This window comes from Canis lupus, chromosome 21 (assembly GCF_011100685.1).
Source record: "Canis lupus familiaris isolate Mischka breed German Shepherd chromosome 21, alternate assembly UU_Cfam_GSD_1.0, whole genome shotgun sequence".
NCBI classification, from domain to species: domain Eukaryota; kingdom Metazoa; phylum Chordata; class Mammalia; order Carnivora; family Canidae; genus Canis; species Canis lupus.
Window position 1 is genome coordinate 22,028,922 of NC_049242.1, and position 70,584 is coordinate 22,099,505.

At 51.0% G+C, this 70,584-nt stretch overlaps 1 protein-coding gene and 1 long non-coding RNA gene across 7 annotated transcripts; one reads left to right on the forward strand and one right to left on the reverse strand.

The window, feature by feature from the left end:
• Positions 1–1,650: 1,650 nt before the first annotated feature.
• TSKU (tsukushi, small leucine rich proteoglycan) lies at positions 1,651–15,258 on the reverse strand. 5 transcript variants are annotated; one of them, XM_038568549.1, is made up of 3 exons: positions 8,125–9,436; positions 6,555–6,751; positions 1,651–4,172 (listed from the first exon to the last, which is right to left on the reverse strand). In XM_038568549.1, the coding sequence occupies exon 3, from the start codon at positions 4,162–4,164 to the stop codon at positions 3,091–3,093; it is 1,074 nt and encodes a 357-aa protein (XP_038424477.1). In that variant the 5' UTR covers positions 4,165–4,172; positions 6,555–6,751; positions 8,125–9,436; the 3' UTR covers positions 1,651–3,090. The 5 variants fall into 5 exon arrangements, with proteins under 5 accessions (XP_038424477.1, XP_038424476.1, XP_038424480.1 ...); XM_038568548.1 differs by lacking the exons at positions 6,555–6,751; positions 8,125–9,436 and adding an exon at positions 15,178–15,258; XM_038568552.1 differs by lacking the exons at positions 6,555–6,751; positions 8,125–9,436 and adding an exon at positions 14,998–15,113.
• Positions 15,259–15,509: 251 nt separating this feature from the next.
• On the forward strand, positions 15,510–20,383 carry LOC106560172. 2 transcript variants are annotated; one of them, XR_005375359.1, is made up of 3 exons: positions 15,510–15,645; positions 19,168–19,301; positions 19,464–20,383. It is a non-coding gene; the product is annotated as an uncharacterized LOC106560172 (long non-coding RNA). The 2 variants fall into 2 exon arrangements; XR_005375360.1 differs by having other exon boundaries at positions 15,510–15,636.
• The last annotated feature ends 50,201 nt before the right edge of the window (positions 20,384–70,584 follow it).

Here is a 70,584-nt window from a genome sequence, read left to right on the forward strand (position 1 = left end):
CCCACATGCTCCAGGCTCAGAGAGGTAAAGTGATGTGGCCAAAGTTCCACAGCTGGTTTGTGATGGACCCAAGATTTTAAATAATCCTTTTCTGCGAATCCCCAAAACGGAATCTTTGGACTCATCTCTATCAATTCTGTAAGATTCTAATGTCTTCATTCTTGGCCCCAGGATCCCAGGAGGACAGGCCGCGCGAAGGCCTGGTGGTTAGGGGATGGAGATGCTGGCCACCCGCTTGGGCCTCCCGGGCCCTGGGCCTGGCGCCGCGACGCCTCGGACCGGAGCTGTCTGGCCCTGTGTGGCCACATGGTGGCGCTGCAGGCCGGGAGCCTCCGGGAGGGGCGTGGACGCAGGGTTAGGGGAGGGCCGCTGGCCCGCGGGGCCTCGGCTCTCCCTAAGGTTTGCGGGAGGCCAGGGCTGAGGGATGTGCGGGGTAGTGCCCTCACGGGAAGGAGGAGCCCCACAGTGTGACGGTCCCATCCTCACCTGTGGCTGCAGGCGTGAAGCTGCAGCCCAGGGCAGAGGTGACCTGCCCCAGAACTTGTCTCCTGCAGGAGGCCTGGCCTCCCCATCCTGCCTTCAGCACTGCTTTGTCCCCATTGTAAAGACACTTCTGATCCGTGACCACCCCCTCTTCAAGGACTTTGGGAGGGCACAGCCTCACTGGGTCAAGTCCCTAGGATCCCTCCCCTGCCCCTTCATTTGAAGGCTTTCTCGTAAGAGGGGATGAAGGAAGGCTGGAGAACCAGTCTGAGGACTGTGAGTGCTGGGGTCTCATCCTGATACCTACTTCCATGTTAACCGATGGGTGCTAGCCTCCTGCTCCTGGAGCCCAGCCTGGGCAGGGGTGTGGGGGGCAGTGGCAGGGGACACAATAGGCTAGCTTCCCAGCCCTACCCATAGCCTGAGTGTTCTGGGTTCTGTGCTATTGTTCACCCATAACTCCCCCCTCCTGCGTGTCCTCCCCCTCTGTCCAGGTCCACTTGGCTTTCTCAGCTCTGTGGACCAGTCTCCTCCAGGAAGCCTTCCTAATTCCATCACAAGGCTCTCACAGCTCCCTGTGCAGCTCTTGCAGTCAGGTACCTTCTGTATGTCCTCACTTACACTCCAAGGACATGAATCCCTTGGCACAGAGTACATATCAGAAAAAAACTTGTCGTTGTTGGTGATGGATGGTCCCACAGACCTTGGCTGGTTAGAGGGGACAACTGATAGACCTCAGAGCCATTCAGAGGAGCTAGAAGTAAGTTCCCTGTGACTGGAAGTACGTACATGGGAGTTAGGGTGCCACAGCAGGCAAAATGCCAAGGAGGACCAAGTACTGCTGGAGCTCAGATCAGGGAGGGGAAAGGGGACCTTGGGGAAAGCTTCTGAGGAGATGGGAACTGGGTCTAATAGAGTGTGGAGCAGCTGAGAGGCAGGGATGGGGGAAGGACAGGGCCCATGACAAGGTCGTGGACTTGAGGTAGCAGGGAGAGGGGAGAGAAGGGTAGACAGGGTGCAAGCCACAGTGAAAGGAGCAACCCATTCCTGAAGGACTTCCTCCTCATATCAGCACACCGTCCAAATCCTGTGAGGTTGCTGGGCTTTTCTGGAAGAACAGGCTGCCCAGGGCACATCTGTGGATGCGGGTGCAAGGATGGAAAGAGGGACTGTTTGTAGTGTTTATTAAATCAAGGACCAGGTAGGTGTAGGGTGGGCCTGGTGGGGGAGGATGGAGCTCTCACTGTCCTGTGGGCATCTCTGTGGGACCAGCCCACGGAGCCCCAATGGGCCACCTATGCCTGGCTTCTCCCCCAACACCTCCTCCCACAAGGCATCCCCAGGACACAGCATTACAAAAGTGAACAAATGCAATGTTTTCCTTCTTTTACAAATGACACGTTTCCAGCCCCTGCCGGCAGGGGTGGGGGGATGGGGGTGGTCCAAGTGACAGTCCATTACAAAGGCAACAATTTTTATAAAACAAATACTAAGGAAAGAGCCCAGGGCTGGGAAGCTGAGATGCCACCTGGGCGGAGCATAAACACTGATGGGGGTACCCACCTCCTGATGGATGGGTGAGATAGGGCCTTGGGCTCAGAGCTAGTGGGAGGCTGAACCCAGGAGGCCCCTTGGGGCTTCCAGAACTTCATTGACCTCCAAGACCTGGGTTTCAAGGCAGTACCTCAGGGGTCACTGGATGCATTTTCATTCTTGACGCTGGGGGACCCCATGCCAGAGTGGGGAAACTGGTAGGCCTCGAACTGGCTTGCCTGAAGCTTCCAGAGACTCCGCGGTGACCTGACTTAACCAGTGCCACACAGCTGGTTATGGGGCCCAGGGTCCCACCTCTGAGGTCCTTGCCTGTCCTGGGTCCTTGCCTGTCCTGGGATGCAGGAGCCTGGGAAGGGGACAGAGGGCATGATTTAGAGAAGACAGAAAAGTAAAAGGGCCTCCCTGGGAGGCAGGGTGCTGGGGCCGGTCATGCCTCTGCTGCATTACCTCAGATTAGCCATGTTCCTTTTCTAGACCTCAGCTGCCCCCTCGGTTGCGAGGAGGTACACTTGGTATTTTTTTCTAGTCCCTTCCATGACGAAGGTTCTACCCAGGTTCTAGAGGAAAAGAAAAGGAGGAAGGAGGCCTCGTGTGCCCAGAACAAAGAGGCGGACTGCCTTGTAAAAGCCACCCCTGCCCATGTGACTGGACTGCAGGCCCGAGGGGATGCTTAGCTGTGGGCCTGACCTCAGCCCTGCAGCAGGGGCTCTCTTCCACCCTCCTTCTGTCACAAGTCAGGCTGGCCCAGGCCTGAGGGAAGGCACTTTGGGGACAAAGTGGGGAAGGACAGCAGGGGACTGCTGTCTGGTTTGGCATCAAAGACTTTCTCCTTATGGTTTGGGGGATGACAAAGGGGGCAAGACTTTGCTCCTGGGTGTTGGTCCCAGCTCCAAAGCCTCCCCCTGGGTCCACAGCTCTTTTCCAAGGATGCTGCCACACGGGCCTGCAGGGTCTCCCCCACCCCCGGCGTTGGCACATGAAAATATAAGTTACCCAGGACCTGAGGAAGCCCAGGGCAGCAGTCTGTTCTGTGGCCCCAGGCTACACCATTTGTCACAAAGTGTTGGGGCGCTCAGCAGCCGATCCCCGGGCATCTCTGCAGTGCAGGGCCACCTTGGGGCTAGAGCCAGGCTGCCGGGGGTAGGCGCCCTCCCGCACCAGCCGCTGGCACCGCATACCCTGGCCCACACTGATGCTCTGCAGTGCTGGCAGGTGGATGAGCAGCGTCTCGGGCAGAGGCAGCAGGCTCGTGCCTGACAGGTCCAGCTCCTGCAGGGAGCCCAGGCCTGAGAATACCTCAGCTCCTGCCCACTTGAGCTTAGGGTTGCCTGACAGGTCCAAGACCTGCAAGCTCTGCAACTCACGAAAGCCATAGGGTGCCAGCTGGGGGAGGCCTTGCAGGCTTCCTAGTGACAGGTGTGTCAGGCCCGCCAGCCCCCTGAAGGCACCGGGGCCCACAGCAGCCAGGGGATTGCCATCCAGGCTCAGGTAGCGCAGGGGCAGGTCCCGGAGGTCAGGGATGGTGCGGAGCCGGTTCCAGGCCAGGTTCAGGCTCTGGATGGTGGGTGTGGGCAGGCTGGCCCCCGCAGGGTGGGGCACAAGGCGGTGGATGAGGTTGTGGGAGAGGTCCACGTGCAGCGCCCGGCCCTGGCTGTGGGTACTGAAGGCCGACACCGAGACCTCCCGGAGCTGGTTGTGGCTGAGATTCACGTCGCTCAGGGGTGAGCTGGTGAAGCTTTCCGCCGGCAGGGCTGCCAGGCCGTTGTGGCTGATGTCAAGTGACTCTAGGTAGCGAAGGCGGGAGAAGGCGGTGGGCGAGATGCTGGTGAGCAGGTTGTGGCTGAGATCCAGCCCAGCCAGTGTGGTATAGCCCGGCCCTGCCAGCACCGACTCATTCACGGTCTCCAGCCGGTTGGAGGACAGGTCCAAGTGGGCGGTGTCCAAGGGGATGGGCACAGGCACGATGTGGGGGCCCAGGCCACTGCAATCCACGCGGGTCAGGCTGAAGCTGTCGAAGAGGCCAAAGGTCTCCACCTCGCACTGGCATCCGGGGAAGCATGGCCGGGTCGTCTGGGCCCCGCTCACAGCAAGCAACAGCAGTGGGGGCAGCAGCAGGGGCCACAGCATGGTGGGGGCTGGAAAGAGAGCCACAGGTGAGGGACGGGAGCAGGGACCCCATACCAGATGGTTCTTAACCCACCACAAAAGACATGAGCTGGCCTGTGTAGGCACAGCTGAAAGGTGCCACTACCTATCCTCCCAGGATTCCTGGCCTGGAACACTCTTCCTCGTGTAATTCCTGGTCCCCATTCCTCTCTGGCCTTGGTCTCTGCACCTGTATGGTGAAGGGGTTAGGCCAGATTGGTGGATTTTAAACTGGAAGCAGCAGAACACTTTCTTAAAAAGATTAGCAGGTAAAAGCAGGCATGTTCTGGCTGATGTGAAGGTGGGACTTGGAACCTTCCAGGCCTGTTTACAACCCTGGTGGAAATCTCCTGGACTGGATGGGTCTTTGGTCTCCCTCTCCAGCCCTGATGCGCTAGGGTCCATGGGCTGGTCTTGCTCCAGATGCTAGCGGGGAGGGGCTAGGGTGCTGGGGGCCATCCACCCCTGCCGCATGTGTTGGGTGCTGGGGGCTGCGCTACCTGCCTCCTGGTACACACTCCCACTGAACCTTCACAATTACAGGAACCACAAGGCGGCTATTTCTATTGCCGCTTCATGAAGAGAGAACGGAGATGCAGAAGGTCCAGAAAGCTATGCACGGCCACATGTACGGGGGGATGGACCCAGATGGAGTATAGAGGAAGCATGACTCACTGTCATGGTTTCGCAGGGGCTGAGCCATGTCTGAGACCCACACGCCATCCCCCGAGACTGAAGCCTCTCCCTGCAAGGGGGGCCTGCAATAACTGTCCCCATGCTTCCCCTTTTGTGGGTAACAACAGCTGAATCCCTAGGCCTAAGCCCCCTCCCTGGCCTGTCCTCTAGATCCATGCAGGATCCTTATTCCAACTGGGGACCCCTGTGTCAAGACTTCCAGATGGGCTCTGGGGACACCTGTCCAAGCCTCATTCCCCTTGCCCTGTCCCTACCCACAGCTGATACACTCTTAACGCCCGTTTGGCCCTTCCTTTAGCCCAGGGCAGGCAGCTGGGCTGGTTCCTTCATTGTACCGATGAAGAACTAGAGGCTCAGAGAGGAACAGGGTTTTAGCCCAAACTAATAAAAGTAGGACAGGATTAGAACCCAGGCCTGCTCAATCCCAATTCCCCTCTTTTCATCTGCTTTCCTCCAGCAGGACTGGTCAAGTACCCAGCGGAGATAGTCCCAAGAGGCGCTTTTCCCACTGACACATGCTATGACGCAAGCCACATCCCTTCCTGGCCTCAGTTTCCCTCCTGTACAATTGTAACAGGAGCTGCCAGCGACGCCAGCACGTACATTGTCACATTCATTCCTCACACCCACGCACGTCTGTGTGACCCAAAGCCTGAGTTCATGCCCACTGCAGCTCCAGGGACAGATGTGCTGAGGGAGAGGCTTGCAGGGGGATGAGGGAGGGTTGAGTAGTAAAAGCCTCCTACCACAAAGTCTGTGGCTACCTCCTCCTGCTACACAGTGTCCACTCCACCCAGGAGACAGAAGGCACCTAGCGTCTCCTCAGCAGGTTTCTTCATCTGGGGTGGCCCTGCCCCCCTGCCCGGTCTCCCCCGCCATCCCCCCATCCCTCCCACTGGCCCTCGGGGGAGGGAGCAGCTGGATAGCATTACTGGCCCTACATGAAACTTTAAAGGGGCAGCTATCTGATCTGCACTCTGGCTCTACAGAGAGCAGCGAGAAGTGGGGCTCTTCTCTCTGCCCCCCTTCATGTGGGCCTCTCCTCTCCCACCCCTTTCTTTTGTAGAGTCCAATTTGAGGATTAAACCCAGCCCAGGTGCATCCTGGACTTGGTCCCAACTGAGGCAAGACAGAGTGTTCCAATGTCTGGAACCAAAAGAAAAATATTGAGTTATTCCAAGCCCCCTTTGTTTTGCTGGTTGAACTTCTCACCACAGGGGCTCATTACTACCCAGAGCCCCACCTTCCCTGCCAAGCCCATCTGCCCATACCCACCTTCCTGGGGTTTAAGCAAACACAGCACACACACAAAAGCCCCGAGATTACCCTTTGGTTCCCAAAGGTGATTATACAATGTGCTTATTAAATGCCAGATGGCCCCTGGTGAGCTCCTGCTTATGTAACCCGCAGCCCGAACACAGCCCAAGCCCTCTCCTCTAGAGCAGGGGCTTCTTCTCGTCGCCCTCCCAGGCCTCCACTTGTCCTCTGCACTACAAGGCAATAATTCCTGCCCTGCCCTCTTCACATGACATGACTCAACTCCCACCAAAGGGCAATGCAAACTGTGAAGAGCTGTGCACCAGTGCAAGATGGTCATACCAAGCCACTGGAGACAGGGCAGCTGACTTTGTAAAGGGGGCAGTAGTGCAGGTGGAGGCCCACCTGTGTACCTGTACCTGTTGTGCCTGTTCCTGGAGCACCCTGGACGAGGCCCGCGCCCAGCCCTGCACAGCGGCCACCTCGGCCGGGGCCCCTGTTCTGTGCCAGGCCTGGACATTCCCAGTGGCAGGTGGTCGGAGCCGGTGACGACGGGCTAGGGCTGGACTTGCATTCTCCCCCACGTCTGCAGCTACTCCTGGAGGTCAGCTGGTGTCTGTTTTAGAGGACATGGAGGATGACACAGGGGAGGTGGGCAGAGACTGGAACTGTACTGGGCTGCAGTAACCTCACAACTGGTTCAAGTGGAACGCATGCTTCCGTACTTTGCTGGGAAAGGAGGAGGGAGGCGCCATGGTCTTTAATACTCAGTGGCTCTGGGGGAGCAGGGAGGCTTTCGTGAGCTCGCAGCAGAGCCCCGAGGTCTCTCGGGGGGGTGGGGTGGGGTGGGGTGGGGGGTTTGGAGATGGTCCCAGGCAGTCAAGAGAAAGGAGAAATCCCTGAGATGCCTTACCACTGTGGAGGCGTGGGCCAGTGTCTGAGAGTCAGGGTCCCTGTCCTGAGCAGAGGAAGTCGCTCCTGGGGTAACATCAGGAGGAGTGCCTTTATAGGAGTGTCTCAGAGATGCTAGGGCCTGGCACTGTGGCTCCATGCCCTTAGCCAAAGGCTCAGGAGCCAAGGGAAAGGTGGAACTTTCTCCGGGGTAGACTGAGGGAAGATAAGGAAAATTCTCACCTTTATAGCTCTTTATAGTTCATAAAAGGCCTTTGCTCATTTGCTGCCACGAAGGCTATAGTGTGGGGTATGCAGCCTGGCACCTTAGTGACGAGGAGGCTGTAGCCCACTGTGCAATGACTTTCCACGGCCCCCTAGCAAGGTGGTGGCAGCCCATGTTCAGGGTCTGGTCTCCTGATTCCGGGCTAGGGTTTCCCAGCCCACTCAGGATGGCTGCTGAAGTCTCCTGGGCATCTTACAGAGTCCATAAAAATCATGCTCAGAAAAGTCGGCGGCCTCATAGAGGGGGCTGATGCCATAATGCTAGGTATCATAAGGATAAATTGCATGTCTAGGAAAATTATAACTATCCATTTAAAAAAAAGAAAAACAACCAACCCAAATCCTAATTCTGGAAAGTCTAGAAGAAAATATATCCACCCAACAGTAGTTTTTCTTTAGATCGTAGAACTTTGAGATATTTAAACATGTCATAATCTCTTTTTCTCCCATTTCCTCTCTTATGGTGGAAATATATATAAAATACACTGAGAAACACACTAATGAAGCCTCCTCAAGGACCATGGCCATCTCTTTCTCTGATCTTGGCTAGCCATGATCTTGGAGTCTCAGTCTCTCCATCTGTAAAATGGAGAGGTGAATAGCTACTTCACAGGACTGTCATGGAGACGAAATAAAATGGTGACAGTTAGGCACCTGGCAGGATTCTGAGCACATGGGAAGACTGCAGGGTGGACCACCCTGCCTTCCTCCGCGGATAGGGAACAGGTGTGTGGTGGGGGGCAGCAGGTGGGCCTGACCCATCTCTCTTCCTCCTTCCTTCGGCACACGTTTGAAACATGTCAAAGCTCTTACCGGCACCCTCTGGGAGAGCAGTTCTTTCCTGGGAGGCATACTGTTTTTCAACAGGGTTGCTGGATCGGAGAAGGGATGAGCAATGTGAGTTCCCCTGGACAGAAACCACCAGCCTCAGCTCCGTGAAGAGGAAAGATCTTCAGAGAGCCAGAAACCTTGGACGCTAACTTGCAGTGAAGACCAGGTGAGTCACTTTACCAGTCCGGACCAGTGCCTTAGACTGAATCTGGACTGGTGATGGTGGTCCCATAAGCTTCGGAGGGAACAGTTATGAAGACGAGACTTGGAAGCTGAATATTCCCATAGAGAAATGAGGCTCCAGGGCGGTGGAGGCCACATGATGGAAAGATGATGTCTTTTGATCCTACCTACAGCCATACCACTGTGGAGGTCACTACTCAATCACAGCACTGCCTCCGAGGGAACCGCACTGGGCCTCAGAGCTTTTCCTGACGTGGTGCTCTAGGAGGCCTCTACCCACTGATCAGGGTTGATGAGAACTGTCATCCTGGGATCAATTCCCTGATCTGAAGGACCTACGATACTGGGAACAGGAGTCACATGCCGAATTAGGCAACTCTGGGAAGTGACTTCCTCTCAGCCAGTTTCCTCACCTAAGATGGAGACAACCCCTTCCTCCAGGAGTTGCTGTGAGGACCAGAGACCACAGTGCCAGGACCTGATGGATGAGCCACTGATGAGTGCTTATGCCTCTCCTAGGCTGTGTGGTAGGAGCCCCCCGGGAGCCCCTCCCCATCCCCTTCCCCACTCTCCGGGGGCTGAAGGGGAGGCAACAGGACAACTGTGCATGGTGACAAGCACCGGCCTGGCCTGTCCACATCTATGGACACATCCCCTCTCCTCTTGGAGTCTCAGCTCCTCTGGCTTCACCCAGACAGTGCAACTCCAGCGTCTCAGGAGTTCAATTCGTGCCAGAAGCATTTACTCAATCTCTCTTAAGTACAGGTGCTGTGTGAGGCCATGAGAGGTGTATGTGGGGTGAGGGTGGGGGTACCAGACCTCACAAGGCTTACAGACCAGCGGTGGGGACAGAAGGGCAACCCAGGACAGGGTCACTAACACCTGCCTTGGCCTCTAGTGCTGGGTGTACCCCCATTGTGTGACCCTCAGAGTTTTATTTCTTTGGGCCTCAGTTCTCTCACCTATGTAACAGTACAGACTCTGCCTCCCTCTGGGACCCTGTGATCTACCCTGGGGAGAAAGGGAAAGGCAGACAGGTGGCCATCATCGAAGGCAAGGGAGGAAAGGGATCTTTGGCCCAAGATGTAGCCGTGCTTTTCCAAACCCAAACCTGCAGATAAAAGACCCTGATCAGCCTGGTTACAGAACACACAGACTTTACAACCTGCCCACCCTGGGTTTGGGGGGCATAGCATAAGGTCCTCTGGGCAGGGGCCAGGAGTTATTCCTTGGTGGAACCACTGTGACTCTAAGGGAAGTTTGCTGATGGCCCTGTGAGGTCAAGAGACTAAATCATGTGGCTATTTACTGGCAGACCCCTGGGAAGGTCCCCCTACCGTGACACCCCAGGCCCTGCTAGGAGAGCCTCCAGGACAGCTTTGGTTACCTCACTCCCCTTCTCAAAAACCTCCCAACTTCTACTTCTACCTCCAGAAATCAAGTTCACTGTGGCACAGAGGCACCTGCAGGCTGTCCTCACAGCCCTCCCTCCCCGAGCTGAGCCCCTATCTTGAAGTGAACCTACGGTGGTGAGCTCTGCAGAACTCTTTGCCCTTGCTTGCACTTCCTCCAACTCAGAGAATTCCGAGTGGGGAACTGCAAGGTCCCCCAGAGAGCACGAGTAAGAGTAACCTGAGGGGGTAGTGACAACAAGGAAATGGCACAGCAGGGCCCAGGACCCAGTTCCGACGCCTGACTGCTGCCTGGCAGCACCCGCATCCACCTGGCCTGCCCCGGCCCTGCCAGCAGAACAAAACCTGTTCTGTCCGACTCAGGCCCCGGAGCCACCTCTCCCACTCCGGCCTCTCACACCATCCACGTGCCTCCTTCGGATGCATACTGACGACATTCTCTACCGTTATTTACCTGCCTGTCTCCTGGCTTCAAGTGTGAGCGGCTTGGGGCAGTGACTCTGCCTTCTTCACCTGTTCACCCCTTCCCCCTTCTGGGGACAGAGCCAGGCCTGGAGGCCATGGCAAACACTGTTGGATGAATGAACAGGCCAGTAATTCAGGATTAACTGCTGGACTCAGACCCAGGTGTAAATCCAGCCCCGTACTTCCTTGCCTTAGGCAAGTGTCAACCTTGTTGGGTCTCAGTGTTCTCAAAAGGGACAACAACACAGGGCTGGCCAAAGCCTCATGGGATGGTGTGTGAAACACTAGGCTCAACGTCTGCCTCATGTTAAGTGCTCGATGTGTGGTAGTCAATGATGCTGATGATTTATTAAGCTTCCAGGAGGCAATGGCCGTGTTATTCTTCTTAGGTTTTTCCCTTCCCAAGTACCCAGCACAGTGCCAGGCACCCCGGCAGGTCTGTGACTGCTTATAGTAACATTCTCCAGGCAGTGTGCTGGTGTCGGCTGGCCAGGCCCCAAACTCCCTCCTCCTTCTCTGAGATCTATCTAGAGCTCGGGGTTCTGGCGTAGGCCTGTCTAAGGCCCCAGGTGCCTGCTCCTGGTGCCACACCACAGCATTTCTGAGCCAAAGATTTGCCAGCTTCTCACGACAACTTCAAGGGGGAGCCCCTGGCATGGGAATGAGGCGGGTGGGAGGCTGAGCCTTGGGCTGGACCAGGGCCCTAGCACCCACCTGAGACTGCTCAATGCTGAGCTGCCTCCCACCCTGCTCCCTCCACCAAGAGCTCACTCCAGCTGATGCCAATTTCCCCCAGGTGGAAATTCCATTAACATCCGCTGGGTGCCCCAACACCACCACCCACTGTCTCCCCTCCCCTGCCCCGCCCAGCCAACCACTTAAGTCAGCTCTGGAAACGCAAGGCAGAAAGAATTTCAGGGCCAAACTCCTGGAGCCTTGAGGACTGGCTCTCCCAGCAGAATTGCTAATGCCACACAATCTGTACAAACACGTCAGCTCACCACGCACTTCTACATCACCACCTCCTCTCTGCCTCATCACAGTCTTTGACCATGGGGATTACTCTATTTTGCAGACGGCTGGCATTATTCAGTGGCGTAGTAGAGGAACCAGGTCTCAAACCCAGATGTCTGAGCTCCAAATCCCTCATACTACTGTGACTCAACTTACAAATGGGCCCGCATGGGCAACGGCTACAGCTGATCGTGCTGGACTATGATTATGTTTACCAGTCTGTCCTCCTGTGAGCAAGGATGGGGTCAGATTGGTTTTTATGTCCTTCTAGCTAAGCACTGGAACTGGCATAAAGCAGGTGCTACATGAAGATGTACCAGGCATTAAAATACTACTTCACCAAAGAACACCTCTGAACCTTTCCAATGCCTCAACTATGACCTGTTCGGTCACCCTGCAAGATCAGCAGGATAGACAGTACTGTATCTATCCTACAGCTATGTGAAGAGACCCAGAGAAGTTTGGTGATCTATCCAGAGTCATGCAGCCAGTGAGGACAGAGGCTGGACTCAGGATCCAGGTATTCTGACCCCCAGTGCCTGGCCTCCTCTATGACATTATCCCTGGTGCAGGTGCGCCCAGCAACCTTGCCCGAGGAGGATGTTCTACAGGGAAATGGGCAAGACTCCCAAAGCTGTTTTCTCTGCTGTGAAAGGCAGCCTGTATGGACTCACGGGGAGGCAGTCTGGGGCAGAGGAATGGGTTTTGCAGCCAGGCAGACTGGGCTCTGACCCCAGAGTGCCTCTCCTGCTAGGAGGCTTACCTGTGCCCTCACCCCTAAGTCTAAGCTTTCATTTGTAACATGGTGAGAATTCTAGTATTGCTCCCAGCAGGTCACTGGGATGATTACACAAGGTAAAATGAAGACTTAGTCCCAGGGCTGGCACGCATTGGTGCTCACTGCATGTGGGTTCCTGCCCCCCAATGGCTGCTTTCAGGGGCCAGGAAAGAAAAAGGAGCTGAGACAACAGAAGGTCAAAGATAAGGCAGGGGCAGAGCTTAAAGAATCCAAAATGTACCCAGAAGCCTTGGATTCTCTCCTAATGCACCATCCAGGGCCCTGCCTGGGCTACAAATGCTGGCTGACCTGGATCTATCAGGGAATTGGGAAGGGGTTTGGAAAGGTTGCAGAAGCCAAAGCAGGCTGAAGCAGGTGTGTCACCTGTGACAGAAAGAATCAGCAGCCACACCTGGGTAGATGGTCATGGTCTCCACTTCTTCCCTCACCAAGCCAGGCAGTTACCTCCCCCTGCCCAGGTTGGGCTCAGGAGGCCTCTTGGCCTGGACTGTTACAACAGCTTTATTCCTGGGCCCCTGCCTCTGATTGTCAGCCTTACTGTGTGCTAGAGTACAATCCCAACAGAAGAACAGGACCTCACCACTGCTTCCACTTAAAACCTATCCTGCATAGAGAGCTTGCCAGACTAGGAGCCTATCTTGCTTCTATCTTGCAAAGGCCTATCATGCCTTTGCATTGGTTATTCCCTCTGATGAAGAGGACAGAGATGCTCTTTTCTTTGTCTACCATGCACCGTCCCCCTGGGCTCTCGTGGCTAGGACTACAGGTGAAGCTTGCTCGGCCTTCTTCTTTTTTTTTTTTTTTTTTAGATTTTTTATTTATTCATGAGAGACACAGAGAGAGGCAGAGAGAGAAGCAGAGGGAGAAGCAGGCTCCATGCAGGGAGCCCAATGTGGGACTTGATCCTAGGACTCCAGGATCACACCTTGGGCCGAAAGTAGGTGCTCAACCGCAGAGCCACCCAGGGATCCCTGCTCTGCCTTCTATTGTCAGTGCACTCCAACAATGTAAGGCAGACTACAAACCTCGTCTCATATTGTTAGCACATGTAAGTCACCATCCTATTTAACATTCACAACAGATTGGTGAGACAGGAATTACTCTGCTCACATTTGAAGGATAAGAAGACGTAGAATCCGAGGTAAAGTTACTTGCCCAAGGTCACAGAGCTAGGAAGTGACAGAGTGGGAATAAAATCTAGGTCTTGGCTCAACTCTGCCTGCAGATTGGTCTCCCAGTCTCCAGCACAGCCCACAAGCCAGAGGAAGTTTTCCTAGAATGACCAATCCTACCCTATTATGCCTGCTTAGACCCTCCAGCAGCTCTCTACCACCTGCAGGTTCAAATCCTGGCTCCTAGACCTGGCATTTAAGGCCCTCCTATTTGGTCCCTCTCTTCCCTCCCAGCTGAATTCCAATCCCCACCCCACCCCACCACACACCTTGCATCTTACAGTCTGCAATGCTGACCACCTCAGTGCTGTGATCAGAATACACTGAGCCATATAGTGCTGCTCCCTCCCTGGGAGACACTTCCCGCCTCCTGGCATATTCCCCGGGCCTGCCTCTGCAGCTGCATTCCAGCCTTCCTTCCTGGGCTGCGGGGGCTCCTGGCCCACCTCACTTCATCCCTCCCTAACTTCAAAGCTGTGGTTTGAAAGGAAAGCGCCAGGGGTTGCCTCCTTTCCAGGTGAATGGCTTTTGCCTCTCCTTCACATCTGCAGCATCCGCACAATTCTAGGTTAAAGACTGGGGCAGGGTGAGGGGGCAGGGAAAGGAAGGTGTTGGGGCTATCTCCGTGACCCAGGATCAAAGGCCCAAAAGACTCCCATCTCTGAGAGCTCCCTCTCGGGTCAGACCTCGGCTCCACAAGTCTGGACTTATCTGAAGGGTAGAGCTGTCAGGAAGGACTGGAGAAGTTCCTGAGTCACCTCCTGGTCCCGGCCAAGTGTGGGGCCGAATCCCGCAGCGCGGGTTACCCCGACTGCAAGCGGAGTTCTTTGGCCCCGCATCCAGGGCAGGGGGACTGCGACTGCCAGAGGCTGAGCAACTCGCCCTGAGCAGGTCTGTGGGCCCGTGGCCGACCCACTGGGAACCAGTAGGTGCGGGGATCCCAGAAGCCGACGCCTCGTCACCTACCGGATCGGAGGGCTGGCCCCCACCCCCCCGCCCCTCCCCCACCTCCTACCCCCGCCCCCCGCCCCCCCGGGGGCGGGACGCCGGCCAAGAGCAGATCTCAAAGCGGAGCAGCCGCGGGCTGGGGCCGGCCTCTCGCCAGGCAGACACGTCTCCCTCGGTCACATACACTCCCTCCGAGAAGTGCGGGGCGAGCAGCACCAGCTGCCGCCTCCTCTCCCGCCTCCCCCCCCCCCCCCGCCCCGGGGCCCAGGACGGTCCGCTTACCTCTCTGCTCCCGGCTGGCTGGGCCGGGGTGTCCGGCACGCTCCGCCCAGCCCTGGCCTGGCCTGGGCGAGTCCCCAAGCGCGGCCGACCCCCCCCGACCCCACCCCATCCCCTCGCGCTCCAAGGGCCCCAGGAGGTGAAGGAGGGAGAGGGCTGCCAGCGCCCCTGCCCGGGCTGCGGCGGGAGGGGGACGGGGCTGTTGCCGGAGGAACCAGGAGAAAAGTTTGAAGTCAAGTCGGGGCCCGGGTGGACCGCGGGGGAGCGAGGAGCCGGGGCGGCGTCTGGCTCTCGGCGCGCACACTCCACGGACATCGGCCCAGACACGTCGACAGGCACGACCACGTACGCGGACACACGACGCGCCCACCCACACCCACAACCGAACGCGGCCCACAAGGCGCGGACACGGCACCAAACCGCCACACAAAGGCGCAGGCAGATGCACGTCCCCGGGTCCAAAGCTACAAAGACCCACAAACGCGTGATGCACGTGTCCGCACAAAGACCCCAGAGGCGCCGGCCCCCGCCCCCGCCCCCGCCCGCCCAGAGCCTTTGTCTCCCCTCGGTACGGGCTCCCTACCCGGCCGAGCCCTGGGCGCCCCGCAGCCGCTGCCCACGCCCCGGTCCTGGAAAAGTTGAGGCGCCCGGGGCCCGCCCCCAGACTTCAGCGCCGCCGGCCCGCATGGGGCCGCGAGGTCGGGGTCGAGCCGCGACCTGTGCACGCAGCGCGGACCCCCGCTCCCCCAGGACGCGCACCCACCTGGAAGCCGCAGCCGCAGCCGCCTCGGCACGCTCACCCAGGCGGCCCGGCCGCGGGCCCTCGGCCGGCGCTTTTCTCCGCGCGGCGCGGCCCGCCCCCCGGCCCCCGCCCGCCTCCGGCCTCCCGCCTCCCGCCTCCCGCCGCCCGCCGCCGGGAACCCCCCCGCCCGTCCGGCGCCCAGCGGCCGCTCGGGCCCGCCGCCCGGCGACCTAGGGAGTGTCGCCAAAGTGCCGGCTTTCCCGGCGCGCGCGCGCCCCGCCCCCCCCCCCCCGCCCGCCCGCGGAGCCGGAGCCGAGCTCGGGTTCCACCCCAGGGAGCGTCTCAAAAGTGCGCACGCAGCTCCCGCCCACTCCGGTCGGCCTGGCTCCCAGCTTCCTGCAACCAGCGGGGATCCCTGCCCCTCCCCCGGAGCGCCTGAGCAGCCTCAGCAGATGGCCGCGCGGCCGGGAACATCTGGAGGTCGCGCGAGTGCGTGTGCGGGCGTGTGTGTGTGTGTGTGTGTGTGTGCGCGGGCGTGTGTGTGCGAGGGAAGGAGGGAGGGTGGGGAGACGTTGGTGAGACGGCGGCCGAGTGGGTGAGGGTTTCCCCCTCTGGAGTTCATCCCTCTCGTTTTTTTTTTTTTGAGTGAAGGAGGTCCAGAGACGTTAGTGAGGAGTTGACCGGGAATCTGAAACACGAGGCCCCGAGGGGCCGGGGGCCGGGCAGAAAAACTACCAGGACAGGACAGGACAGGACAGGACAGGGGAGGGGAGAGCGGCCACTTAGTTTTTCCTAAGGGAACCGTGGACTACTGATTGGATTTCTTTTTTTTTTTTTTTAATTTTTATTTATTTATGATAGTCATCACACAGAGAGAGAGGCAGAGGGAGAAGCAGGCTACATGCACCGGTAGCCTGACGTGGGATTCGATCCCGGGTCTCCAGGATCGCGCCCTGGGCCAAAGGCAGGCGCCAAACCGCTGCGCCACCCAGGGATCCTCCCTGGTTGGATTTCTAAGAAGGGAAACTGCGTGTGTGACTAGGCACCATTTATTCCTCCCTCTGTAGCTCATCCTCTCTTCACTCCTCTTTTTTTTTTTTTTTTTTAAATTTTTATTTATTTATGATAGTCACAGAGTGAGAGAGAGAGAGAGAGGCAGAGACACAGGCAGAGGGAAAAGCAGGCTCCATGCACCGGGAGCCTGATGTGGGATTCGATCCCAGGTCTCCAGGATCGCGCCCTGGGCCAAAGGCAGGCGCCAAACTGCTGCGCCACCCAGGGATCCCTCTTCACTCCTCTTTAAAGTGGTTATAAGGTCAGGAAGACATAAACAAAAAATCTCTTAAAAACGAGGATTAAGAGAGAAAGAGAAATTGCCTGATGGGTGCATTCCCTATGTGAGGTTGGGGCAAGGGAGGGGGTGAGTTTGAGCCTCCCAGTCTGCACACCTAGACCCGGGTGGAGGGCAGTTGTCAGGCACCCCAGAGGTATCTGGCCCTGGGGTAGAGGGAGGCATTGGTCTTGAACCCTGGACCTCCCAGGAACCCCCTGTTGTGGAGAGGGCCCTGGGGTGCAGAGATTGGGCAATGTTCCCCCCTGCAGTGGCCCAGACTTGCACTCCCACTCTTTTTGCTCCTTATTAATTTTTTTTTTTAAATTACAAAAAGTTGCTTGGGCTTGTATGTATGTGTCTGCCTGGGGAAGGAGGAGTGGAGGCCGCTACCCCAGGCCTCAGGGCAGCAAAACTGAATCTGCTACACAGAGAACAGAGCGCTCTTGCACGTCCTCCCCTGCACCCAGTCACTGTGTGGGTCCAGTAGATGGTGCTCCCCTGGGCTGAGACCCCCCAGACCCTCCCTGTTAGGGAGGTGAAGGGGAGAAGGCTGCGAGCCTGGTCTTACCAGTATGGGACCGAAAGAGCTCTCCTCTTTCCTCTGCCTCTGCGCATCATCCTCCCCCAATTAGAAGCCCAGCTGCCAGAATTGGGGAGGCCAGAGGGCCAACCAGCCGGACTTCTCATCAATCTTTGAAATTGTACCATAGACTCTTTTGCATCCAGTCACCTCCTCACAGTTGAGCTTATAATAAATAGGCCGCTGAGATGGGACTCTGCATCCTCTATGCATTCTGTGTGCAGCCTGGTGCCCTCAGGAGGGGATAGAGCCTTTCCCAGGCCCCCGTGGCTGCCTGGGGGTAGGAGACCCCAAAAAAGCATTCGATGAGGGCCCTGAGCTTGGCCAGGGTTTAGGTTCCAACTCTGTCACTTCCCAGTTTGGGGTAATCTTAGGCAAGTCACCTACCCTCTCTGAGGATCTGCAGCTGTAAAAGAGGCTGTTGTGAGAAGTGAACACTGCACCTTAGTAAAGCGGTAGTCTGGCTCACGGGAAGCGCCATCCTGCCTTGTCTCCCGCCAGGGACGGTGTGGAGGCTGGGAAGCCCAGCAGGCTTGGGAGGGGAGGGGGCAGGGGAATGGCCATCTGACTCTCTGGTCCCCTTCCTGTGGGGAAGGGGGTTTCTTTTGGTGCCATCCCCCTTTGCCCTGGCTTGGAGACTTTCACCCTCCCGTCCCTTGATGTGGAGTTATGGTGTGGAGGCTCCTGCTGGGCATCTGAGGAATGGAGATAAATAAATCAACTCCCGGGAGCTCAGCAGGGAGGGGAAGGGGATGCTAACTTCTGCCCTTTGTATGCAAGGTCTAGCCAGCTGGGCTGGAGGATCCAGGCTCCCCCAAAGGGCTTTTCACTTAGACACGTGATGAACAGCCCTTCACGCCTTGGTTGGTGGCTGGAGGCAGTTTCTGAGCACTTCTGCATTTATCATTTCCCTCATCTTCCCTAACTGGGGCTTTGGATAGGGAATGTCCGTCAGCCCTACCCACCTCCCTTGTGTGCTGTCTACACTGCAGCAAAAATAACCTTTCTAAACTGCAAATCTGCAAAACTCATCATGACACTTGTCTACTTAAAACCTTTCAATGGCAAGAGCCAAACTCCTTGGCTTGGCATTCAAGGCCCATGAGATGCCTCCCCTCGCCCTCCCCCGCCCCATCCGTACCTCTTCAGCCTCATTTCTGGCCACCCCCTCTTACACATTTAAGCTCTAGTCCTTTAATCACACGAACTGGGGGAAGGAGATGAGGGAGGGGAGCACCTATACAGTCTTCAAGTCTCTCTCCAGATTCCCCTGCCGGAAGCCCACTGCCTGGCACAGTTGGTCCTTCATTCTATTATGTCGCCCCTCCCTTTGTACGTAGGCCCTATCACTTTCCCGTTCTCTTCATCCTTCTGTGGTTATCCTGACTGTTATCCCATGCCAGAGACTGTGCTGGGTGTTTTTTAAAGGTCATTACGTCATTTAATCCCTACAACTACCACCCAGATTGTTAGCGGTGAGGCCCAGAGAAGAAGGCAAGAGATCTGTCCCATGTCACACAACCTTTTTTCTGCAGAGCTAGAACAATAGTTTGGGCTCTAGTGCTCCTTATACTCCCTTACAATCCACACAAAAGCCAAATGTGGTATAATAAGAGAGGCCTCGGGACTGAAGAGTCTCAGATGCAAACCATTGCTCTATTCTCTGCTACCTATGGACTTTGGGGTAGTCCCTTCCTTCTCCTGAGCCTCAGTTTGCTTACCTGTAAAATGGGAATAATTAAGAAGCCCTCCCTCACAGGGATGTAGGGAGGATCAGATGAATGAACACAGATGCAAAAGTGTTGTAAACTATCGGATGCTGTGTACTTTTCATTGACTTCCTTGACCAGCTATACTACAACTGAGGGTGATCAGGGGGAAGATTTCTCTTTTCCCAGAACTCTCCAGACTGGAGGTCAAAGGCACCAATAGTCCCTTTGGTTGCCTTGCTCATTTCCCATGCTCTGAGAAAGCTAAAAGGTCTTTTTCTCTCCCTTATCATAGCTGTCAAGCCCTGACCGGAAAACCCTCCAAATCCAATGTATTTCCATGAACCTTCTGAATCTCTATTTTTCTTGCTGCATTTTCTTCTTTCCAGCTGTCAGAAGCTGGCAGATCTAAAGCTAATAGAGCACCAGGACCACGTGAGGAAATACCAGAAAAGAAGAGCTGGAAGACAAAGATTGCCTGTCCATGGCCCCTTCTGATTCCATAGAGCCGAGCTGGCTTGTGGTATGCTGTGTTTTGTAAAAGCTTGCCTGGTGATGCTGATGACAGTGCAGGGACTGGGGGACATGGCTGACTTCCTTAGGGTTTGCAGAGTCCTTCCACAAATGCTTTCATTTTTGAACCTCTGAACATACTCTTAGATAGTCTCTTATCTCCATTTTACAGATGTGGAAACTGAGCCTCAGAAGTGCCCATTCAGGGGCACACAGCGAAGACCTCAAACCGGCCCTGTCAGAACTCCAGCCGTTCCTCAGCAGGGCAGAATTTTGTGCATGGGCTTGGCTGGTGTCTCAGCAGTCACTGTGCGATGAACACTCTTTTCCTCCTGCCAAACCAAATGCTTCCCTAAATATTTCTCTCCCACTCTCCCACCTCCGTGCTTTTCCCCCCCTGCCTGGAATGACTTTCTGAGCTCCGTCTGCCAGCTGCAGTCCTCATGGTCTTCCCGCTCCCTCCTCCACAAAGACATTTTCATTTCCCCCACTTTCTCTTCCTTTGAGCCTGGAAGCGCTTGATCTGTGCTTTTGTGCAGGGTGGGGAGAGGGGGCTGCTCTCCACTCCTGCCCCCTGCTGCAGCTGGAGGCCCCAAACTCCCCAGTCCCCAGCTGTTGGGGTCCCCTGCAGATCCTGGCCTCCACATCTTTGTTCCTGCTGTGCCCCCCTACAGAAGGGCCCCTTACTCCACCCTATCTCTTGCTTATTCAAAATTCAGGTGAGTATCACCTTCTCTAGGTGACTTTCCCAGCCCTTAACTTGAGCCTTGGAGGCCCTCCTCTGTGCTTCTGTGCTTCCATAGCATAGTGAGGATACCTCTGTCATGAACAAGGGTGTTCATTCATTCATTGATTCATTATAGCAAGTTCTTTTTTTTTTTTTTTAAAGATTTTATTTATCCACTTGAGACAGTGCACAAGTGGGGAGGAGGGGCAGAGGCCGAGGGAGAATCAGATTCCCCAATGAGCAGAGTGCCCGGATGGATGTGGGGCTCAATCCCAGGACCCTGAGATCATGACCCTAGCTGAAGGCAGACAACTGATCAAGTCACCCAGGCACCCCGGGCGTAAGCAAGTTCTTAAATTTCTCTTTCTGCCTTACATTTCTTCTTTTTTTCAAAGAAGATTTTGTTTTTAAGTGATCTCCACACCCCACATGGGGCTCAGATCTACAACCCTGAGATCAAGAGTTGCATGCTTCACGGACTGAGCCAGCCAGGAGCCCCTACCTTGCATTTTTTATCTATAAAGTGGGAAAAATAGTTCCTACTTCAAAGGTTATTGTGAGAATTAAATGAATTAATCCACGTATAGAATGTGTAGTACAGTGTCTGGAATATAACAAGCACTTGATGAATGTTGGCTGCTACTATTATCTCTTTACTATTATCTCTTTTATATTATCTCTTTACTATTATGATTTATTAATTCATTCTACAGCAAATGTTTGTAGAAACTAGACAGGGAAGCTGAAGCAGGAGCCTGATTGTATGGCCCAGGAGAACACAGTGTGGCGTATGGGAAGTTTGGCAGGCACAAAGATTTGTTTTCCCCCTGCAGAGAAAAAAACAGAAAGTGGCATTGGCCTAGGGATTGGGGAGGGGAGCCAGTAGAGAGGGAAGTTCCTTTTCCTGGACCCATGGATCTCTGGTGGGCCCTCTCAGCAGGAGACTCTGGCTTGCACAGAGGCACAACACTGTTCATCAAATCTGCCAGGGCCTCGGCCTCCAGAGTTCCCAGTTTAGTTTTAGTGGGAGGGGGTTAGGAACAAATTGTCTCCTGAACAGCTGCCAGGAGGCCCGGTCCACGTCTCAGGTACTGCCTTTCCCTAGCTTGGCTCTAGGCTTCCTCTTCCCCAGGGCCTGTGCTCTCATTCTCGCCTCCAGGAACTAAGCTGACCTGTGTGTTCAGACAGAATGTGCTGCGTCTGCCACCACAGAATCGGCATGGAAACTGAAGGGCCCTTGGGGAGCAGTGACAGGGCTTTCTACCCTATTGGGTCCCCATTTTACAGCTGGGAGACTCAGGTCCAAAGAAGGGGAATAACTTGTCCAAGAGCTAATGAACAGGAAAGCTTCTAGACTCCCAGTCAGAAGTCTTTTAATCTCTTTACGTTGCCGCTATAACTACATATTTTTTAAAAAAAGATTTTATTTATTCATGAGAGACACACAGAGACAGGCAGAGACACAGGCAGAGGGAGAAGCAGGTTCCATGCAGGGAGCCTGATGTGGGACTCAATCCCGGGACTCCAGGATCATGCCCTGGGCTGAAGGTAGACACTCAACCACTGAGCCACCCAGGCGTCCCTACATATTTTTCTAATGCCCCTGCCTTCCTTCCATTCCTCTGTTCTACTGTCTTACTCTCTGTCTTTCCATCCATCCATCCATCCTCCATCCTTCCATCCGTCCATCTGTCCATCCGTCCATCCATCCATCCATCCATCCATCCATCCATCCATCCATCTATTCATCCAACAAGTGTTTGCCTATTGAACTGACACAAGTCAGGTCTGGTGCCGGCAACCCACAGCTGGAGTGGGGGACACTGACCCAGACACATCTTAGGTCTCAAAGAGTTTTGGATGCTCTGATAGAAATCTGTGCAGAACATGCAGAGCAGAGGGAGCCAGATTCTAGTCAGAGTAATGAGGAAAAGTGTCACCAGGGAGGGGATGGTTGAGAGCCCTGCTAGACATAGAGAGTTTGGGAATATGGGATTAGGGAGGAAGTTAAGGGCATTCCAGCCAGGAGGAATAGCATGGCCAGAGGGGAGAATGTGAAACAACAGTGCTCCAGTGTGTCTAGGGTACCAGACATGAGAGGGCTCAGGGAAGAACACGTCTGAGAGAAGGTGAGTGAATCACAGGGCCTGGGGCCCGATGTACCAGCCAGGATGGCAGTCCTTGGTGCCACATGCACGGGAACCTCAAATGGTCTATTCCATTGTCAGGTGTGCATCTGAGAGCCGCAGTGAAGGATGCCCAGGGAGGAGGGAGGGCTCTGGGGACTTTGTCCCCTTCCTGTTAACCTCTCAGTCTCCTCCCTGAGACTTACCTGACAACTCTGTCTTGACCCACCCCACTGCCACATTCATTTTTCTCCTTCTCCTGTGCCCTCTTCTCTCTCTCACTCCTTTTAGCCTGTCAGTCCTTATCAATGACCTGGACTCTCCCACTTCCTCTCTGTCTCCCTGACAAGAAACAGATCGCATCTTACCACCACGTGGTGCAGGCATAGTCCTTGCCTAGAGATCAGGACATGGGCTTCCAGTCCTGGCTTTGTCACCAACTGACTCAGGCAAGAGCAGCTTATTATTATTATTTATTTTTAAAGATTTTATTTATTTATTCATGAGAGACACACACACAGAGAGGCAGAGACATAGGCAGAGGAAGAAGCAGGCTCCCTGCAGGGAGCCTGATGTGGGACTCGATCCCAGGACCCCGGGATCACGTCCTAGGCTGAAGGCAGGTGCTCAACCACTGAGCCACCCAGGTCCCTCCTCTTTTATTAAAGATTAAGAGCAGCTTATTATTTTTTTAAAGAGCAGCTTATTAATAACAACATATTTGCAGGGCCATTACCAGCAGACAGTCCATCCAACCAGCTCTCCTTGGCCCCTCACTACAGCACCTTCTGTAGGAAAGATGCCTCATTTACACCATGGTGCAGAAGGCTTCCTGACTAGGTCCAGTCCTAGAGGGCAAGTGAACTCAGGGGAACTTTGTTATCAGGCTTGAGCCACATGATTACGTTATTGCGTGCAAAGAGCTGTGTACACAATTTATTACCTTCTGTCTCAGGACAAAGAGAACTACAGAATGCTACCCCCATACAAGTTGACTTTCAGAGAACATCAGAATAGTTCCTATCCATAAGCAAACAAGTTCTCTGTCAAAGAGATTTCTGGACTTTTTTTTTTAAAAAATGACAGCCTATTGTAAGAAATGCATAGTATCACACGAGCAGGGACACAGGTACATGTACGTATAAACAAAACAAACAAATGTTTGATGGAAGATACCCTGACCACAGGTGATGCACTGATATTTTCTATCTTATTCTATTCCATTAGCTGTAACAATGGTGATCACAACCCTGTAAATTGATTTCACATCCCACTAACAAGTTAAAATGGGAAGTCTGAGAACTTCTGTTTTAATATCTCTGCTGTTTAAGCCAAACAAACCAAGAGAACAAAAGAATGCCTCCTCCAGCCTCGCTGCTCTGCACTCACCACTCTCTCCAGTTGATGCGTTCACTTAGGAATATTTACTGAAGATCCCACCTTGCACCAGTTAAACTTCTTAAATGACAGTCTAGATTTATTGTTTCCTTCCACTTTCTCATTCCCATTTATCCCTTCTGGAAAACCATAGCCTGGCCTTTGCCACTGTTAAGCTGCCAACAGTGGCCCACCAGCCCTCACCGCATGACGTCTGTCATAGCTGCTCTGTCTTTCTTCTTGGCTTGCCCCTCTACATTGTCCCATATCATGGGCTGCCCATCCTTGGTCCCCAGCCCTATGGTTCCCCAGGCTCGGGGTGCAGCTCACCCCTTCCCTGCCCAGTGCCTCCCGCTGCTGAAGAATCGGTGGCACCACTCATTCCAGCTTCTGTCAGACGTCTCTGGCCACCTGCCTGCTCATTGTCTCCACAAGGGAATCCTACAGGCCTTATACTCCATCAGCCGGAGTCAAAGCTTTGGCTCCCACCCAAATCTGCCCCTCCCGAGGCCTCATCTTAGGGAAAGGTGCTGCCACCCACCCAGCTGTATAAACCAGGAACCTGGGACCTATCCCAGACTCCTTGCTCTTCTTCATCCCCCCAGTTGGTGCATCCCTGAGCTTCTCAACTCTGTCCCCTTCTCTCTGTTCGTGTCACCTGAGCTGAGTCCAGGTGACAGTGTTTCCTGCCTAGACCATAGAAATCACGTCCTTGAGGTCTCCTGCATGTCATCACCTTCAGACTAAGCTCTTTGGAACTGTGAGAGGGTTTCTTTTAAAATGCAGTACTGATCTTGTCTCTACTTGGTTTAAAATCTTCCCCCAATCTGTTGCTTTTAGGGTGAAGTTGTAATTATTTACCGTGATATAAAAATGCTGCATAATTTTGCCCCAGCCTACCTCTCCTACCTTACTTTTCACCTGTATCTCTGAGTTCTGGGACATACAAAACTATCTTTAGTTCCTTGGACACAGTGCCCTCCCTGCTCCTGGCCTTGTCCCCACTGTTCTCTCTCACTGCAGTGGCTAAAGCCCACTGCTTCCTCCAATCGCAGCTTAGCTGAAAGCTGTTCAGGACACTGTCTCTGGCCCACCATGTGTGGTTCCTGTGTTCTGTCTCATGCTTCTGTAGCACCCCCTGCTTCTGCTGTCATGTCTGGACCACACTCTGCCAGAATTGGCTCATGCTTGTCCTCTCTGCCTCCCGACCATAAGCTCTGTGAATCCAGGGATGCCACTGTGCTTGTTGCTTAGGACCTGAAGCCCTGAGCTCAGGACCTAGCACATGGCAGGAACTCGATGAGTATCTGTAAAAGAATGGCTTTTAGACTTATTGAATGTTGGAAGCAAAACAGAACCACCACGGTGTTAGGGAAGGACAGTAACCAGATGTTTGGAACATAGACTGTTACAATCAGGGCCACAGGACACTAAGAATCATGGAACAATATTGATGGGATTCACAGAATGTAGATGCATGCGACCAGAGAATATTTCAGTCCTACTGGTTGCCAGCTGTCATCTCAAGCAAGCTGACAAAGCCCTTTCTCTGACTTTCCATTGGATTTTTTACAAAGTGTTGATAAGAGGCTCTGCATGCCATGTCTGGGGGTGTGAGCAATGAGACCATGGAGTCAGACTATGAACGTACACATCTTACTCCCTCTGATGGGGGGGCGGCGTGGTGGTGTTTGACCTGAGTGAGTCTCCTTGTAACCAAACAACTGTCCTGAGCTTCTGGTTGGGGGACCTTGGTTGGATTATTTTATACCTAATGTAACTGTGCTTTGGGGGTCTATTTTCCTCAGGCCCAGAGGACAGAACCTCTGTGCCCTACCCTGACCTACATCAGTGCTCAGGATTAGGGCCTGGGGCAGAGGATAAGCAGCCTTCAGGAAGAATTCTCTACCATCAGGAGAGGCTCAACTGCCTTAGAAGCCTGGATCTTACAGATGGAGAAGCCGAGGCTCAAGAAGGTAGGGGCTTGTTCAAGGTCACAGAGCATGTTGGGGCAGAGCCACAACGAGAATGCACTCCTTTGGGCTCTGATTCTTCCGGCTTCTCAAATTCCCAACCCCCCTAGATCTAGGCCATGTGAAGGCATATCTGAAAGTCTAGAATAACAGGAACAATACTTGAAATTTCTGAAGACACTGATGTTCAAGGTCTTCAGATGGTGCCAGCAGGTAGGCAGAAAGTTCTAGGTAATTATTCTCTACATGATAAAGCAAAGTCATGTGCACAAAGTGCTCTCACCCATCTGTGTGAGATGAAGAGAAAAGGAAAGAGACATTCAGGTCAGGGCCTGGGCTGACCACACACATCTGTTACTTCACATTATCTCTGTTGTTTAGAAGAAGAAACTGAGGCTCAGACAGGCAGAACAACTTGCCCCAAGTCACTCAGCTCACAAGTGGGAGAACCTGGGCTCAAACATGGGTCTCTGATTCTGAGGCCCATGCTATTTCTGCTATATGATGCAGCCTTCCTTTTTTTTGTTTTGTTTTGTTTTATTAATTTATTCATGAGAGACACACAGAAAGAGAGAGAGAGGCAGAGACACAGGCAGAGGGAGAAGCAGGCTCCATGCAGGGAGCCCGACGTGGGACTCAATCCCGGGTCTCCAGGATCACACCCTGGGCCAAAGGCAGATGCTAAACCGCTGAGCCACCCAGAAATGCAGCCTTCCTTAGGCATTCACTGCCACATGCCTTGGGAAGTGGACAGAGCAGCGAGGCTGCTGGGAAAACAGGCAGACCAAAAAATATGGTGGGAACAACAAGGAAAAGTGAGGAAGGGCTCAGCTCTTAGATTCCACAGACCTGGGGTTGAATTTTGGCTCTGCTGCTTCCCTTCAAGACTCCAAGTCTATGACCCTTCAAGACTCCATTTCCTTTTCTATAAAATAAAGAAAATGATTGCCTTGCAAGATGGCAAAAGAGATTCTATTGGATCATTTACGTAAAGTGGTTCACATAATTCTGACACATAGTAATTGTTCAGTAAGTATTATTTTTTTAGTATTTATTATTATTATTAATGATCATCTCTTACAATAAACATTTTATTTTGTTTTTTTAGAAGATTTTATTTATTTATTTATGAGAGACACAGAGAGAGGCAAAGACACAGGCAGAGGGAGGAGCAGCCTCCCTGCTGGGAGCCTGATGCAGGACTTCATCCCAGGACCCCGGGATCATGACCTGAGCCAAAGGCAGATGCTCAACCACTGAGCCACCCAGGTGCCCCTCCTACAATAAACATTTCAGAAGTCGGTGTTCGGCAAAGCTTAGTTGAATATAGGTGTGACTCAGTTCACACACTGCCCTCAGAGCTAAGTCCAGAGTGTAACGGAGTAGTGGGCAAGAGAAAGGCTTACTGCTTACTGAGTTCTTGCTGTGTGCCAGGCACTGTGCTAAACGTCCATCATACCTGGCATTACCTCTATGAATGCTCACAACAAAGTGGGTACAATTATTAGTCTGATTTTATAGTTGGCAAAACTGAGGCTCAGAGAGGAAAGATTGTTCTATGGCTTGGGAGTGGCTGAATGAAGATTTACATCTCAGGCTGTAGCCCTGGAGCACCTGACCATACTCCTCCACTCTCACACCTGCCCAGACCTTCTCAGCGCTGGTTCAGTTTTAGCTCACCTGTGGAGTTGGGCCTTGCCCCATGTCCCATGCTCAGCCACACTAGACCCTCAGAGTGGCTCCGGTCCAAGGGAACACAAGACCATCCGGGCTTTGCCCCATTGCCTCTGCTACTCTGAACCTCTAGACCATGAGATGAGTTCCCCTCATGCTCGTCCAGCTCAGATCCCACCATTGTCTGCCAGTCCCATTCAGAGTTGGTGGCTACCTGCCCTAGGCCACAGGCCCCCAGAGACTTCAGTGCTTTCCATCCTCTCTAAACCTCTGCTCTGTTTCTACTACTGACAGCAACTACCCTCCCCCAAAGAGTGAAATACAGAGTGTCTCTAATCAAAGGCCTAGGCATTGGGAGGTCAAGGTCTGAGGGGAGGAAGTAGGATGTCTGAGTTTGGGAGGCAGAAAGTAGAGAGTGAGGGTGAAAGAGAAGAGAGGAGGGAAGAAGAAAGAGTAGAGGGCAGAAGAGCAAGGCAGAACCTGGTGTGCATTTTCATAAGGGGATGGGCTCAAAGCCAATGCAGGATGGAACTCAGGTGCCCTGCCAGTTAGGTGAAGAAAGTTCATCAGCCACGGGCTTTGTCCTATCAGAACAGATGTCCTGGGACTGATTACACAAAGGAGAGATGCTTCAGCCCACAGTGACCTCTGTGAGCCGGTGTTGGTGACCTGCTTGGCTGAGTCAGTGGCCTTTCTCTCATCCTAGCCAGCTCCAAGCCCTGCTTTTGGAGCGGCAGGGCAGGTCCCCCAGAGTACAAAAGAAAAAAGGATACTTGCCTGTCAGCGTGCTTTCACTTTAATTTTCTGGTGGCAGTCATAGAAATTAAACATGTGTATTTTTCAGGGTTCATGCTGTGGCCACCCAGACACTCCCAGCACAATGACCCCGGGAAGGGGACTGGTACCCTCATTTCACAGATGGAGGCTCAGAGATAGGAAGTGGTTTTCCAAGTTCACACAGCAAGAAAGAGGCAACACTGGAACTGGAGGTTAATTTTCATGCTCCTGGCACCTGTGAGTGGCTCCAGTAAATAAAACTTAAAGTTAATGACTTAGCTGAAGCTTATAATGGGCTTGGTTATGGCAGCCCTAGTAAACCAATATTCTCATTACGCATCATCGAGTATAGGCCCTTAACCTTTCTTTGCTTTAATAGTAGATTAAATTAGGAAATGCCTCAGAAGCCACCAGCACATGGTAGGTCCTTAGCAAATGCTGGTGTTGTCTCCTCTGTGAGCGTGTGAATAGCAGCTGGCTCTCAGCGGAGGGGAATAGTGAGGCTATATAGTGAGGCTATAGTGATGTTACTGAGTCATCATGCCTCAGCATGAACCTGCAGGACCCCTGACCCTTGACCCGGCGCTTATCTTTCCCCAGTCTGGTAATCTTGCTCTCAGTACCACCCTTGCCTTTGACATTGTGTTTCTGCTGTGAGGTCATCAGGGTTCATGGAGGCTTTTGCCTCTGCCTAAGCTCAGCAGCAAACCTGCTGTGAGTTGTTGGCTATCTTGGTTTAGCTTGGCTTGGCTAACACCAGGGTAGGGTTGGAAGGATAGGGAGGGTGGCCCAGGGGGCCCTCGGGGTGGAGGGGCTGACTGTTGTGTTGTGGTGGTATTTCCTAAAATACTTGCACACTGAAGTTCATCTGATGCTCACAGCAACCCTTTCAGGAGAGCTGGGCTAATGGACTCCTCTTCACACAAAGAGAAACTGAGGCCCAGAGAAGTTAAGAGGCTCCTCCTAACTCAGCAACCCCATGCTGAGATTAGGACCTTGGAATCCAGATTCAGGTCCTGGCTCTTTCCATCCGGGGGACCACTTACTTGGGGGGCCGTGGGGTGTGGTAAGTACGTGGACCCAGGAGTCACCAGACTGAGGCCCAAATCCCAGCTGGGTCAGGGACTAGCTCCATGACCCTGGGCAAGTCCCCCACCTCGCCAGGCTGTTGAGAGGCTCCAGGAGAGAGGGGGCCCATTTCTGGCCCTAGAACTCTCCAGGCCCACAATAAATGGCAGCTATTGTGACTGTTTCATAACTAACTGCTCAGTAACTGTTGCTGAATCGAATTCCTGGAGAGCCAGGAAGTGTGTCTGTGGGTGGGAGAGACGTCTGGCACTTCCAGGGGGCCCCCAAGCCTTCCTTCCTACATGCCTGCTTCCTCCAGCTCCTGGCAGACCGTGAGAAAGAATGTGGCAGAGGGAACTACAGGTGAGGGGGTCTGGAATTTACCTCCCTCTGGCCCACCGTGCCTGTCTGGAACCGCAGCCCTCTCTGCAGTTCCTGGTTCAAGAAACATTGTTTTACTTTCTTCGTAGTACCTGTCACCATCCAGACTTATGTGGACTATTACATTTTCACTGTCGTCTACCTCCCATCACCCCCCTCCCCGTCCAGAATGATGATCCTACAGCCAGAATTTTGTTTTGTTCCTGCTCTGTCTTCTGCACGTAAAACAGTTCCCGGCATGTAGAGTGTGGTCATTATTTGTGGAATGAATGAATAAATGAATGAGTTGATCCCTTGTGGTCAGCTCTTTGCTGCATCTGAGGATGTTGCCTAAATCAGAGCCCAACACTGCTTTCTAGAGGCTTCAGGTCCAGTCTGTTGGGGGTAGCAGACAGACAGTGACCATGGAGTGACCTGTGCTGTGACAGAGGGAAGGAGCCACCTGGGCTGGGGGAAGCAGAGCAGGTCTAGCGTCAGGGAGCCGGAGGGGCTGGGTAGGAGAGCCTGGGAAGCCTCTCAGGGAAGCCTTAGTTGAAGGAGTAAAAGGTGAGTAAAACTTAGAGGGACAAGGGGGGAGCAGCTTTCCAGGCAGGGAACAGCACGTGGAAGGCATGGAGTCATGAGAGATCATGTCGAGCTAAGGTTGTTTGATGCTGTAGAGACAGCGTAGGGCCGATGAGTGCAGCAACAGGGAGAATGGGTGCTGGGATAGGGACGGGGTCCCTGAGGGGCCAGCGGGAGGCTGATGGGAGCCCAGCTGAGGGGTGTGCAGATCTGAGCTGTTTCCTCTCCCAGCTCTCCAAGGCCTCCACCTGTTGAGAGGCAGGCTTGCCATCCTTTGGTCTGGCTTTTCCCAGGTTGGCACAATCTCCCCTCTGCAACGGTGTCTGTCCCTGCCTCTCTCCTGAGAGAGACCAGGTTTGGGGGCAAGGCCCACCTGGGCAGGCTCCAGTAGCAGTGAGGTCCTGGAGCAGCCACTCCCCATCCTGAGCCTGCTCCCCCTCAGACTCCCTGTGGATGGATAATAAGGGCCTCGCAGGCCTCCTTTCCTGGAGGTTTGGCATTCTGGCCAATTGAGATGGGCCGGGGAGTATGGGTATGGGGTGGCTTTTCCAGTCAGGCACTGCCCCGTGGCCCCAGGAAATGTGACTTATTCCAGCCTCGCTAAGGGTGGGGATCAGCCTTCTGGCTCCTACTCCTTCAGCCAAGAACTTTTCAGCCCAGACAGCCATGGTAAAGCCCTGATGCCAGAGATGGCTGCGGTCCATCACACACTCTCTTGGTGACCTCAGCAGATTTCTGCCCCTTTCTGGGCCTCACTCTTCTCTTTTGCAAGATGAATGCAGCAGTACCCACGTGCTCTCTGCAGAGCCAGGAGACCTGCTCCTCGTCCTGGATGTAGCACTGGCTCACGTTGGCTACCTTGGGGTTTTAGCCTCTCCATCTTTTGAGGAGGTTTGTCTTGAGGACCTCTGAGTGGCTTTCCAACTCCAACATTCTCCCCAGGCTCATAGATTCTATGGACCCAGTGGGTCCTTGGTGATCACCCCACTGCTAAATACCCGCCCATGTTCTGCTTGAGTGCTTTCAGGAACCCCACCACATCTGAAACTCCCTTCTGCCTTTGGAGAGTTCTAGCAGAAAGTCGCATGGTATCTACCTTCTTCCATCTCCCAAAGACTGGAGTCAGTCTGCCTTCTGAGGCTACAGAACTCCATACAATTCAATAGCCCTCAGTATTGGGGACCCTGGCCTAGTCTTGTGCTGGATTCCAGAGACACAGAAGAACCAGAAACAATTGTGGTCCTTTAAAAAAAAAAAAAAAAAGGATTTATTTATTTATGATGGACATAGAGAGAGAGAGAGAGAGAGAGAGAGAGAGAGGGAGAGGCAGAGACACAGGAGGAAGGAGAAGCAGGCTCCATGCCAGGAGCCCAACATGGGACTCGATCCCGGGTCTCCAGGATCGCGCCCTGGGCCAAAGGCAGGCGCTAAACCGCTGAGCCATCCAGGGATCCCCAATTGTGGTCCTTTAGCGGATCATTGCCAAATTGGAGAGACAGACCAGAATACAAACATATACTTTCAGTAAAAGCCTATGGTATGACAGAGAATGCTGGAACTGCTGGCAAGGCATGAGTGGGAAGAGGTGAAAACACAGGGTAGGTGTCCTGGGTGCCAGGCCAAGAAGTTTCTGTGTTGACTGTGCTGTCTAGCCAGGAGTGGAGAAATGTGGACAAATCTATGGCTTTGTCCAACCCCAGATTCAGCTGCCACCTATGTCGCCTCCTGGGCACCAGGCCTGTTGCCTCATTAAGTGTCCTCAATATCTGTCTCACCGAATCCTCACAACAAACCTTGCCGATAGTAACTCATTCCCATTTTGTGGATGAGAAAACTGAGGCCCGCAGTCATCAGATATCCTCCCAAAGGTCACATAGTCAGTACACATGGAACCTGATAAAAAGCAGTCTGGCTAAATCCTCTCCCTAGGTTGTGTTTCCTCTTGTTTTTCCATCTGTCCCTGTCATGACCACATTTGGGATTTGCTCACACCCAGGGCCTCCTCAGAGTCAGTCCCTGGCTGCTTGTGTGTTTCTGGAGCTGAGGGAGCTGGGCGGGTGGCTTTCAGCTGGGGTGGGGACTTTGGGCCTGAGTCAATCAAGGGTCAGGAGGCTCATCACCCTGGAGGGATCCCAGGTATCCCAGCAGCCTGGGGACGTAGGGCTTTGTGTGGGTGAGGAGGGGCTCTTCCTTGTACCCTCAAAATCCCCCTTAAAGATGTCTTTTGCTGCAGTTGCCTGGCTGGAGGCAGGGCCTTGGTCTGGGAGACCAGATACTGGGCTGTAACCGAAGTTGGCTCCTAACACATAGTATGACCCTCAACAGGGCTCTTTCCCTTAGGGTTTTCGGATTTCATTTGTGCAAACAAGAGGAGGTGACAAGCTCTCCAAGCACCACTCACAGCTGTAGCTGAATCCAGCGCCATCTCGGTCTGATCTAGAAGGGCAGATGTGATTCTGGAAGTGCTCCCACACCCTCTCCCAAGACCCCTCCCAAGTCTCTTGGGGCTGCAGCTGGGCCCATCCTACATCTTCTCAGTGGGATGTCCTTTCATTTAGGAAAATAGTTTCCACAGACAGTGGCAGGGGACTGGGAAGGCCATGGGAATGGAAGGGGCAGGAAGGGATGAGATGGGTGTGCCCCAGCTGCCTGCTGGTGAGGTGAATAGCCCCCTTGGGTCAGACAGACCATTAACCAGCTGTTTGACCTTGGGCAGAGCTCTTAACCTTCTTGTACTTAATAATAGTACCTACGGTTGGGGGTTATTAATAGTGAGGATAAAATCGGGTTAAAGGGAGTGTGCCTGTAAAATACTTGGCCCAGAGCCTGGTATGTAGTAAGCACTCAACACTGTGGCCTAGCTGACATGATGACGATGGTGATGATGGCCTCGGGGGCGGGGTGGGGGGAAGAAGGATGACAACAGTCCTGGTGGACAGTATGATACACTATGAGGCTCCCCGCTCCACCCTGCATACCCGTACTTGGCTCTGCACTTCTGGTTTCTTCTCCCTGCCTGCCCTCCCGAGACTCTCCTACCTCAGCCCCACAGGGTGTCTTGGGCTGCTGGGGGCGCTCAAGGCACTGGGCCCCGTGGATCTGAGCCTGGAAGAAGATCTCAGTGCCCTGGACAGAGGTAGGGGGAGCAGCGCTCGCTCCTGGAGGAATTAGTGGAAGGTTTCCTGGGGAGGCAGAGCTTGGCCAGAGGCTGGCTGGAGGAGCAGGGAGGGGCTGGAAGAAGAGAGTAGGATTTCTTCTTCCATTTAAAGGCATAGCAGGCAGATGAAATAACATGTGTGAAAGCAGAGGTGTGAAATGGCATGTGGGGCTCGGGAAACTGCGAGAAGCACAATATGGGAAGAGAGTGAGAGCAAGAGGGAAGGGGGCTGATGAGAGGAACAGAGAGGGTGTTTGGGGCAGATCACGAGGAGCCTTGTGTGCTGATGAAGACATTCAAAATTTATCTTGAAGGCAATGGAAGATTATGCTTTTCATCACAAAACAAACATTCCTGAGGATCGACTCCACCCAGGGTACCTTCAGTGGGCACTGTGGGCGCTCCCACCTGCCTGCGCCTCCCGCCTCCGACCGGAGCATCCATCCCTCTGATGGCAACAGCTCGCAGGCTGGGACTCTCTTCCCTGCCATTGCCTTGGGCCGAAGGGACCCTCCTCATCTAATGTCACTCCCCTTCTTGGGACCAGCCCCCAGCTACTGACTGGTCCAAATGGGGCTCTACCGCCCAGCCCCCATGCCTAACTTTGGCCCAACTGTGAAAATTCATTCCAATGGCAGAGCTCCCCAAGGGGGTGGCTGGGTTCTGGAGGGATCTGCCTCACAGCCCAACTTGTCCTTCTGCCCAGTGCTGCTTCTGTCATTCGCCCACAGGTGTTGATCTTGGGATCCATCCCCAATAAGCCTCCGGTCAGCCCTCACCAGAGCCCGACCCGTGACAGCCATCGCTGAGGGTGTCGATGCCTGAGAATGAAATCCCAGGAGGGGTCAGAGTGCAGAGGCCAGTGAGGAGGCTGTTCTGATTCAGCAGAGGACTGGTGAGGGCAGGGGGTGGGTGGGGGCAGGAAGGAGGAATGGATCTGGGGGACTTAGGGCACACAGAATCGCCAGACAGGGAGAGCCTGGCTATGGAAGCTGCTATGTGGAGCAGCTGGGTAGAGGTGGAGCCAATTCCTGGGCTGGGTTTACCAGGACCCAGTTCAGTCTGGGAGTGGAGAGCATGCCATGCCCAGGAGGCATCCAGATGGGAGTCCAGGAGGCAGGGCAGACTATCCACGATCAGGAGATGGACTGAGGGGCGCCTGGGTGGCTCAGCGCTTGAGCCTCTGCCTTTGGCTCAGGTGTGATCCCGGGGTCCTGGGATCGAGTCCTGCATCAAGCTCCCTTAGGGAGCCTGCTTCTCCCTCTGCCCATGTCTCTGCCTCTCTCTGTGTGTTTCATGAATAAATAAAATCTTAAAAAAAAAAAAAAAAAGGAGGTGGGTCTGCGAAGAAGGTGTGGATCTAGGGGTTAGCCAGCACCTGACAGTTTATAAAGCATTTTCTCACACCCATTAGTTTAATATGGCACCAGCCAATTCGAAGGGTCACCTGGGTCCTGGAGATCCTCTGTTGGGCTAGATGTTAACCCTTTAGTTGCTGAATCGTGGTGGGGATGGTGATGTGTTGGGTGGGCGGGGTGACTCAGGGGGTTCTGAGCATGAGCTACTTGGCAACCAGTAAGTTAGAATCTTTGAATGCCAGCTGAATATCTGGTTCCTCATATAATCCTCAGAGGAATCTGCTGAGGCTGATACTATAATCCCTTCTTAAAAAGAGGAAACCAGGGCTCAGTGAGGTGAACAGCTTGCCAGAAATCAGACAGCACCTAGGCAGTAGAGCTGGAGTTGAACCCAGGTCCATCCGAGCCTGTATCCCATGCCTGTAATTGCTGGAGGGGGGATCAGAACCTGAAGCTCTTGGTTCTCTAGCCAGGCTTCTTTTCCCACTGTTCAAATGGCCACTTCCTGTAGTGAATTCCAGAACTTCTGATCATAAGCCAGTATCTCCTTCCAAGAAATGGTGCTGAGAATGTCCAGGCCTGTGGGGGAGGTGGGGTGGAATGGGAAAACCTAGTGCCAGGCGCAAGGGAATTTCCAGACCTGGGGATCCCCCGGCTCTTGGTTCAAAGCCCAGGCGTGTGTGGGAAGGTTTGTGGTCTCTCCAGTGGATAGCGCCTCCCCAGGGACAGAAGGAGACCTGGGTGGCCCAGCTGGGCCTGCCTTGGCTTAGGCCCACCACTTCCAACCTGTTTCCTTCATGGAAATGGGCTACCTGTGAAGCAGTGAGCCTGGTTCCTGAAAATGTTCCTGTCAAGACTGGCTGTTCACTCATTTGTTCATCCATTCATTTAACACTGAACAACTGTTTAGGGAGTACTTCTCACATGCCCTGTCCATCCGGGTCCTGCCTCACCTGGGTCTAGTCTTAACCTGTGTCCAGGCTGGGAGAGAAGTTGTGTGCTTGACAAGCAATGGCAATCCAGTGACACAGACTGGGGAGTGGACAGGGGCTGTCTGTTTGTTCCTGTGTCCCCTGGGCCAGCACACATCAGGCCAGCATAGAGATGCAATCAGGGGCTATTTATTCATGGATAAAGAGGCTGGACCAAAGGGAGGCTTCCTGACTGGTGTGAGGGAAAGCCCTGCAGATGATGAAAGTTGGGGTGGCATCTCTATCCTTGGAGGGTGCCAGCCTCTCTGGCTTCAGAGTCTGACAGCCACCTACTTTGAAGCAGGAGGTTGGACTCAGAGACGAGAGGCCTTCCAAGATCTGGAATCTTCAGTTGTGCTATGGCTCCACGTGGCATCCAGCTGCCAACAGGACACTCTGGCTATTTGCTCAGTTGTGACCCAGAACACACAGAACTGACTCTTTTCCTAAATCCTGCTCAGGGGGGAGGCGGGGAGTGGAGGAGGGGGTTTCTGCCCTCAGTGCTCTGCTCTCCTGTCCCTGAGACCCAAGGACCCAGGCACAGCTGCATAGGGTTGTGTCAGGTTTTTGAAAACATGACCTGGTAAGTTTTTTTTTTTTTCTTTTTTTAAACTTTTTACATTTCCCCGAGAAGATGATTTTAGAAGCCAGTTTCTTAGTCTTCTCCTGTCTCTCAGTCACGATCTCATTTTCACACTCATGGGCCATGGTACTCAGCAGAGAGGACAGGTCTCCCTGTGGCCCCCCACAGAAGAAGTGACTGTGTGAGGAGGGGAAGGAGCCGAGGAGACCAAGCTCTGGGGAGCACCTACTATGTGCCAGGTCTTAGGCAGAGTGCCTTGCATATGATCTTCCTTTTTTTGGCTGAGGAGACTGAGAGATACAGAAATCTATACAAGAGCACACAGTTGAAAACGATTACGCTAAAACTAATAAAAATGATAATTATTGGGTGAAACTATCGTATGAAACACTGACGGTTTCTTTTGTTCAACCTTACACATGTTATTCAGGCACAAAGCAGTATGTTCTATGTTCTTGGGGGAATTCTCTGCAAGGAGGAGTTATTCTTCTGATTTCAAAGCTGAGGACGTTGAGGTCGAGAGAGATCAGGTGACTTGCCAACATCTCCCAGCAAGCCAGCAGTGGGACAAGGCCTTGAACTTGGGTCAGTTTCCAAAGCCCCTCAATCCCCTGGCCTCAAGCCATGACCTGCTTTGTCTCCTTTCCTGAAACTCTTGCTGATTCAGGAGATGGAAAGACACTGGCCTGGTAGTTGGAAAAGCAGGTTGGAACAAGCTCTGCCCCAAAGTGGTGGGTGGCCTTGGGCAGGTCCCTACACTCTCTGGGACTCTCTGTTCACATCTGTAAAAGTGGATTTTAGTTCATCCATTTCCCACGGTGACCCCCTCTGGGTGAGTGCTATGTGCTTGGAAGGCTGGGACCTCATTTGTGTCCCCAGTGCCTGGGGGGCCCTTCATTCAGAGGGGGCCTCAGTGAACTTTCACTGACCATGGGGGCCACAGGGAGTGTGTGCACAGCTGTGCTGGGACCTTGGGTCTCAGGGTCCCAGGTACCAGCTTGAGCAGCAGAGAGTTCAGGTCTGTTCATCGTGGAGTGCTAGGCTGCACCGCTGGTGACAGGGCCATTCCTCCCTGTCCAGGCCTCTAAAGAGGGAGATTCTGGGGACTCCTCTCAGCCTCACTGAGGGGCTTATAGTCTGAGATGCCCCTTACCAGAATGGCCTGTGGCTCTTGAACTTTACTGGGCTTCCTGAAAGGGGGGTGTTGGGGGTGGGAAGTTTGCTAATGGGCTGCAGTGTCAGAGCTGAGCTCCTACAGTCACTCATGTCACCAAGTATTCAGCTCTGCCCCCCACTCCCACTCTAGAGAAAGAGGAGCGAGACCATGGGAACGCCTAGCAGGAGATAGACAGAGCTGTCTGTCTGCCCGCCTCAGATACCCACCCACCCAGCTCAGGGAGAAGGGTGAGAACACCAGTGCTTTCCACAGCCAGACTCAGAGGAGGGAGGGAAGTCTGGCAGCCCCCCAGGAAAGAACTCAGATGTTTTACACCACAACCTGGCTTGACCTCACTCATGAACTTCAGGTGGCTTGAGTTGAGAGAGGCAGGGTGGGCCTTTATCTTACCATCTGACTGGCCAGCCATAGTAGCAGTGGTGACCATTTATTGAGCACTTACTGTGTGCCAAGCAAGATGCTTAACTCTTTGCATTTATTATCACATTTGATCCTCACGACAGCTCTGTAAGTTACTATTTTTATTCCCATATTACAGCTGAGAAAACAAAATCTTAGAGACATTATATAACTTGTTCAAGTTCACACATCTAATAAGTAGTAGAGCTAGTATACAAATCCAGGCTGTAAGACTTAGACTCTTAACCACTCCATTATGCTAGTTCTATCCATCCATCCATCTGTCCGTCCATCCGTCGATCCATCCATCCATCCATCCAACCAGTTACCCGTTTGTATCAGATAGAGTCCCAGTTGAAAACAGTTTTACATTTAAAGTAGGAGAGTTCAAGGTAGGTTTAATAAAGGTTCAAGGAAAAAAAAAATAAAAAAAATAAAGGTTCAAGGTAGGTTTATTTATTAAGATGAGGAGGTATGGTGTGAAGGGAAACCACACAGGATTTTTCAGTGTCCTAGAGTTAGGAACAGCAAGGTTGATATTACCCAGAACCTGAAGGAATGAGGAGAGGAAGATATTAATGGAACCTGAGGATAGAGGACCTGACAGGAGCAGTTCTCCTTGTCAAGAGATCTGTCAGTCTGAGACACCACACAGAGAGAGGGCTTGAGAAATAAGTACCCCAGCTTCTTCCTTTCTCCTCTCTCCCTTTCTGTCTTCTGCTGGTCTTCCCTTTGGCTGCTCCAACCAGAAACCAAAGGGCACGGTGGCCGGTTGATGCAGTCCCTTCAGGTCAGCCTCCGGGACACAGAGCAGGTGTGGACAGTTGGTGAACAGAGCTGGAGAAACAAAGGAAAACAGGCAGCACACCAAACGTCCATTCACCCTAACGTCTCTTCTGGCACTGTGCTAGGTCACATGTGCTCTGTTGTTGGTATGAGGATATTATTCTAGGCACAATAGATATGGTTCATTCATTCATTCATTCATTCATTCATCAAGTACCCTTTTTTTTTATTATTTTATTTTTTTCTGCTTTCCTACCTTGTTAGAAGCAAAAACCTTTCTCTCAGCATTCCGGCTGTTCTCTCTTTAAATCTCAGGTGAATTCGTAGGTGTTCAGGATGGTTTGAAAGTTATCTAGGTAAGTTGGTGGGGCCAGGTGAGTTGAGGACCCTACTCCTCCACCATCTTGCCCTGCCTCCTCACATCAAGTACCCTTGTGGCCTCTGTGAGAAGCTCTATTCTGCACGCTGGGGACCCAGGGAGAGGTGGGATCCAATTCTGCCTTTGAATTGCTCGCAAACCATTGATAGATCAACCTGAGATGTGCTTTGGGCTGCCTGCTTCCTTGTGTGGGTCTGGGGAGTTAGGGTTGGGGAGTCAGATGAGATGGAAGCAGTCCAACCATCAGAAAATCTATCCGCTGAATTTGACCAATTATTCTTAAGATTATGCCTTTTGGGAGTAGGAGCTGTAGTCAGGGGATGAGGGCCCAGCCTAGGGACAAGGCTCGGTGCCTTGGTCTCATTAACATCATTATGTTATGATGAGGACACAAAGCCCCAGTCATGTGGGAACGAGTCTCAAGCCTGGAACTTCCATGGCTCCTGCAATGTGTGGGGAGGTAGAAGAGTCCTCTCTTACCAAAAGACCTGGCTTCCACTGCAGCATAGCTCTGTGCCTTTGAAGGAGTCCCTGTTTCCACCCTGGACCTGCCTCCTCAGCTGTACAGAGGCTGCCAGGATCTGTAGTTCTGAGGTTTGGTGTATGTGGGAGGAGGCCACAGCTGCGACCTTCCCTGTGCTGTTCCCAGAGCTCTCACCAGGGGAGTCCCAGGTGAGTGCCTCTGGGCTTCTGTTTTTCTTCAGGAGCTTGAAGTTGCTGCTTTAATTTCCTGCACTCAATTACCACCCCTCCTCCTGGGCCTGATTTAATTACTGTGCCAAACCCCTTGGAGGGATACTCAGACTAGCTGTGAGGTTAACGGTGCCAGCTATGCTGACCCAAGGTTGCCTGGGCATGCTGGGGGCAGCTGAGAGCCCTGGATATGTGGGGGGTGGGTTGTGAGGGGTCTGCCTCTCCATGCCCTTTTACCTCCTAACACCTCAGTGTGTCTGATGCAGAGATGCTTGATGATCACACAGTGGTGTATTCTCAGCCCTGGGGCCTCTGGCCTGACAGGGATGAAGAGAGTTTGTCTCCGACTTCCAACTCTGGTCTTCTTTGCTCAGTCTATTTAGTGGGCTTCCAAAATAATTTCTTACAAGACTAAATCTATATACCTGCATCTATATACCTATATTTCAGTCTTTGTGATATGGATGAGCCTTGAGAGCACAAGGCCCAGGCAGGAGTCCCTTTTGCCCAGATCTAAGATGGGTCTGATCAGATGGGAATGTGTGCTCTTCTATGGATGCCAGTGGAGACAGAGGCTGGTGGCCAGGGCCACCAGTGGGAATGAGGGGATAGTAAGGGTTTGCTATCATGGAATGTAAGGGACCAAGGGTGGGTGGTTCTTGCCATTGCCCTGGCACTATACACCGTGCCTACCTCAGAACTCTAGCACCCCAGGGCCCTGAATTATCTGAGAGGACCTTCACCTGACTTGAGTTATATCCAGCAGCAGGAGAAGTTAAGCATGGAGGTCACACTCTTGCACTCCAGGAGGACAGCTGAGTCAGCCCATCCGTCTCTCCAACCTGAGCCTATGTCATAGCTCTCCAAGGTCAGCGCCCCCAAGTTACTGTGTTGTAAGGAGCACTAAATTCCCTCCCACATGAAAGCAACACTCCCTTTTTGGAGTGGGGGTACTGACACAGAACCCCCTTTATGTAGGACCATGACATCTCTCTGGTCACAGAATTCTGCATCTTGCCCACCGGCTGCTGATGGCACCCTCCACTCAGTTGGCAGCAGGTGACTCCTCAGAGTATACACTTTTGGCTATGAGTGTGTGTGTGACCGTAGGCTTGACTGTGACTATAAGTGTGAGTGACCAGAACCAGATGGGCTGTTGACTCTGTCCTTCATGTTCAGCTCAAGTTTCTCTTCACTACCACTCTGGTAGGTTGGATTATTATCCTCACTTTATAGCGAAAGCAGACTTTCCAAGAGGGAGAATGACTTGCCTAAGGTCATGCAGCCAATAAAAAACTCCACCTTATCACAGTGGCCCTTTTGTTCTGTAATGCACAGCAGAATTCCTGCTTCAGGAAGTGGAGAGGAAAGGGGTAGGTCTCGGCTTTCCCAGAGGATAGAGCGGGTGGTCAACATGATTCTGAGATTCAAAGAGCCTGGATGGGGAGACTGACTAGGTGGGGCTTTGGAGTTCAGTACCCAGAGGCCCCCTAGAGGCTGCAGGGAGGGAGTTCAGTACCCAAAGCCTAGAGGCTTTGGAGTCCGTGTGTGCAGCCTCCTGGCCAGTACTCTTGGGCAGGTCATTTCACTTCCCCAGATCTGTTCTCTTGCCTGTAAAGTGGCGATAATGATATGCTCCACTCTCTTCAGCAGATTCTCTTGAGAGTTGAAAGACAGGCTGTGAGGGAAGCACTTAGCTTGGGGTCCTGGCTCAGTGCTCACCTGTGGCTGTCATCATTAGTGCTGGGAGGGAGGTCTCCTGGGGTTGGTTGGCATGAGTGCCACACCTGGGGAAGGGAAATGGCAAGGTGTCCCCAGGAAGGAGAGGACCTGGGCAGTGACCCAGGTTGCTTTGTATCAGGAACAATGCATGGGGAATTCTTTGTTCTTTCTTATCTCAAGAAGCCATTCCCATTTCTATACCCTCTAGTAAACTTTAAGCTTCAGATAAACAGCTGAGCTGGTGAGAGAATTGCCTGGCTTTTCAGGCTTAACCCCTTGGCATCATCACCTGATGATAGGCCCTGAGGACAGCTCCTACTGAAGCTCGGCTCAGAGGGAGGAGCAGATTGCACCCGCTCCTGGCAGGAGGTCCCCCTCCCCGCCTGCCTCCAGGAGGGATGATTTCAGTAGGGCTCCTCTGTCTCCATACCCACCCAGATGCAGTACTGAACCCTTCAGGTCTGTTGCTTATCTCTCTGTTGCTTCATCACGCGACACTTGAGATGTGTGTGTGGACTGGCACGCACACTGACCCCACTGGCCATGCCCTCCACCAGGTCCCCCGAAAGCTCTCATCAAATTCAATGGACACCTCTTGTGCGCTCCTAATTGGTGGCCCTCTTAGTGTCTTCGGTGCTCTAGACCTGCCCCCTTCTTCAGACACCCCCCTTAGTGCTTGTGATTCGTCTCCACCCCCCCGGTGGGCTCTTCCCTCTTTCCTAGGCTGTGCCTTCTCAGTAGTCTGTGAAGGCTCCTCTGTCTCCATACCCACCCTGTGTCCCACCCCATTGCTGTGTCCCAGGCCCGTCCTTGGTCCCAGGCCTTCTCCACATCACATGTTCTCTGTCCTCCCTGCTCTGACCACTCCCTGACCTCCCTCTCTGGCTGAGGTGCCAAACTCCCCCAGCTCCATACCCACCACCCGCCAGCCTCAGGGCAGCACCCCTGGGATGTCCCTGTGCCCCATATGCCCCAACTTTTCAGAGACAGGTTGCCTTCTCTTTGCTTGAAATGTTTCACCTATGATCACTTTAGAAAACGATTTGGCACCACATATTAAAGCTGAACATGGGTATACTCTCTGACCCAGACATTCCACTCTTTGAACTACTCCTCCAAGTGTGTATATATGAACTCCAAAAGATATGCACAGTAAAGCCCACAGCCCTGTGCCAAAGAGCCCAGACCTGAGACTGCCCGTGTGCCCATCAGCAGTGCAGTAAGGGTGCAGACAGCAGTGTCCGCTCAGGCTACCGCTCTAGCACCTGTTTCAAGGACTCTCACAGACACCACAGGGTTCATATTATGTGATTCTACTTAAGTGAAGTTCAAAATAGGTGAGCTAAAACTATGGTGCTGGAAATCAGGACAATGGGTTAACGTGGGGGTGTGTGTGTGCATAATGACCAGAAGGGGCCCGAGGGGACCTCTGGTACTGATCATGTTCTGTATTTTGATTGGGATGCTGGTTACATTGGTGTATTTCCTGTAAAAATATGTCAACACGTATACTTATGTGAATTATTCTGCAAGTGTGCCAATAAAAATTCAAAACAAAGAAAGAAAACACTCTGTGGGCTCTTGACTGCCATCAAGATAAAACCCACAAGCTCCTTTTGAGCCTGGGAAATGCAAGGCCTGTTGTGACCTGGCCCCTGTCTTGCTGCCTCCCTCTCATACCCCATGGATCCTGTCCTCTGGCCCTAAAGTGCCAAGGGCCATTCCCCAGAAGCAAGATGCTGTCTCTGGCCTCTGGGCCTTCGCACAGCTGTTCTGTCTGCCTGCATGCCCTTGACGGTCTATTATTCCATACAGCTACATCCCGGGACCTTTCCCTCCACCTCAGGCAGTTAGTTACCCACCTCACTGGCTCCAAACTTCTGTTCCAGCATTTATTTCTGTAGGATAGAATTGTTGCCCCCCTGTCCTCCTTGGTGGCCATGAGCTTCACCTTGAATCAATGTACAGCATCTTTGTGCAGGCATCCCTAGATCTAGCTCAGGGCCTGGGACAGGGTTAAGTGTGGATAACTTATGAAAATTAAACCATATATAGTCACACACTTAAATACTTCCATTGAAAAGAATAGACTGACATAAAGGGAGTACGAATTTTGGTCATACAGCTATCAATTAATATCATATTTTAATATTTAGAATCAGGATGTCCCTGGAAACTCTGGGCTGTCTCATTGTCATAGTTTTTCTTGTCACAAGGGGACTCAGTGATAATCTAATTCATACTAAAGCATAAAGAGTGGAATATGGGTATGGGTATGCATTTAAAGAAAGCTCCCCCAAAAGGCATTTTACACAATGGAATGACATACTTATGGTGACATTTCAGGCGAAGTGGCTGCTACTCTGAATGTCTATATGTACCTTAGTGGTCACTCTAGAATTCAGATGGGCAATGGGCTCAGAAGGACTGTCCTGTGAGGAACTAAGTTATATTGTCTTTAATGAGAGATGCTCTAGGCAGAAAATAACCTTGGGCCACCCAAGTGTGGCCTTTCTTAGAATGTTGCTGTAGGGGAAGCCCCCAGATGTCCTACAAAAATGAGGAGTCCTCAGGGGGAAGGGGCAGCAGATCAGTATTTTTGAGAAGATAGACACTGGAAAATACCTGGATCCCAGGCCCTGGGGTTACTTGGAAATGAGAAGTGAGAAAGGGGACCCTGAAAAGCTGCATAGCATGGGCTCAGGCTGTTAGGGTGTGAGGGGCTGCGAGGGAAGGAGTGAGGCAGATGCCTTCTGCCCGGCTCTGGGAAACGCAGCCACCCCTGGGTGGGGCCAACAATGTGGTCAGGGACAGGGAGTGGAACTAGAGTGTAATTAGAGTGTTTTGTGGGCTGAAAAGGAAAAGCTGCCAGATTCCAGAGAAGGAAAAAGGGATCAAAGTCTTATCCACAGGAATATGGAGGCTGAACCCTGCCCTACTAGGACTGCCATGGTCTTGGGCCAAGCAGGCAGATCTGCGTCCCTTATCTGAGCTTGGAGTAGAGATGATAGGGTGATCCCTTGGAGGAACATGTGGCCTGCCAGAGGGCCCTGTTTTGGCTGTTGGATCAGTTGGGGGGCCAAATGATGCCGGGTAATGCCGGGTGACAGACAGGAGCAATGGTGGCAGTGGCTGCTCAGGTGCTCTGTCACTGGCTGGGAAAGTTGGACTAAATCATTTATGGGTCAGGCACTGAGTCCCTTATGTGGGAGACCGTTCAGGAGGCCCTAACAACTTCTAACTTTAACTCAGAAAAAAACAAAATATAAAATAAAAGACAATAGCTCTAAAGGGATAAGTTTACTACATTTGACCGCAAGTCAGTTAGGAACTTCTTTGTAAAAGGAGACAGCATAATGTCAAAACTTGAATGACGAGTCAAGAGAAATACTTGCCACATACATAAGAAAGGATCGATGTCTGGAAAATAGAACTTCTTTAAATCAGCAAGAAAAAGATAGGCAACCTGATGCTACACTGGACAAAGTGTTTGAACAGAAAAGTCACAAGAGAAATAAGGTGGATTTACACATGCTAAGATGCCTGCTTTGCTGCTCCTCATGGAAATGGAAGTTAAAGGGGGGAATCTTACTTGGGAAATTAGTTTGACAAATAAGAAATGCTGAAAATTTCAAAAATTTGACAAAACTTGAAAAATATCGATGATATCCAATGTTGATGAGTGGCAATGTAAGTTGGCATAGCCCTTTTGGAGGTCAACTCACAGACTCAATTCAGAATTTAGAATATTCATACCTTGGTGTATTTGACCCAGTGATTCACCTCTTGGTATCCACCTCAAGAAACATTTGCATATGTGCACAAAGAGAAAGATTCAAAGACCTATATTAAGGGATTGTTCATAATATTGAAAAATTAGAGGTAAATATACAAGAACAGGGGACGGTGCATTCATCCTCTGCAATACCATGCAGCAACAGGGGCATGCAGCCTTACACCGTGGTCCCAGAGAGGGAGTCCTGAGCACCTGTTTTCCTGGGCTGTCCTGCATTCCAAGTAACCTGGAGGCTGAATTGAGAACATGTGAGCAAACAGTCCTGGGAGGGTAAATGATCAGGGCAGTAGAGAGAGGGGAGACCACTGAGCAGGGGACCAGATGGGGGACAAGTGAGAGACTGTGGTTTTGTAAGCACCCGGCAAGGTGTAGCCAGACCAGCCAGGGCCACCCCTGGGCCTGGGCTGGAGATCTCCTGTGAGGACCCCATCATCACCCTAGAGAGGCAGACTGTATGGACCCCAGCTGCTCTGCAGGGCAACCCTGGATCTGCCCGGTTGCTCACATTAGGGCCCCCTCCACACACTACACACACACACACACACACACACACACACACATATCCCTGAGGAGGCAGGTGGAGGTGGAAGCTACCTGAAGGATGGAACATTTTTATATAAGACATACTGAATATTACCTAAAGAGATTATTTACATCAGGTCAGACCCAGCTCTAAACCACTTAGACGACATTATGTAATATGTTGCTGCTAACCAAGGCAGGGCGTGGTTTGGAAGGCAAGTCAGATTAATAACAAACAGAATAACCGAGCTTCCCTGGGTCTTGGGATGCACAGTGGGCTGGATTTTGTTACCCTGACGCAATGCACTTTTTCATTCTGTTGCCTCTGCAGGGCATGCCCTCCCCTTCCCCCACCCCCAGCCCCCACCTTCCTGGTTGGCTGCACTCACCTCTCAATTTAGCCCTGTTATTCCTCCTTGGGGGACTACCCTTGAACCCCTAGGCTGGTTCCACACCCCAGAGCTCCCGGTCCTCACAGCGTTCAGCGGGCTGTGTTGTCATGCTTGCCTCTCTCTGGGGAGGGGAGGTCATCTACTATTCATCCGGGTCCCCTTAGTACCTAGCACAGTACTTAGCATTACTTCCAGCCAATGCTTGTGGAATAACTGAGTGAATCCGTGAATGAGTGACTGGGAGGGGCAGCAGTTCTAGAAAACCTGGAAACCGTGTGACCTCGGGCCAGACATTTCCCCTCCTTGGGCCTCTGTTTTCCGTCTGCAAAGGAGTGGCAGCAAGAGAGCTGGGCTTCCCTCTGACCACCTTGCCCACCTAGTCCTCCTGTGGACCCCAAGATTCCTGGGGGCACTGTCCCTTTGGCCCTCTGAGAAATATCAGACCGGAGAACCCAGTCTGCGGAGCCTCCCTGCCCCCAGCCGGTTCAGGCCTTTGCAAAATCCTGCCACTTTTCAGACGTGGCTCATGCCTGGCTTCGTCCCCACACCCTCCTCCTTGAGGGACCCTGACTGCTTCCAGATGGGTGCGGTCCCCGCCTCCTTCCCAGAGTCCAGCAGGCTGCAGCGAACCCCAGCTGAGGAGCTGCCCAGCCTCTCCCCTTCGTGACCCGGAGAGGGGGCAGTCCCTCTTCCCTCCGCTCAGACTCTCCTGTCCTCTCCGCGTGTCTGTCTCTGGGCCTCCGTGCTCTCTTGGCTTTTCTCTCTCTGCTGGTTCTTGGCGTCTGTGTGTCCTTCTCTGTCCCTCTCTCCCTGTCTTGGTTTTTCCGTGTTCTCCTCTCCAGACTCCTTTCCCAGCCGAGGGGCCCCCCTAGTCTTCCCAACCCGGTGGAGGGATGGTTCTAGTTTCTCCCGAAGTCCCTTTCCTGGTTCCTGACTCAACCCAGCGCGGCCGGGCCTGATGAGCTTGGATTCCCACCCAGCCCTCTGCCGCGCAGGTGCTCTGGGCCGGTGAAGGCCATCAGCACAGTGGGGGGAGCCCGTGGGACCGAGACATCCCAGCACTGGCTCCCTGGGGGAAGCAGGGAGTGGCTGTGACCCCTGGCCAGGGTTGTCTGGGCCTTCTCTGGGGCCTGGAGACACCCCAACCTACCCCTTGTGTGGTGGCTTGGTCCCTTTCCCGTCCCTCCCTGTGTCCCAGTGCCCTGGGCAGGGAGCGGTCCCCCCAAACAAGGGCTACACTTGTGGGCTCCCCAAGGGGGGGTGCTTCCCTCTGCTGCCTTCCTCTCGCAGGGCTGCTTCTGTGGAGAGCAATGAAACCCCAAAACCCGGCCAGAGTGGTATGAGGGAACCCAACCAAGAGCAAATGTGAGCTGGAATGTGAAACCTGAGGTGGGGATTGAGCATGGGGGATCTGTTGGGCCCCAGGCTCTGCCCCCTGCCAGTGAGGTAGCCTTAGGCCAGCCACTTCTTTCTGAGCCTCTGTTTTCCTGCCTATAAAAAGAGACAGCAGATTCCCTCCTAGTGTGCTGTTGCAAGAATTAAGGGTTAAGAAATGGATCAAACACCCAACATGGAAGGCTCCCAATAAACGTTACCTGAAATGGAATCTGCGTTCAAATCCCACCTGGTGCCCTCCTAGGCCGGCACAGGGTGGGGCAGGGGAGGATGCTTAGAAAACCTCCATGTACAAATAAAGGAAGGGGTGGGGGTAGGATGAAAGCACCAGTGGTGGCCTTGCACAAACCAGAGGTCCTCAGTAAAATGGAGAGGTCATCCTGACCTTGCAACATTGTTATAAGAATGAAATTGGGGGGCAGCTCGGGTGGCTCAGCGGTTTAGTGCCGCCTTCAGCCCAGGGCGTGATCCTGGAGACCTGGGATCGAATCCCGCATCGGGCTCCCTGCATGGAGCCTGCTTCTCCCTCTGCCTGTGTCTCTGCCTCTCTCTCTCTCTCTCTCTCTCTCTCTCTGTTTCTCATGAATAAATAAATAAATAATTTTAAAAAAGAATGAAGTTGATGGTGCCTGGGTGGCTTGGTCAGTTAAGCATCTGCCTTCAGCTCAGGTCATGATCCCAGGGTCCTGGGACAAGCCCCTCGGTGGGCAGGGGGCCTTCCTGCTCAGCGGGGAGCCTGCTTTTCCCTCTCTCTCTGCCCCTACCCCTGCTCATGCTCTCTCTCTCTCTCACTGTCTCTCTTTCTCAAATAAATAAATAAAATCTTAAAGGAAAAAAAAGAATGACATTAAGTAAAGAATGTAAAAGTATGTAGTCAGAGTTCAATAAACCTTAATCCTTATACATTATGATCATGACACAAGAATTACAAGGAAAAATTTAGCTTATAAGGATCAATCCTTATCTTTATATATGGGGCCAGTTCCCCCACTGAAACCCAAGCTGCTAAGGAGCTTGGGGAAAGGGTCTGGCTTGCCTTTTCATGTCCTTCAGGCTCACAGCAGACTGAGTGAAGGTACTGAGAGTTGTTTCTGTAGGCTGTTTGCCAAATGGCCAGGGTGGGTGCTGAGGAACCAGAGCTCCAAACCCAAGGAAACCATGACCTGGAGCAGACCCATGTAGGGCAGGGTCAGGGGGCCGTTCCTGACAGTGAAGGTGGAGACCGGGGCTGAGGCTATTGACTGCAAGCTTCATCCCATCTTGATAGTGAACCTGGGCACATCCTACCTCCGGGCTGGGCACCAACTCCTGCTTCACCTGAGTGGGTGCCACAGAGCTGCCCTTACCTGATTCTGGTTGCCCTAGAACACATCCCACATGCAACCACATCTGTGCCTTGGTGCCCCTTCGGTCCTTGCCCCCTGGTACGTGCAGTCTAGCCTTCTCTTGCTGTTACTCTTTTGCTAAGCCTTTAGCTTGCCAGCTCTACTGCAGCCATCTCAAGATCTCCCCGAGTCAGAAAGAGTCATTCTTTAACTTGAACCTGGGCAGTTTACCTGACTTAGCGAGCTTTAGTTCATTCACTTGTAAAGATGGGACTGTTCATACTTACCTGTGGGTCTCATGAGCACTTAGTGAAAAAACTCGTGAGAAAGAGGGAAATCCTTGAGGACAGGATTTTCCCATCACCAGTGCCTAACACAGGATCTGACCCAATATCATACATGCAAACGCAAGTGGTCCCCTGCCCTGACAGCCGCCGTCTCTGAGCACTTACTATGAGCCAGGCAAGGTGGTGAGCATTCTCTGAGCATCATTCAACCACCTAACAAATACTCGGTGAGCTTTTACACTGTCAGGTCTTGTCAACAGCATTTAGGTAATCTATCGGTGTAAAAGAGTAAAAATCCTGTCCTTGGAGAACTTGCCTTCTAGCAGAGGGAGCAGATGACAGACAGCAAACGTGAGTGTCAGAAGGTGCCAAGTGCTGTGAATAAAAAGAGCATTGCCAGGGGGAGTGTGGGGAAAAGGGAGTGGGTTACAATCTAAAATAGAGTGGTTGGTGTATGGCTCCTTAGAAGAGGAACTTTAAGCAAAAGCTTGAAGGAAAGGAGGGACTTGGCCACATAGTTATATGTGGGGGTGAGGTAGGGGGCAGGGGAACAGCCAGGGCAAAGGCCTTCAGGTGGATCTGACTCAGTTTCTTTTGGGTGGAGAAGAGGGACAGGAGAACATTAGGGCATGTGGCTAGTGTGGCTACTGGGCTAGTTCACCAGCCCTTAAAAGCCATCAGAAGGACTTTGATTTTTCCCTGAGTCAGTTAAGGAGCCACAGGAGGTTTTGAGCATAGGGGTGACATGACCTGATTTGATTTGATTTATCTAATATTTACTCATCTTTGTAGAGATATATGTGGCATGTGATACTGTATTAGTTTTAAGTGTCCGATCTGATCATTTGATACACGCCCAATGATTATCACAATAAATTTAACATCCATCACCACACCATAGTTACAAAAAACTGTTTTTTCTTGTGATGATAACTTTTAAGATCTATTCTCTTAGCAACTTTCAAATATACAACCCAGTATTATTAACTAGTAAGTCATCGTGCTGTGCACTACATCCCCAGGTTTATAACTAGAAGTTGGTACCTTTTGACCGCCTTCACCCATGACTTATGTTTTAAAAGGATCACTCTGCAGGTACCAGGGTGGCTCAGTGGTTGAGCATCTGTCTTTAGCTCAGGTTATGATCCCGGGGTCCTGGGATCAAGTCCCGCATCGGACTCCCTGCAGGGAGACTACTTCTCCCTCTGCCTATGTCTCTGCCTCTCTCTGTGTGTCTCTCATGAATAAAATAAAATCTTAAAAAGAAAAAAAAAAAAAAAGGATCACTCTGCATGGCTGTTCCGTGGGTTCAATACCAGCTCTGCCTCTTTGTAGCTCTATCACTGGGCAACGCATTTTACCACTCTGCTTCATTTTTCTTCTCTCTGCAAAAAAGCAGATTAAGAATATGCGTCTAACAGATCCTTGGCAGAAATTCCCGTCTGCATTCAGGCCTAAGAATAGCAGTCCTTCTAAGCAGTTGGTCTTGTGAACTATGGCTGTATTGCTTGTGCTGACTGGCTGCTGGAAGCTTGTTGCTTTCCTACCTGCTTTAGAATTGTTTTCTAACGTTATGCCTCTTAAATCATTTCTTTACAATAACAATTCTTCCTCATTTACAAGAATAAGACGTGTTCACGTTAGATATTTTGGGAAATGAACATGTAAAATATATGTGACTCAAAGGTAACTACTTTTAGTCTTTTTGGATAGAATTTCCATTTGATTATATATATATGTTATACACATGTATGATACATAGATGTATATGTAACATATATATGCAACATATGTGTAATGTGTGTCACATTGAGCTACTAAACGTCTATTTTCCTTCTTCCATAGTTCCTTTAACCGAATGCCCTTTCCCTCACTCAGGCTCCCAGGGGATTGAAACTTCATGCCAGAGTGGAAAACAAATAATAAAGGAAGCAAGTATTTGGCTTTTGAGGTTTGAGTATAAGCAACACATTTGGAAGAATTAAGGAAGAGTCCAGCAGCCCAGAGTCCAAACCAGACAGGAAGCGGGGGAGGGGGTAGCATTGGAGGGAAGGTGAGGAAATGTGGGGATCCTGTCTGTCTCCCACCTGTCTGTCCCATCTGTCCCCTACCCCTGCCTTGTCCCAGGAAGTGGGGACCAGCATGGCAGAAGAATGCTGTAGGATTCCAGGAGCAGGGAGGACCCATGCCCTCCTGTTAGCACATCCTGATGAGGCCAGGACACTTGACTTCCTGATACACCACTGAGATGCTGGGGAGCAGAGCAGAGCAGATTGGGAAGTCCCATCAGATGGGCTGAGAGAGCCCTGCAGCATGTCCCCCAGCCCACGAGAGGCTAAGGGAGGGAGAGGGGGGTCCTGGGCTCTTGGGAGGTTGTGGGGCATGATGGAGATCTCCGGGGTTCCCCTTGTCTGGTGCACACCAGTGGGACACAGTGTGGGACACACCAGTGGGATCACAGTGCCCCTCTGTGGGGCTGCACCAGTGTGCTGTGGCTGCTAACTGCAAATTACCACATGCTTGCTGGCTTGAAACAACAGAAATTTATTCTCAAAGTTCTGGAGGCTAGGAGAATCCCTGGGTGGCTCAGCAGTTTGGGGCCTGCCTTTGGCCCAGGGCGTGATCCTGGAGTCCTGGGATCGAATCCCACGTTGGGCTCCCTGCATGGAGCCTGCCTCTCCTCTGTGTCTCTGCCTCTCTCTCTATCTGTGTCTCTCATGAATAAATAAATAAAATCTTAAAAAAAAAAGTTCTGGAGGCTAGAGGTCCAAAATCAATTTCACTGGGCCAAAATCAAAGTGCTGGGAATGCCATCCTCCCTCTGGAGGCTCTAGGAGAGAATCTTGCCTCCTCCAGCCTCTGGTGGCTGTTGGCATTCGTTAGCTCATGGCTACACCTCTGTTCCTGTCTTCATGCCTGTCCAATCTCCCTCTGCCTCTCACTTACAAGGGTACATGTGATTGCAGTTAAAATCCATCTGGATAATCTGGGATAAGCTCCTTCCCTCAAGATCCTTATCCTAAACAGAAGAAAAAATAAACATGTGGGACTACATCAAACTAAAACCCTCCTGCGTAGCGAAGGAAACCATCAACAATGTGAAGAGGCAGCCACTGAATGGGAGAAAACATTTGAAGGTCATATATATGAGAAGGGGTCAATATTCAAAGTATATTACACATAAAACAACAAAATATATACCTCCTACAACCCAGTAATGAAATGAAACAAAACAAAAACAGTCTGATTAAACAATGGGCAGAGGATCTGGACAGACATTTTTCCAAAGCAGACCTACGGATGGCCAATAGACACATGAGAAGATGTTCTACATCACTCATCAGCAATGACATGAAAATCAAAACCATTGAAATAAACCATGAAATATTAGCTTGGCGATCATCAAAAAGACAAGAAATAACAAGTGTTGGTGAGGATGTGGAGAAAGGTGATCCTTGTGCACTGTTGGTGGTCATGCAAGCTGGTGAAGTCACTGTGGATAATAGTATGGAAGTTCCTCAAGAAATTTAAAATAGAACTACCTCATGAGCCAGCAATGCCTCTTCTGGGGATTTATCAGATGAAAATGAAAACACTAACTTCGGGAAGATATATACATCCCCTTGCTCACTGCAGCATTATTTACAATAGCAAAGATGTGGAAGCAACCCAGGTGCACTGATGGATGGATGGATAAAGAAGGTGTGGTGGATCTATAAAAAATGGCATATGTTTTGGCCATAAAAAAGGAGGAAATCTTGCCATCTGTGACAACATAGAGGGGCTTTAAGGGCATATGCTTAGTAAGTCAAAGAAAGATAAATACTGCAAGATCCCATTTATGAGTGGAATCTAAAAAAACACACCTCCACCCCCCCCCAAACTGAACTCATAGATACAAAGAAATGATTGGTGGTTGCCAATAGTGGGTAGAGGTGGGTGAAATGGGTGAAAGTGGGTCAAAAGATACAAAATTCCATTTATGAATTCCTGGAGATAAAATGTACAGCACGGTGACTATGGTCAATAAAACTGTACTGTATATTTGAAAGTTGCTAAGAGGATAGATCTTAAGAGTTCTCATCACAAGAAAAAAATTTTGTGACTATGTATAAGGAAGGATGTTAATTTGACTTATTGTGGCGATCATTGACAATATATACAAATACCAAATCATTATACCTGAAACTAATACAATGTTACATGGCAATCATGTCTCAATAAAAAATCTTACTTTATAAATAATAAGATAAAAATAATTAAGGAGAGCCTGAGTGGCTCAGTCCATTAGACATCTGCCTTCTCTTCAGGGTCCCAGGATTGAGTCCTTCTTCGGTCTCTCTCCTCAGTCTGCTTCTCCTTCTCCCTCTGCCCAACCCACCCCCCCGTGTTCTCTGCCCTCTCTCTTGGTCTCTCTCTATCTCTCGAATGAATAAATAAATCTTTTAAAGATTTTATTTATTTATTTATTCATGAGAGACACAGAGAGGCAGAGACATAAGCAGAGGGAGATCAGGCTCCTCACGGGGAGTCCGATACGGGACTTGCTCCCAGGACCCTGGGATCACGCCCTGAGCCGAAGGCCGATGCTCAACCGCTGAGCCACCCAGGCACCCCAATAAATAAAGACTTTTAAAAATTAATTAAACACAATTTTGGGATGCCTGGGTGGCTCAGCGGTTGAGCGTCGGCCTTCGGCTCAGGACGTAATCCCAGTCTGGTGATCGAGTCCCACATAAGTCTCCCTATGAGGAGCCTGCTTCTCCCTCTGTGTCTCTTGTGAATAAATAAATAAAATATTTTAAAAATAGAACACAATTTAAAAAATAAGTTAAATTAAAATTGTAAGCAAATACATAATAATTTAAATAGGCAAATCATTAAAAACTGTGAATAATAATTTAAATACATCAGTGAATTTATGCCCTAGGTGAGAATAAAATAAAGATGTCAACTCGTGCACTTCTCCGCCTCTATCCCTGTGTGTGTCCTTCCGTGTCTACCCCTTGCACAGGAACCAAAGAAGTACTGGGTGAGGTGGGGCTCGAGTCACTGCTGTTCTTTTGGTAGAGACAACTGAATGCATGAAGTATGCACAGAATAAAGGACAGAGAATGTTTTGTTGGCCTCTGATGGGTCAGAAAGGCACATGTAGGGTCTTTGGGTAGAAGAGACCAACTGAACAAAGGTGAGGAAGATTCCTTCTCTCCACGGGAGCCTAAGCTTAGCGAGGGCCAGGGTATGTGAGCCCCAGCGCTTAGCAGAACTTGTGTACTATAGGTTCTTAGCAAATGCTGAAGTTATCAATGAATTCAGTTTGCCCACTGATGGCACTTCTCTACATTATCATGCCCCATTATGTTTTATCCTGATGTGAACAAAAGAAGGGGAAAAATCAGGAGCCTCTAGCAGTGATCTGTGGTAAGGGAACTCATTTCTTTGGATCCCAGTTTATTTTTTGAAATTATGGGATGGGATTTTTTTTAAAAAAGATCTTTATCTCATACTTTCCATAGAAAGCAATATTCAGCTTTTGCCATATAAGGTAATATTTACAGGTTCTGGGGACTAGGAAGTGAATATGTTTTAGGGGTGGGGACATTTTTTTCTGCCTATCATGGGGACCAAGAAACCTGCCTGGACTGAAGGGTCAGGTGGACGGGAACAGGCCTTGACCCACCGCGCCCCATGAGACCTGACAGCTGGGGCTGGCCAGGCTCACAGGATATCTCCAGGGATATTCCACCAATGTGGGCAGATGACACTTGAGGGCGGGGAAAAGGAGATGGAGTTGGTTGCATGCATGTGGACCCAGAAAATTACTGAGGTTAAGTTTTCATTGCACAGAATGGAGGTTTGTAGTACAAATTAAATTTAGTTAGAAAAATGCAGTTACCACTTTTTTGTGTACATCTGAGTGGTCTGCGTTTGGAACACATTATGTACACTCATGAGTACACTGCCAGTTAGGGCTCCTCTATTCTCTCCTAGGCTAATTTTTCTTAACTTAATAAAATGCTGTAAATTGCTTTCCATGTCATTAAGTATTCTTCTACATCATAGTTTCCACAACTACCTTTAACACTCCACCGATTGATACACAATCCTGTACATACCTTATCTTGTGTTTTTATGAAATCTTATAAGCCACTTTAAATCCTTTTTTTGCTTTTTGACATTATGAGAAATCAACATACTTATGAATATCTCACAAGGTTGTTATGAAGATTATCTATAATATATGTAAAATTTGAAATTGTAATCCACTCAAAGCTGGTCATACTTTTTTTGCCAAATTTGCTTTACTGTTCCTTTTTTAAAAAGATTTTATTCATTTGTTTGAGGGAGAGAGAGAGAGAGAGAGAGAATGTGAGTGAGGGAGAGATGCAGAGGGGGAGGGACAAGCAGACTCTGCATGCTGAGCTCAAGCCCCCACCCCAGATCACAACCCTGAGATCACAACCTGAGCAGAAATCAGGAGTCGAACACTCAACAGACTGAGCCACCCAGGCATCCCTACTTTACTGTTTCTTATGGCAGTAAAGGTGTTGCTCAAATTAGAAAGCTGGGTGTCTCTGTGCTTCCCCTCCCTGCTTTCTCACCTTGTCCCCGTATCTAGCCAGATCATGCCCATTCTGCCCTTGAAACTTCTGTGGGATCTGCAGGCTCTCTGCATATTCACCGCCCTCCCTTGGGTCAGACCCTATCATCCCTCCCCACACTGTTGCCTCAACTGCTTCCTTGGCTGTCTTAGCTTGGGTTCCTCCCAAAGCAGGCCCTGAGACAAGGACTTGGGTGCACATAGGTTATTTGAGGGGTGACCCTAGAAGTAAATCAGGCAGAGAGAGGAGAACAGACACTACAGTGCACTCCCCCCGGGTGCCCGGAAGTGTCTGCAGGGCCTAGCAGGCTCCTGGGAAAGCCTTTCTCTTCATGGGCAGAGAGTAGAGGGATCAAGGTGCTGGGGTGGGAAGCTGTCAGCATGAATGGGACTGTTTCCTGAGGCTGCTTGTGAACTTCAGTGGTCCAAGGCGACCCAGGGCAGGACATCCTAGCGTCTGTGACACTGTTCTGCCTCTGTGTCCTTGCATCTACACGGGTCTTTCAGAGACATGGTGTCCCAGGCTGAACTGTATGGAAAGGAGGAAGCAGGTGGAGAGATGGTGAGACAGCTTGGCTCCTACAGTGGGGCTCACTGAGGGATCGCCCTCTGAGTTCAGTCCAAGCTGCGCTAAGCTGGGCCATTCTGGAAGGGAACAGGCCACAGGTGTGTGAACAAGCCTCAGGACATCAGATTTTATTTGGTTCTCAGATTAAATGGGAAAGGTCGAGTCTTCAAGTGAGAAGAAGAAGTGACTCGGGAGGCCCAGGGAAGCCACCTGGGAGTCTACATGGGCCATGGACGATCCACATGCAGATATTTGAGAATTTACCCCGTGAGGTTTGACGATGGCATGAAAGGTATGAAGATGTATTTGAAGCAGCACTAATGACAATTAATATCCATATATATATGGATATCTACATTTTTCTTACCAGGAAAATTAAGTATGCCACCCTTGGATTATTGCCACTACTGGAAAATAAATGAATAAATGAGAGACTCATGTGTGTCATGAGATCAGCTGAGAAAGCAGCTGTCTGGAAGCCGGTGACTTTCCCCAATGGCCCCGTGACTGGCCTCACTGACGGGAATCTCAAAGCTGCCTGGGACTTGGTTCTCCATCTGACTGTTGTGTGGCTTTGAGCCAGAGTGGCCATCAGCCAGAGCAGCCCCTTCTGGGTGCTCTTAAACGAACAGCTTTCTTTACGTGCTAATTAAGTAATTAGTTCAGCAGCCGTTTCCTGGGCTGGGTCCTGGGACACAGATGTGGTTCAGATATGATTTCTGCTCTCAGAGGGCTCACCGTCAGGAGTAGCTGAAACGGGAGACAGAGTTTAGTACTGTGATAGAAGGAAGCACGGAGACGGCAAAGGGGCCTGATGAGTCAAGGGAGATTTACTGCAGGGGTGAGGTGTCAGATGGGTCTTGACGAATGAGTAGAAGTTTACTGGATAGAAACAATGTGGGGGACAGGGCGAGGGAGCATTGTTTCAGAACCATTTATGGAGCACCTGCTCCATGTATCAGACCCCCTGCTAGGTATTAAATGGATGAAAATGATGAACACAGGAATCCTGGTGTTAGGGAATCTGAAACCCTTAGAGGCAAAGTGACATGCCCTGTGTCACATAGCATATGAGGAGCAGAGCAAGGACTTAGAACTGTCCAAGTCCCAACCTTTCCTCACCCTTACTGGGGATGACTCTGGTGGACAGCACTGGGTGGCTGATGGGGACATGGTTCCTCATTCTAAGTGTACCCAAGCCTGCTTGCTCCAGGCCACCCCTCTCTCCCCAACTCCTCAGCACAAATGGAGTTGGATATGCCTTGGATTTCTGTGCCTCTCTCCATCTCTCAGGTTGGAGACTGTGAAAATATATGTCCCAGGTAAGGCCAAGGCAGGCTTCCAGGCCAGGTGGTCCTGCTGGAGGATCTTGCTGAGACAACTGGAGAAGCCAAGCCCATGCAAATATTAGCATATCAGACTCTGAAGACAGAGTCTGAGCCGGAAAGGGCTCTGTATCACCTGCAAAGCACAGGTGGGGAGAGGGGGAAGCCAGAAGCAAGGGATGGAGGTTAAGGCGTATTTGATGACTAGCCCGGAAAGTCACATGGCATCACTCTGGCAGTCCCTTATTAGTCAAGGCAGTTACAAGAGCCTGCCAGGTCCAAGGGGAGAGGGTATAAAGTCTACTTCTTCTTCTTCTTCTTCTTCTTCTTCTTCTTCTTCTTCTTCTTCTTCTTCTTCTTCTTCTTCTTCTTCTTCTTCTTCTTCTTCTTTTTTTTTAAGATTTTATTCATTGATTCATGAGAGACATAGAGAGAGAGGCAGAGACACAGAGGGAGAAGCAGGCTCCCTGCAGGGAACCCAATGCAGGACTGATCCCAGAACCTCTGGGTTACAACCTGAGCCAAAGGCAGATGCTCAACCACTGAGCCACACACGTGCCCCTAAACTCTACTTCTTCATGGTGAGGGGCAAGGTTCTAAAAGAGCACGTGGGATGGGAGATATTATTGCAGCTCTCTGGGGAAAATAAAATCTGCCACACCCACCCTGTAGCTTGCATTTTGACTTTATGGTATCTTTTGATGAACAGAAGTTCTAACGTCTGTGACAATCAGACTTATTGCACTTTTCCCTTTATGTCTGCATTTTTAATTTCTTGTTCCATAAAGGAAGTTCATAAAGGAATGTTCCTATATTTTCCCCCAAACTTAACAACAACAAAAAAGTTGGCTCTCATATTTGAACCCTCAACCCATCTGGAATTGATTTTTGTGTGTGGCGTAAAGTGCAGATTGCATTTCATTTTTTGCGGAAGGATAACCAGAAGTGTCAGCGCATTCAGTGAATAGTCCTTTGTTCATCTGTTATGCAGCTGTCAGATATCAAGTCTCCATACACACAGGGGCCTACTTCTATCCCATTTCATCGCTTTAGTTGTTTATCACCTGTGCCAATACCGACTTTCTTAATTTCTATCGTTTTATGATAAGTCTCAGTAGCTGGTAGGGTAGGCCTCTCTCCTTATTTTTCTTTTTGGGGGAGTATGTTGGCCTTTTTGCTTGTTGATTAAAAGCAAAAACATTAAAATCAACTTGCAAAATTCTCTAAAAGATTTGCTGGAATTTTTAGTGGGCTGATATGGAATCTACAAATTGATTTGGAGATAATTGACGCTGATAATTGGTCAGTTTTTATCTGTGAATCCTAAATGAGTCCCCATTTTTAAAATGTCTTCTTTAATGTTTTTCTTTTTTTTTATTTTTAAAGCTTTTATTTATTTATTCATGAGAGACACTCAGAGGCAGAGACATAGGCAGAGGGAGAAGCAGGTTCCCCATGGGAAGCCCGATGGGGGACTTGATTGCAGGACCCCAGGATTACAACCTGAGCCAAAGACAGATGCTCAACCATTGAGCCACCCGACGCCCCTAATGTTTTTCAATAGAGTTTAAAATCTTTCTCCATAACAGGGCTCGTATGTCCTTGTTAAATTGATTTCAAGGCACATTTTAATTTTTGTTATTATAAACGCATCTTTAGAAAAACTACCTTTTTGAACTTTATGTTGCTGGTATAAAAAATGCTGCTGCTATTTATGTATTTATATTCTTTGAACTCATCTTGCTAAACTCTGATTTTTATTATTTGAAGGTTGTTTGTCAATTATACATAGACAATAATATCTGTAAACAACAAGAGTCCTGTTTTTTCCCTTTGATATCTTTATACTTCTCATTTCTTCTTATTTTATTTTGCTGGCTAGGGACTACAGAACTCAATTCCACAGAAGCTGTGACAGCAGGGACCCTTATCTTGTTCCTGATCTTAAAGAGGATTTTTTTTTTTAAACATCTCACTATTGAATATGGTTTGCTGGTGGAGGCTTTGTTAGGTATTCTTTGTGAAGTTTAGGAAGTTTTTCTGCCTTCTGAGTCAAAGACACTCAGTTTTGTTTGTTTAGTCATGAGTGAATATTGAATATTACTGAATTCTTTTTCATCTACGGGATGAAAATATGGCTTTTCTCCTTTAATCTGCTATTGTTGAGTATTAGGCGAGATAATATTCAGCAGTGAATGACAGAAAGGCCAAAATAATAGCTTAAACATAAGAGGAGTTTATGTCTCCCTCACATACAAGTCTGGAGTGAGCATTCAGGGGTTGTAGGGCAACTGTATTCCAGGAAGTCCTCAATGTCCCAGGCTCTCCCATTTTGCACCCTGTCACCTGTCAACCAGGGTGGCCCTCATGACCCAAGATGGTGCCCCAGCTGCACAGGCTCCTGCTCAGGAGCAAGGGGCCAACCAACTGGCTCTCAGGAAAGGTCCTGGAGTTGGTGCCCTACACTTTCCTTGTGTTTTATTTGGAATTTTTTTAAAAAGATTTATTTGTTTATTTAAGAGAGAGAGAGAGAGAGAGAGAAAGAGAAAGCAGATGGAGGGGGAAAGGGAGAGGGAGAATCTTAAGCAGGTTCCACACCCAGTGCAGAGCCTGTTGTGGGGCTCAGTCTCATGACCCTGAAATCATGACCTGAGCTGAACACTTAACCGACTGAGCCATCCAGGCACCCTTTAATTAAAGAAATTTTTTTAATTAAAAAATTTTAAAACAATGTTCACATTTACAGAAAAGCTGCAAGTAGAGTATACATAATATATTTTTTCCCTAATGAATATTTTAGTGTTTCCTACAAACAAGGGCATCTTCCTAGATAACCACAATAGGACCATCAAAATCAGGAAATGAACATGTGTACATTACCATAATCTACCCCTTAGGCCCCATTCAGGTTTTCCCAGTTGTCCCAATAATGTCCTTTATAGCCAGAGGATCCAGTTCAGAATCTCCTGTTATGTCGTGTTTCTTAGTCTCCTTCAGACTGAAACCATTTTTCATGACTTTCATGACCTTGACACTTTTGAAGAGCATAAGCCAGCCATTCTTGCCCTGCCCTGGTAGGATGCCCTTCAATCTTGGTTCGTCTGATGTTCTCTCATGATTAGATTCAGGTTTTGAATCTTTAGCAGGAATACTCACAGAAGTGATGCTGTGTTCTCAGTTCATGCTATCAGGTGGCACATGATTTCAATTTGTCTCATTACTGGTGCTGTTTGATCACCTTGATAGTGTTTGCCAAGCTTCTTCTGCACAGGAAAATAACTCAGAAAATTATTCCCTTTCCATCTGCAACAAAATAGTACTTTTGTGGGGAGGTATTTTTTATATAGTTTTAATTTATTTATTCATGAGAGAGACAGAGACACAGACAGAGGGAGAAGCAGGCTCCATTCAGGGAGCCCGATGAGGGACTTGATCCAGGTCTCCAGGATCATGCCCTGAGCCTAAGGCAGGCACTAAACCGCTGAGCCACCCAGGGATCCGTGGGGAGGTATTTTGAAATGATATAAATATCCCGTTCTCCATCAGGTTCTCCTTCCCCTCCTCCTCCCTTCCCTTCCTCACTGACAGCTTAGACTCATGGTTTCTTATTTTATTCAATAAGCTGTAATCTGTTACTATCATTATTTATATTGATGCACAAAATGTTCCAGATTAGACATAGTGACTTTTGTGTTTTTTTAATATATCCCCATCTTTAAGTACTTCCTCACTTTCCAGGACAACAGGCTTATCTTATTCTGGTCTCAGGAATAAGCCACTTCTACAAGGAGCCCTGCATCCTCTTAGAAGCCAAGATCTAGGTATTTAGGGTGCTCGTTGCTAATGGCATGTTACTTTTCCCAGGTCTTCTCAGTGGAGAGAGCTAAAAGCACATCTATCTATAAAACCATGAGTTCACCCCACTACCTCCAATTCCACTCCAATACCACACAGCTAATTCTGTATTTCTCTTTCCATATTTGTTACTTTCTCCTCCAACAGTGAGAAACCTAGCTCCCATTAACCTGATTATATTTACTTATTTGATATATATAAGCAATCTCCCATCATGATCACTGCCCCTTCCTTTGTGTGGATGGCTTCCTCAACCCTTTCTGTGCTCTGCTACCCCATGCTGGGCTAGTCCCCCACGTGGTCCCAGGGCCTGGCAATGGGGAAGTAAAGGTCAACATTTGTTGAATCGATCCACTCAATGCTCAGTCTTTGTTGAGTAACCCTCACCAGGAAATTCAAGCTGTATGCTACAAAAATCTTTTCTAATTTTGAATTGTCAGTGAACAAGAGATCACTTGTTTTCATAACTGGGAAGATAATTTTTTTTGTTTTTTTCTTTGTCTTTTAATCCCAGTATAGTTAATATGCAGTGTTAATTAGTTTCAAGAGGAAAATACAGTGATTCAATAATTCTATATATTATTCAGAGCTCATCATGGTAGGTGTACTTTTGATCAATTGGGAAGAGAATTTTTTAAATAATATAAAATAAGGAAAACACACGGTTAAAAAACCCCTTAGAAATCAGCGGGATGCCTGGGTGGCTCAGCGGTTTAGTGCCTGCCTTTGGCCCAAGACGTGATCCTGGAGTCCTGGGATCGAGTCCCACATCGGGCTCCCTGCATGGAGCCTGCTTTTCCCTCTGCCTGTGTCTCTGCCTCTCTCTCTCTCTCTCTCTGTGTCTCTCATGAATAAATAAATATAATCTTTAAAAAACAAACAAAAGAAATCAGCAAGGAGTCTGCTCGAGGTTCTCTCTTTCTCTGCCCCTCCTGCTGTCTCTCTCTAAAAATAGACAAATCTTGAAAAAAAAAAAAACCTTATACCCTCAGAATATATTGCCAGACTCTTGATTTGAGACACTTTTCCTCAAATGCATGCTATATTTCCACAACTTTGTGCGCAATGTTCACTAAGGTGGGTTACCTTCTTGATAACTATGAATCACTGTGAAGCACACTCACTGTTAAATTCTGATGCTCCTGCTCTGCATGGTCCCAGAGCGGTAAACGTGGTCACTTCTGGCATCTGTTGTTCACAACTGTACCCTCCCCGACTTTGCTGTCAGCTGGCATTACTTAGACCTGCCAGCACGCCCACCTCCATGTGCTCCCTTCTGATAAGTCTATGAAAACGGATATTGTTGCATTGGTTTCTTCAACCCAAACCACATCCCCAGTTTCTCTGCCTACACCTGGTACTTGGGTCAGGCAGGAGATCCTTGGCTCCGTGGGCCCCTGCCGGAGGCCCCAAACAAAAGAGAGGTGGGTGTGCACGGCTCTGGGTGCTTGGGTCTCCCTGCTTCAGCAGCCTGGTCTGCAGCCATACCCCAGCCCCGTCACCCCCATCTTTTCTTGCTCCCTTCGACTTGGGGGCTTTTTGTCAGGCTCTCATCTTTTCTCCAGGTTTCTTTCTCCTTTCACCATCCTTGTCTCCTCTATGCTAAGCTTGATTCTGGCACTGGCTTGCTGGGCCTCGGCTTCCTCATCGGGAAAATGGGGAGAGGGTTGAATGTAGATATTAAGGCCCCTCCTGGCTCCACCCTCTCCTACCTCCCATCTCTGCCGTCTCTTTTTATGCTTCCTGTCTACTTATCGTATTCTCTTCTCTCTCTGCCTCTGATCCTCTGGGAGCCTCTCTCCTTCCTCTTTCTGTGACTTTATTCTCTTCTGTGACTCCAAACATTGACTTCCTATCTTAATTTGTCTTTCTTGACTGTGTTCTTTCTCCCTTCCCTTTCTCTGTTTCTACTGCCTCTGACTCTTTAGTCTCTGTCTCTCTCTGCCCTGCGCTCTGGCTTTCTACCACTTCTCTGTGACTTGTTCTGAATTCTGTTTCTCCTTCTGATCACTGCCTCCTGGCTCCCTGCCCCACATTGCTTTCTCGGCCTATTCCTGAGCCAATGTCTCTGGATCCCCACCCCTTTCTTGTCCCTGCTCCCACCCTGTCCTTGTCCCCTTTTCCATCCATGCCCTGGCCTGGGGCTAGGAGCCGGGCGCCGCTGCCACGCAGCCCCTACCAGCGCCAGGCTCCTCCCTATAATGGAAGAAGCAGCTGTGAGGCTGTCTCTGACACACATGTTGGGCCCTGTTGGCTGTCTCTGGCTCACAGAAGGCTCAGAAAGTCACACACAGAGTTCAGAGAGGATGTCCAATCCCATCACAGCCCAAACCCAGATAGCGGGCATTGGCTGCACAAGCAATCCCAACTACACACACACACACACACACACACACACACACACACACACACACACAGGGGTAGGGCATGAGCACTGGCAGTCATTTCTCATCAAGAACTGCTGTTTGCTCTCAGGTTCATGTAAACAGTGTTTTCTCTCTTTGAAGTCTATTCTGGCCTTAATTGCAAGCTTTCAGCCATTGGAATGTTCTCCATGTACACATGGATCAAGATTCAGTAGGGATAGAGAATTCTGACCAATAAGGGTTAGGATCTGGCTTCATTCCCCTCAAACTGACAGGTTTTGCACCTTGCAGTCTGGACCCATGTTTTCCAGAATCCAGGCCTTGCAGACATTCCCTTGGCACCTCCCTCCCAGTGCCAGGGCACTCGTCACCTCACTCAGGACTCAGCAGCCTCGAGAGGCAGGTGCATTTATGTCCTCCATTTCACAGGTGAGGAGGCCTAGGCTCCCAGGGTCACAGGCCCAACAGCCCCACACGAGTCTGACCTGCTATGTGCTCCTCTCCCCACCCAAAGACATGAAAGTGGCTGTGGGAGAAGCCGAGAGATCCTGTGGAGTAGACCTCAATGGCTGGTTCTAGTCCTGGAGAAGCCAGAATAGGGACGAGGCTAGTCAGATCTGATACCCCAGCAGCTGCCCTGATACTGTCAGAGTTCTGATGAAACGCTCGAGATCTATACCTTTAGGGGTGAGGGAGTGCTTCATTTGGGGTCGGGAGCAGGTCACATCACACGAAGTGTGTCCTTCAGGGAAGCAAGAAGCGCCAGAGTGGGCCCGGATGTCAGGGTGGGAAGTGGCAGGCCGCCCGTTTGGAGGCACCCGGCTGGTGGCCTGCCAGCATTAGGAGGAGTGGCCTCCTTCCTCCCTCCCTGCCCAGAGCCCCTCGACATGGAGCCATAGTGGTGAGCTCTACAGACACTGTGCCAGGCCCACCCTGGCTGGGGTACTGGGCCCACAGAGGGTAAGTCGACAGCGCTTCGCGCTGCAAACTCTCAGCCCCACACCCCCCAGGGCACTGGCAGCGGCCCATGTGACAAGGGTGCTTCACTTTGTCATCACACTGTTGTTCTGGCCTTCTGGGTTCTCCCATCTACTCCTCACCATTTGCTGCTGGCTGGCTGTCAGCAGGCGAGAGTCTCCACCAGCCTACCCTCCGTGGCTTCTGCTCTGCTCAGTCAGCTTGCTGGGGGTGGGGGTGAAGCAGTGGTGGGCAGGCTCGACAAACTGCACAGCATGAGGAGGTGGGGGCTGGGATCCACCAGACCACAAGATTCATTCCAGAGCATTGTTCCCACCTTCTTCTGGGCTCCTGTCCTCCACTAGGTAGCAACCCCCTGCCTCCCTCATGAGATGAGATTATAACAGGGACCCTGGCTTAACCACCCTATCTCTCCTAGTACCAAAGATGGAGCTGGCCCCGAGTGGGACAGCAGAAAATGTTGACGTCACGGGTGTGACTAGGATATGCCTGGAGGAACTTTATCAAGAATGAGTGCAAAGCTCCCGCTCAAGCCCAGGACAGGGAGTCCCGCAGCCAGGGGTGAGGCAGGCCCTCCGGGTGGCGGAGGCTGTGGGCTCACCCCCCCTCCATGTGGTGGGGCCTGTGGGAGCAGATTTACACCAGGCTGGCTACGGTCCCACCCAATTCTACATTGGCCTGCAGGGCCTTGGAAGGTTCTATACGCTGCCTTACAAAAAGAAAAAAGGCAAAACAAAGCATCATGGCTCCACTTTTGGATCCTCTCCCAAAACGGGAGGCCTATCCTGTGCAAGCCACTTTCAGAAATAAGAGCACTGCAGCGTGGATAATATTCTTGCTCAAGATCAGGGCCACGGTCAAGGCCAGGGGACTGGCTTCCCACTGGGAACTCACTTGCTGTTGTGTTCAGGCCTGGACACTTCCTCAGTCTGGCAAGGCCGCTTGCTCCAGGGAAACACGGCATGGGTCTTCTGTTTATGTTTTTGAAACCATCTAGAGCTGGGTTTGGCTTTCTGCAGGGCCCGCCTGTCGTCAAGCTCAATCTCAGGCAGCTCAAGCCAGGCCTGGTCCCTGAGAGAAGTCTCTGGCAGGGATCAGGAGTGACAGCCACACATAAAATAAATGCCAACGGAAGAACTCCTGAAAGACCCGTTAAGATGGCAAATTCACCCGGCTGCCAGAGGATGTGTGAGTCAAGTTCCACATTAAAATCTTAATTTCCCACACTACCAAGATGCACCTGGAGCTCCTGGGCTGGCTGTTAGATGGGTATTGGTTATCCACCCTGGGTGGCAGGGGAGCTCCCTTAACTCAAGAGTCTCCAAGAATCTTCCTCAGCTTCTGAGCAGCTTCCCTCCCCACAAAACTTCCACACTCACCTAGAACTCACTCCCTTCCCCAGAACCACTTTTATCCTAATATGACTCCATTCTCATAGAAATCTCCTTAGGATCCTTAGAAACCACCTCATACTTGCCAGGTGGCCTTGGGTGAATCAGAAAAACCTCTCTGAGCCGAGGATATGCACACCGTAGGGTATGTCTCATCTAATTCTCACAAGCCTAAAAGTACACTTATTTTCGCATTTCACAAAAGGGAACGGCTCTGGGGTGTGAAGAACTCCCCAAGATCCCCGTTACTGGAGGTGGGCTCCTGGATCTGTCTCTAGCCTGACTCTACTCCTCACCCTTCACCCCTGGGACTCTGCTGTGGTCCCCTATGTCTGCATCCTTTTATCTGCCAGAGCTGCTAGCAAGCTACAGGCCAGGCCCCCTGCTGGCGACAGTGTCCTCCGGCGGGCCAAGCAATGCTCCTCTAGGCCAATTATTGAGGCCTTGGTGCCCTCTGCTGCACACAGACTAAAATACTAGCCTGAGTCCACAGTGCTACATTAACATCTTCAGAAGGACACTTACTTCTTCAACCATCCATCTGTCCAGCCTTCCATTCACCCACCCACATGCTCACCCATCCATCCATCCATTCATCCATCCATCCTTTCCCAGTTTTACTGACATCCTGTAGCATCCCCGTCACTCTCTGGGGCCCACTGAAGCCCCCCAGCTCCTTTTCTATACCTGGCCTTGCACGGCCTCAGCAATGAGAAGGAAATGAGGAAGCCCCACACCATGTCCTTTCTTGTTTGCAGAGCGCCTTCACATCCATTGTGTCCTTTGTCCCCACAACTACCCTAAGGAGGCTTAGAATCTGCATTAAACTGATGAGGAAACTGAGCCCCAGGGAGAGACCCAGCAGCAGGGTGCAGTAGAAACAGTCTTTTGGGAACAGAGACTGATTTCAAAGCAGGTCTCTATCACTTACTAATGCTGCCACCTTGGCAAGCTTCCTTTTTTTTTTAAAGATTTTATTTATTTATTTGAGATAGAGAGTGAGTGAGAGAGAAAGAGAGCAAGCAAGCATGAGTACAGTGAGAGGCAGAGGGAGAAGCAGACTCCCGCTGAGCAGGGAGCACGACTCAGGGCTCCATCCCAGAACCCTGAGATCATGACCTCAGCCGAAGGCAGATGCTTCACCCACTGAGCCACCCAGGTGCCCTGAGCTTCCTTTGTTTAAAAAAACAAAAAAACAGGTGAATGGGTGACGGGCACTGAGGGGGACACTTGATGGGATGAGCACTGGGTGTTATTCTGTATGTTGGTAAATTGAACACCAATAAAAAATTAATTTATAAAAAAATAAAAAAATTAAAAAACAAAAAATCCACACCTTATTTATTTGTTTGTTTGTTTGAGAGATGGGGGAGGGGCAGAGGGAGAAAGAGAATCTCAAGCCGACTCCTCTCCCTGAGCACTGAGCTGACATGGAGCTCAATCTTATGACCCTAAAATCGTGGTCTGAGCCAAAATCAAGAGTCAGATGCACAACTGACTGAGTCACCCCAGCGTCCCTGCCAACTCAGGCAAGTTTCTTAAGCTATATGAACCTCAGTTCCTCATCTGTAAAATTATCTCACACAACTTCTATTTATTGTGCATATGCTCTGTACCAGGCATAGCTTTCGGGTGACAGCAGTGAGCAGGGCTGGGACAGCCCCTGCTTCTCCAAACCCACACTGCAGAGGTTACAACAAGGCTTAAAAGAGATAAGGACACATCACCGTGCCATATAACTGCCATTCATGTCACATTATTGTCACTGCCTCTATGAGGAACAGGAAAGGATTTGGCGATGCTTTGTTGGAAAGAAAAAAGGTGAGAGGATGGTTGATGTTATGTTAAAAAAAAAAAAAAAAAGGCAGCACTCATTAGAGTTGAGGGCACCCATGGAGGCTGGAGCTGGACCACCTGGTGCTAAATCCTAAATTGAAATCTCAGCATTGCCCCTTAAGAGCTGTGTGATCTGCAGCAAGTACTAACTTCTCTGCGATTCGGTTTTCTCATCACCAAATAGGGATAGTAATTCAACATACCCTTATTATCTAGCTATTAAGTGCTGCACAGGGCCTTGGGGACCCAGAAATGAACAAGGCAGGGGAGATCTGTCCTACCTATAGGAGTATGATGATTACATGAATTATTACATGCCAAGCACCAAGAACAGTCCTAAACATAATGTGCACTGTGTTTGCTATTGTGATTATCCTGACTGTTGACTCTTTATTGACATACTTTATGTTTGGTGTCACTTCTTGACTATCTGTGACTGATGAGGGTGACAGGCGGCAGGCTTGTTCTGTGGGCAGAGTGTAGAACAGGGACCCAGGTGTTGAGGCCAGAGGGAAGCAAGACAGAAGGCTTACCCGCCATGCAGCCCACAGCAGGGCAGCTGGCCTGGGGCAGTGAGTGGCTCACCAGTGGACGTGTGCAAGCATGAATAGAGATACTGTCTGAGAGGTGGCACACAGGCCACTTACAGCCTCTTCCTCAGCTAAAGGCTTCCATTTTTCTGGAGGAGAGATGGTGTGGACTCTAATACTCCTGTAGAGAGTGCCCTAAGATAGAGAGGAACAGCCACCTCCTGGTCTCAACCCCAATGCCAGGCTTGTGACTTGGTCTCCACCAGGACCTGGGAGACCAGTGGAAACCTGACTGGCCTTCCCAGAAACTGCCTCCTGCTTCTAGACATGCCTCCACCCCTACGTGCCTCAGACAAGCTGCCCAGCTGATGCAATGTGGCTGAGAGATAAACCTTCCCTGCCAGCCTCTGCCCAAATTGCAGATGCATGGACAAAATAAATGGTGGTTGTTGTGGTAAGCCTTTACGTTTGAGGACGTTTCCCAGCATTAGATGACTAGACCACACTCTGTGGTCTCCCCAGGAATTGAGAGATAGTATGCTTATAGAATGTATGGATGCATCTTGCACAAGCCAGGTCACTTTGTGCAAGTTACATACTTTCCCTGAGTGTCAGTTTCCTCATCTGTAAAATGGGGACAACAATAATAACATCTTGAAAGTACAAACGTACTTTCAATAGGAAGGTCTTGAAAATGCACTCTATGTACCACCTCCCCCCCACCTGCCCTTGTCTTCAGGGTAAAATCTAAGCTCTTGAGCCTGGTATTTGAGGGCTTTTTTCATTAGGTCCCTCCAATCTCTTCCCCTGCCATGTCCCCAGCCCCAGGAAGCCTGGTGTTCTCCATCTCCCATACCTCCAGACACTTATCTCTGCTGGTCCCACTACCTCATCTACCTTCCTCTCCTATCCACCTGCAGAACTACTGCAGACACCTGAGACCTAGTCGGGTGACACCTCCTCCTGGAGCCTTCCTAGCCTCTGCCCAGGCAGCTGGTCCCCTCCCAGGGCTCTGTGTGCACCTTGCACTTTCTTCTGTCAGGGCTATGATTGCCACAAGACTTTCTCTCTGGAGGCAGACACCAGACTATGGCCCCATTGGGCATGGAGACCTTGTCCGATGGCAGGGCTGGGCAAGCAGGACAAATTGGTTAAAAACTAAGTTGGTCAGATGAGCCCTGGTGAGAGCAGGGTTGGAAGGCTGTGGATTCTGGGTGGACAGCAGGGCAGGACGTGCAGAGTCCTCGCTGGAGCTATCAGTCCTGTGAGCAGAATTTCCTGAGGTCTCTGGATGCCTAGTGCAGGAGGTCCCCAACCCAGAAAGATGGACAGACTCCAGAAATAGGGAGTCTTCCAGATGAATGGAGATTTGAGCCAGGCCTGCCCGTGAGCTGTATGTGTTGACCCCGACCCTCTTTCTAGGTACACAGCCAACATCTGGTGTACCTGGCACTCTCTGGTCTCTGTACATTTGCTTGTGTTACTTCCCTCTCCTTGTGTGCTCTCCTGTGATCTGCTCCTGGGCAAACCTCCCCTTCTTTGAGGCCTAGATGGACTAAAGCTGCCTGCCCCTGACTCTCTTGGGGAAAAGTGGCTGTACCGGTGTCTTCCATTCACCCACCCAGATCAACTCTTTACCTTACCCACCCCTTGGAGCTCCAGAGGACTGGCCTGTATCGACAATGTCACCAGGGTTACACTGCTCCTTGGATTCCTCCCTGACGGGGTGCTGCAGTCTGGGTGTGCTCTTTCACCTTTTAAGGCAGCCTGCTTGCTTCTGGGCTCCAGAAAGCTCTCTCCTCCCATTTCTTTGGGCCTGGGGAAGCAGCAGTTCTGCTACCATTGCCTCAACTTATCGCAATATTCCTTATGATACTTCCATCTCCACCTTTTTAATAGGTCCTCAAGGGATCCCTGGGTGACGCAGCGGTTTAGCGCCTGCCTTTGGCCCAGGGTGTGATCCTGGAGACTCGGGATCGAATCCCACGTCGGGCTCCCAGTGCATGGAGCCTGCTTCTCCCTCTCCCTGTGTCTCTGCCTCTCTCTCTCTCTCTCTGTGTGTGTGTGTGACTATCATAAATAAATTTTAAAAAATTTATAATAGGTCCTCATAAAGGAGCCCTCCTAGAATTATCCTAATTTGAGTGTGCCTTCAGTTTCCTGCTGGGACCCTGACTAGCACCAGGAGCTGCTTTAGGAAACAGACCCTTCAAACAGGATTCTGGAATTCGGTT

Bases quoted from the DNA above. Each gene is read 5' to 3' on its own strand.
- TSKU (XM_038568548.1), bottom strand. From the start codon at position 4,164: ATGCTGTGGCCCCTGCTGCTGCCCCCACTGCTGTTGCTTGCTGTGAGC.